The following is a 70,359-nucleotide window of genomic DNA, read 5'->3' as shown; positions in this document are numbered from 1 at the left end:
TGAGGTGTTATTAAAATAGTTTGTTTAGAGGCTGGAGAGAAGGCTCAGGGGTCAACAGTATGTGCTGTGCTTGCAAAAGACCAGAGTTCAGTGCCTGGCACTCGTGTCCTTGTGACTTACAACCACCTGTAACTCAAGATCCAGAGAATCCAATGTCCTCTTCTGGACTCTGAGCGCCTGTGTGCACACATGCACACGCACAAACACACACACACACACACACACACACACACACACCAGTGTAATTAAAAATAAAACCTTAAGGAGCTGGAGAGATGGCTCAGCAGTTAAGAGCACTTGCTGTTCTTGTGAAGGATCCAGGTTCAGTTCCCTGAATCCACATAGCAGCTCATAATAGCTCATAAATCCCATTTCTAGGGGGTCCTATACCTTTTTATGACCACCTAGGGCACCAGACATTCATGTATACAGGCATTAATGCAAGCAGAATACCCACACACATAAAATAAAAATATATCTTTCAGTCACATATTTGAGACTATTATTTACTCTTCCTGGAGAAATCATAATTTATTTATGCCTGGCCTATGCTGTCAATTCATGAATAATAAGAGTATGTGAGACTCTACAAAAGGAAGATTGGCCAGTTTCCCTAGGCGCTGGCCTTCTTTAATGTCTAATTTCGATTTCTGGATTTCTCTCACTCTCAGTTATGAAGCAGTTTGTCTAAAACGGCCAAAGAAAATAGTCCTGAGTACTAACCACCAGATGATTTTTCATTTGTAGTGTGGAACATGTCTTTTCCTTTAGGAAAGAACTAGGTTTATGAGCACAGCCTGACAGGAGCTGACAGCAGAACAGAGTAGGTGCCGTCTGAAATGGTCTCATGTCATGTGAGGCATCAGACTTCTAGCAGTTTTTGTTAGAGCCTTTTTTTTAAACCTTATAGATCCAGTAACCAACTAAATACTGTATCTTAGGGATAATGTAGATTTTCGTGATGTAAGATTGAGATATGCTCTCACTAGGTTGCCCAAACTTACTGTAACCTAGGTGGGTCTCAAACTCTTGGTGATCGTTCTGCTTCAGCCTCCTGAGTGTTAGGATTACCAGTGGATATTAGCACACCTGAGTCTTCCATTGACTACATGATAAGGTTTTTGTAGCAGTTCTTACCATGTACCATAAACTTGGGCAGTAGTGTTCCAATATCTTTGTCTCTTAGGTATGTGAAGTATGGCTCTGGCCCAGCTCGGTTCCCACTCCCTGACATGCTGAAATACGTTATTGAATTTGCCAGTACAAAACCTGCCTCTGAAAGCTGTCAGTCTCCAAGTGCTGAGCACATGACATTACCACTTTCTTCAGTGCACTGCCCAGTTTCTGACCTCACTTCCAAGGAAAGGTAATGGAAGAAGATTTCTTCAATGATTTGTATTGTTTTTCCAGTTTTATTTTTATTCCAACCATTTCCCATCTTTCACACCTGCTAAACGCTCACCCCAGATAGCTCAAGGGGTGAGCTTTGTCTTCACAGAAGGGTTTTGTCACTTCCCCAAGTGGCTGTGTTCTGAGTACTTGTCTCCAGGAAGCATGTTCCTGTTGCAGAGGTGTCTCACTGTCCACTGCATGGATCAAACTCTTCAGGACTGCTTTGCGCTGAGCTGACTGCCCCCAAAAGGCCTTTCTCAGAGCCCTGTCAGGCCCTGGTCTTCCAGGCATCTCGATCTATGCTTCATCTGTGGTGAAGGAGACATGGCTTAAGTAAACAGCAAGGAAAAAACCCTACTCAGTAGCAGAGAGTTACCCAAGGAGGAAATGGCTAGAACTCGGAGGACAAACCTAGAGGAGCTGGGCTCGTGACGGCATAGGGAGGCCAAGCCAGGATCCTCTCTCTGACTATGCCCATTCAGCCAGCAGTCTTTATAGCCTGAAGGTGCCAGCAAGTCATGGTACATTTGTCCCCCACAGAGAAAAGCTTATGTTAAAAACCCTTTTGTTAGCCAAGAGGTAATGGTGCACGCCTTTAATCCCAGCACTTGGGAGGCAGAGGCAGGCGTATCTCTGTGAGTTTGAGGCCAGCCTGATCCACATCAAGTTCTAGGACAGACAAAGCCACACACAGAAACCCTGTCTCAAAAACAAACAACAACAACAAACAAAAAGCTGAGTTGTTGAGGCTAGAAAGAATGCTCAGCCATTAAGAATGCATACTGCATTTGCAGAGGACCCTAGTTGAGTGTGCAGCATCCACATCAGGCAGCTTTACTTTGGTGATGTGAGTAGATAAATTTGCATTTACTTCTCTATTCCTGCAATTGGGCCTGGCTTATTTGGTGTAGGGAATCAAATCCAATGTCTTGTGAATGTTAGGTAAGTGTTATGCCAGCTGAGTGGTTTTTGTTGTTGTTTCTTTGTTTTGAGAATAGGATCTTACTGTGTAGCCCTTACAGGCTTTGAGCTTGAGCAGTGGTTCTCAGCCTGTGGGTTGTAACCCTTCTTGGGATCAGATGACTCTTTCAGAGGAGTTGCCTAAGACCATCAGAAAACACAGATACTTATATTGTAATTTATAACAGTAGCAAAGTTACACTTATGAAGTAGCACTGAAATTAATTTTATGGTTGGGGTCACTGCAACATGAGGACCTGTATTAAAGGGTTGCAACGTTAGAAAGTTGAGAGCCACTGAGTTTGAGATTTCCCTGCCCTTGTTTCATTTCTTGGGTGCTGGGGTTATAGCATGAACCACTGTTCCAGCTTAGTTCTGTTAAATGTTCCTCTTGTAATTGGTCACATGGGGGTAACACTAATGTCAGCCTCATGACCAAGCTGTGTGAAATGGGATGATGGTTCATACAAGAAAAAGTTTCCTTTTCTATGTATAGATTTAAACAGGGCCTCACCATGTAGCTTATGTTGGCCTTGCAATTGAGATCCTCCTGCCTCAGCCTCACTGTTGCTAGGAGTCACGTGTCTCTAACTGCTTTCACTAAATAGTAGCTGTACCTTTCATAGAGTGGCTGGTTTTCTGAAATGTAGTTTAGGTCAAGTTGATTTCTTTCTTCTTTTTTGAGAAAGACTCTTCACTATACCACGTGGCCTCAGAGTCACGGCAGTCCTGTGTTAGCCTCCAAGGGGTGAGAGTACAGGTTTCTGCCCCGTGTCCAGCCCAATTGCGTTTTCAGTATGACAGAATGAGTGTCATCTTTTGTCTTCCCTTAGTTCAAGTCAAGAAAGCTGTTCTCAAGGTGCTGAAGGCACTTTTTCTTCTCCTGAAGATGCTCTGCCCAAGTCTGATGTAATGAATGGGCTGTTTGCCTCTCCCCACTCCTCTGTGGGAATGCCTGCCCCCCCAGCTCCTCGGACAGTCACAGATGAGGAGATGAACTTTGTTAAGACCTGTCTGCAGAGGTGGCGGAGTGAGATTGAACAGGATGTACAAGGTTGGTGCTCTGAGAACTTGTCAGCCACTCCCTGTCTTTCCTGGCTGTTTGGAAGCTAGGCACCCTGGGTATTCATGCACTTGCACTTTTGCACTTCGCCTGCCTTGTAGCCTTGGTCCTGTGGAATTCTGCCTCTCAAATTGTCCCCCCCCCAAAAAAAAATTTTTTTTTCTGACGGTTCTAAAAGTTTTACAATCATGGGAACCTTTGCTGAAATCAAGCAGTGTGTGTTCCTCCCCTCCCTTCTCTCCTGCTCTTGCCCTGCCCCTCTGAGGCAGGGTCTCAGAACCAACCTTGAGTTCATACGCTCTTTCTGCTTCCAGCTCTGGAATGTTGAAATAATCAACGTGTACTTCCATGCTGGCTTAGTTTGTTTAGATGGGAAGTTTGTAATTGATAGTAAAGGGGGTAGTAACAGTGTTCGCCTCATAACCAGGCTTTGGTAAATGAAAGTTTGCGCTAATATCTTTCTTGCTATTTTTTTTTTAAAGATTTATTTATTATGTACACAGAAGAAGGCACCAGATCTCACTACAGATGGTTGTCAGCCACCATGTGGGTGCTGGGAACTGAACTCAGAACCTCTGGAAGAGCAGTCAGTGCTCTTAACCTCTGAGCCATCTCTCCAGCCCCCTTTCTTGCTATTTTTAAAGATAAGGTCTCTCTTTTATCACCCAGGCTTGTCTGAAACTCATGATCCTCCTGCTTCGGCTTCCCCAGTGTGGGGACAGTGCCCACAGCTGTGGGCATCTTGACAAGACTGCTGCTTCCTAAACAGCAGCTGCCCATGCTCTGCTCTTGCTTGCCCTCCCTCCAGGGCTCAGACAAGATAGGCATGTCCTCTCCACTGAGCCCAGGCTTCTCCTCTGATTGCTGCTGTACTTCCTCTGAACTCTTGCTTCAGGTCCTGTAACTTTTTCCTAAATCGAGACAATTTCTTTAAGAAATTTCAGTGCTAGACCTCAGTGTAATTACATGGAATTAAAAGCCTTTATAACGGGAAGCACTTGTCACTTCCGCCTGTACCACATGCTGCCTTGTGCTTCCTGGCAGGAAGTAGAGGTCTTTAGAATGGGATGTAGAGAAGCAGTGTGTGCATGGCTGGTTGTGGCTGGTGGGCCCTGCGCGCAGATGCACTAACAGAGTTTTTCTTTCTTAACAGATTTAAAGAATTGTATCTCGAGCACCACCCAGGCTATTGAGCAGATGTACTGTGATCCTCTTCTTCATCAGGTAGAATTAAAAGTCATGGAAAACAGGCTGGTGCTAATGACAGAGAACATAATACCACAAGGAAAGAGCTATATGGGTATCTCCCTAAGACAGAAGCATATTGTTCTGTTACATGAAGTTGAAGGATTCAGAGTGCATCGAAACCTAAAACATCCTTTTTTGGATTCTGCCACGTGGTATTTTTCCATATAATGGAAAGATTTGCTGTGAGTGGCTGGAGAGATGGCTCGGCAGTTAGGAGCACATGCTGTTCTTGCAGAGGACCCAAGTTCAGTTCCCAAAACCACCTATAAGTCCCAATTCTAGGGAGATTCAGTACCTCTGACCTCTGTGGGCACCCGAACTCACATGTGCATACTCACATGCATGTGCACACACATAATTAAAACAAAACAAAACAAGTTTGTGGGGCTGGAGTGATGGCTCAGTGGTTAAGAGCACCAACTGCTCTACCAAAGGACCCAGGTTCAATTCCCAGCACCCACATGGCAGCTAACAACTGTCTGTAACCCTGAGATCTGACTCTCCACTCTCACACAGACACACATGCATACACCAATGCACATAAAAATAAAGATAAATAAATTGTTTTAAAAAAAAAACAAGTGTGCTGTTAAATATTAATAAAAAATGGTTTCCAATTGATTAGTGAAGCAGTGCAGGGGAAACTGATTAAAGACCAATTCTGCATCTCCAGAGTTCTTCGAGGCACCCTTAGTAGGGTCCTAATGCTTGATTGCTCTAGTAACTGAAAACTCCAAAAGGGAGCCATTCAGACAGAAATCTTACCGTCAGCACTGCCATAGACATGGCAGTACAGAGACAACTCTGTGACCGACTGACTCATGGCACGATGGCACAGCTCTGCTCCCAGCAGGGCAGTAAGCATGGTTGTGGTGTGGAATAGGAACAGACCATGCGACTCTTGGCTTTCCCTCTTGTCTCTTGTGCTGCTTCAAAAACAATCTGCACCTGAATGAAAGCATAGTAGGGTACTGAGCAGAACTTAAGGCTGAAACGAAAGAGCCTCCAGAAGGGTCTGGTTTAACTCTCTTATTTTTTAAGATTTATTTACTTACTGTGTATACAGTGTTCTGCCTGCATGTATGCCTGCATGTATGCAGTTAGGAGCACATGCTGTTTTTGCAGAGGACTCAAGTTCAGTTCCCAAAACCACCTATAAGTCCCAATTCTAGGGAGATTCAGTACCTCTGACCTCTGTGGGAAGAACAGCATGTGCTCCTAACTGCATACATACAGATGGTTGTGAACCACCATGTGGTTGCTGGGAATTGAACTCAGGACCTCTGAGCCATCTCTTCAGCCCTTAACTCTCTTATTTTAGGAGCTGTGGGATTGATAGCTTCCAAGGTTGTATTTTTATTGGTCTGTCCTGAAGTAATAAAATGCTTAATGTGATCGAGTGTGTCATTTCCCTTCTACCTGGTAGCTGGGGATGGTTTGAATTCTAGTAACATAAACGTCATCAGATTTCTTCGCTCAGCCTGAGAACCTGCCTTTCTGTTTTGCAGGTGCCTTATCGTTTACATGCAGTTCTTGTTCACGAAGGACAAGCCAATGCTGGACACTACTGGGCTTATATTTATAACCAGCCTCGGCAGATCTGGCTCAAATATAATGATATCTCTGTCACTGAGTCTTCCTGGGAGGAACTTGAAAGAGATTCTTATGGGGGCCTGAGAAATGTCAGTGCGTACTGCTTGATGTATATAAATGACAAGCTACCCCACTTCAATGCAGGTAAAAATGGCTGAATAGAATCCACAGTTGAGGGGAAATCTAGTCCCTGGGGGAAAAACAGTCTCATCCTTACGTTGAAAACATTTATGTAAAATGTTTTTAAAACATAAAAACTGTAAGGAATAAAAAGAGAAAGTAGGTTTACTTTTTTCTACTTCTGCTTTGACCATCAACCCGACTCCCCAGATGTTTCTATGTCATCCTCAAGACATGTTCTGTGTGTATGTAGATTTTATGTATTTTCCTTCCCCATTTTTTTTCCTCCCACTGAAGTATTTTTCTATTCACTTCTACCCACTTTTTATTAATTGAGAATTTAGCAAACTTACTTTTTCATAAATAGAACTTCCTTAAGTGGGTGTGCTAGCTCGGGCCTGTAATCTCAGCATCCAAGAGGTAAGACAGGAGGATTATAGGGCCAGCCTGGGCTTTAAAGTAGGACCTGCCTCAAAAAGTCAGAAAACAACCACATATATTTACGGTGTAAAGCCATAGATAGTGGCTATGGGAACTGTAGAGGATTGTGATGGCTCTTGGTTGTCTGTGAGTTCCTTGTTCCTGCCTACCTCTCTCTTTTATGGAGTACATGGAAGGAAGGGATTTAGATTGGTTTGTAGAGTGCTTGCCTGGTGTGCGTGAAGCCCTGGGTTTGATCCCCAGCACTTTGTAAAAAAGTGTGGTTGTACATGCTTGTAATCTAGCACTCAGGTGGGAGTGACAGGATCAGGTGTTCAAGGCCAGCCTAGGCTATAAAAGAGCCTGACTCAGAAGGAGCAAGTGGACTTTTCACTTGCTTCATGAAAAGGCTAATTAGTGGCAGCTAACAAGGATTTTGCTCTTCTGTTGTAGAGTCTTTATTGGTTTTGATGACAGAGTTAGAATTTAATATGTCCTTGGTATTTCTGCCATTTTATTAAAGTTCTTAATAATTCTTAATTATGCACCATTTACCCAATATTTCATCTTGATTTCTGATGGCACATAATCGTGTGGAATTTGAGGAAGTATAAGTACTTGACTCTTTTCTTTCTTTTTTTTAATTTCTTTTTCTTATTGAGATGGACCTGCCTTTGCCTCCAAAGTGTACTCAGATCAGTACCTTGAAATTCTTACTCAACTGTATTAAAATAGGTGAAAGTTCTTTGGTCTTTCTAGATAGTGGCTCATCTAGCCTGTTCTGACTCCCTGACTCCTGGCCTCCTGCCTTCCTTCTCTTGTGCTGAGATTATAGTTGGGTGCCACCATGCTCAGCTAGGACATTCGTACCAGTCTCAGATACAGTAGTTAAATTGATACAACTGTTTCTTTAAAATTTCTTTTCATTTTTTTAAAAGATTAAAAAAAATATTTCTGTGTATGTGCCTGTGATTAAGTATGTTTGTGCACCTCTGCATGCAGGTACCTGTAACTCCAGGTACCCTGGAACTGGAGGTACAGGTGGTCATGAGCCATCCTACATGGATGTTGAGAACTGGACTTGGTTCTTCACAAGAGCAGCACACACTCTGAACCACTGAACCATCTCTCCAACCCCCTAGCTTAAGGTTCTATCCCATCCAGACCTGGGTCCTGTGCAGGAGCAGCCAGTACTGTTAGCTGCTGAGCTGTCTCTGCAGCCCCAGCAGACACATACCCAGCACCTGCCTACTGGTGCTTCCTGCAGGGTTCCTGATGGGTTGTGCTTGTTAGCCTCATTGTCTGAGTTTCTGATAGAATTGCATGTGTAAATAGGAGTATACATGTTTGTATGTATGTCTATTTAGAGAGAAACAAGAGAAAAGCTGAAGTGTGCTGGCCTTCCTTCTGTGAAGGGCTTTTTGGTTTCTTTCTGGATGGCACTCCATTTTAAAATCTGCTTTCCTCAGAGGCAGCTCCTAATGAAGCTGATCAAATGGCAGGAGAAGTAGAAGCCCTGTCTGTGGAACTCAGGCAGTACATTCAGGAAGATAACTGGAGGTTTGAGCAAGAGGTGGAGGAGTGGGAAGAAGAGCAGTCCTGTAAGATCCCACAGATGGAGTCCTCCCCAAACTCCTCATCACAGGATTTCTCCACATCTCAAGGTATGCAAGGAAGGCACTCTCAGGTCTAGTCAGGTCCTTGTGTACTCCAGTCAACCCCGGATACTCAGGGACATGGTGATGCCTCTCTTCACAGTGGGTTTCTTTTATTTTTAATTTTTAATTTTTCTATAATGGAAGGGGTGGGAAAGCACATGCCATACATAGCACATGAGTTAAAATCAGGGGACAACTTGTGGGAGCCAGTTCTCTTGTGGGTCACAAGGATCAAACTCAGGTCATCAGACTCGGCAATAAGCACCTTTACCCACTGAGCCGTTTCTGGCCCAACAGTGGGCTTCATTTATAGTTGTTATCACACAATGTGATAGAATCAGTGTGCCTTTAGAAGGTGCTTTCTGACAGCAGAAGTAATGCAGGAAAGGCTTGTCCCCCAGGTTGTAGGAGAAATGATGACAGGACTGAAAGTTAGACTTCGTGAAAACTCTGCCCTGAAAGAGATCTTCCTAAGAAATGGTTGGTGGAAGGAAACATCTGTGGTGTGCAAAAGTAGGAAAAGTCAAGCACAGTAATTTTAGTAGCCCTTCAAGGGTCCGTAATGTGGAGTAGCAGTTTGTTGTCACAGTTCCTAGGGACATTTACATGGGCTTTGAAAAGGGTGTACTGGGACTGTATATGGAACCGTGTGTTCTTCCTGCTTGCCTGTTTTCAGAGTGTTCGGAGCATTATTCATCAGATGTGACACCTGTGTGATTCGTTTGTTTGTTTGCTTGGTCAGAGTCTCCAGCAGCCTCCTCTCATGGCGTTCGATGCTTGTCCTCTGAACATGCTGTAATTGCAAAGGAGCAGACTGCCCAAGCTATTGCAAACACAGCCCATGCCTACGAGAAGAGCGGTGTAGAAGCAGCCTTGAGTGAGGTGAGACTGAGTGGGGGGAGACAGAGGGAGTGGCCTTCCTGCAAGAAGGTCTGGCTTTTGATACCAACTGCCAGCTTCCTGTCCTTTCTGTTATTCCGTGTCTGCCGATTTTAACGCCCCCCTCTTTATTTCTTCCTGTTCCCCGTTGTTGTTCTTACTCTTTCTCTCCATTCTGCTGCCACAGCTTAAGGAAGCTGAACCCGAGAAGCCCAAACCCCAGGAAACAAACCTTGCAGAGCAGTCAGAGCAGACCCCAGAGGCCAGTGACACAGAGGCTGCTACCCCACCTAACTCTGAGGTCTCTGAAGTCGAGATTCCCAGTGTGGGAAGGATTCTGGTTAGATCTGATGCAGATGGATATGATGAGGAGGTACAGAGACGAGTGCAGGGTAGCTGTGTGTTGTCTTTCAGAAGGTGTCTGTCACGAGCTAATGTTTTCTCACTGAAACGAGTAACAGGCATGGAGGCCGGTCTGCTTTCGACCTTAGTTGCCATTTTTGAGGAGGCACCAGAGACCCATTCCTGCTGTGCACTGTTGGCATGCGTGTGTGCATGTGTGTGTGTGTGTGTGTGTACACCCAAGCTTTTGTTGAGGAGGGACTGCTACAAAGCCTAGATGGCCTGGGGAAGGCAAGATTATTTTCATTTGGTATTGTCGACAAAAATATGTTTACCTTCTAGAGACAGTTTGTTTTTGATGGTAGTCCATTATTTTGCCTTCCAAGTAGAATTTTTCCAGTTGCTCAGTGAGTAAAACAAATGTGGATTAAAGTTCTGAGTTCAGCAAGCAGCTGTTTCTCATGGTCTGTCTCCCTTTTTGTTCCACTGCACACAAATAGTCATTAATCCTGTCTCTCAGGTTTCTGTCTTTGGCTGTGGGTATATATTTTTTATTTATGGAAATTTGCAGCTATTTAATATATACCTTTACCTTTATACCTTCATTTAGGGAGCTAAGTTGGAATGCAGACCGTATAGCTGAGCTTACTCTACAGCAGTGCCCCAGTGGAAATGTTTTTGGACATCTTTGTTTGTCTTGCAGAGTTAGAAAGTGGATGTAGAGGGACAGCTTGTCATAGGCATCACCACAAGAACAGCCAAGGCTGTGCATGCATCTAGAATGGGCTGTGAAATTTGATCCGCAGCCTGTGCTGGCCAAGGAGACAACACTCTGCTTCTCATCAGCAACCTGTTCACCTCTCTTCATGCAGTCTCCTTTTGAACCTGTCTGCTCTCCTTTTTTCCCTGTCTGTGCCCTCTGTGGTAGGTGATGCTGAGCCCTGCCATGCAAGGGGTCATCTTGGCCATAGCTAAAGCACGCCAGACCTTTGACCGAGACGGGTCTGAAGCAGGGCTTATTAAGGTACTCTCATTTTAACATTTTAATCCTCATGACCCAGGGATATTTCCATAAGACAGTGGGAAATGGTGTTAAGTTGGTCTGTGCTGGGGAGATTGCTCACTCAGAAGGATCTAAATTTGATCTCCAGAACTTACATTAACAAAAAATTCTACAGGGCTGGTGAGATGTCCCAGCACATACTGCACTTGGAGAAAACCCAAGTTTGGTTCCCAGTATCCCACACTGGTAGCCCACACTCTCCATCTTTCTGGCTTCAGAGGTCTGACACTCCTCTGGCTTTTATGGGTACCAGACATATATGCTCCCTGCCCCATACATATACACACGTAACTAGGCATGGTATAGTGCATGTTTATAATCTCGGTACTGCAAAGGTAGAAAGAGGAGGATCCCTGAGGCTTGCTGGCCAGACAAAAAGCTTACTTGGTCAGTCTGAGGCCAGTAAGAGACCTTGTTCCCCCAAAATATGGTGGAGCAGCACATGGTGGCATGGGCCTTCAATCCCAGCCAGCATTTGGAGGCAGAGGCAGGCAGATCTCTGAGTTCAAGACTCATCTGGGCTGCATAGTCACCAGCCAGCCAGGGCTACACAGTGAGACCCTGTTTCAACCTCCTATTCCCCCTCCCCAAAATGTGTGTTGGTTAGAATCTGAAGAATGATACTCAAGGTTGCCCTTTGTTCTCCACACGTGTGCAGCCTAGTACATAGAAAGAAATAGAGTATCCTGTGTTAAAGTGAAACATGACACTGTCCTTCCTGTCCAACTGGTGAGCAAGCCGTCCCACAAAGCTCATGGCTCATCTTCACCTGGCTAGCCCAGCGGTTAGCAGTGCCACTGTGCCTTGAATCCAACCCACAGGGATGATGACTGCCTTTGTAATCTGGGAACCTTCATTTAAAAAAAAAAAAAAAAAGGTCATACTATTTAAAGTATTTTAAATTTGAATAAAATTACATTTGGGTGGATTTTCAAAAAATTTAAACTAAATACTTGTGTTTTTAAGAACTTGATGAGAGCCAGGCATGGTGGCACATACCTGTAATCCTAGCACTTGGGAGGCACAACCAAGAGGATGGCCACAAGTTCAAGGCTAGCCTGGTCTATATAGTGAAGTCTAGGGTAGCTTGTACTACAGAATGAGACCCTGTCTCCACCAACAACCAAAACTTGATGAGGAAAATTAGTTTATTTTTTGAGTATAGTATTTCTCTAGTGCCAGGATATGAAGGGGTTGTGATATGCCAACAATTCACATATTGCATAGTTGCTTATGTAATTTCTCGACAAGACTTCTTGAACCTAATATGGATTAATGAAAGGGCCTCTGGCATTTTGGAGTCAGTTTCTGTGTGTGTGCTCAAGTCCACAGTGTTCCCTTCTCCACTCCCCCATTCTCTTTCTAACAGGCATTTCATGAAGAATACTCCAGACTCTATCAGCTTGCCAAAGAGACCCCCACCTCTCACAGTGACCCTCGCCTTCAGCATGTCCTTGTCTACTTTTTCCAAAATGAAGCACCCAAAAGGGTAGTAGAACGGACCCTTCTGGAACAGTTTGCAGATAGAAACCTTAGCTATGATGAGAGGTGAGAATGCCATGTCTGTACCTGCACGGGGTCTCACTAGGCACGGTCCTCCAATTCAGAGCCACTGTCCTGCACACTGCCAATGCTTTCTGAACTCTGTCCCACACAGATCTATCAGTATCATGAAGGTGGCTCAGGCCAAACTGATGGAAATTGGTCCAGATGATATGAACATGGAAGAGTATAAGGTAAGTTTGCTTGCTTTGTTTTTTTAATTCTTCCCAAAACATTAACTCTGGAGCCCAGTGGTACTGGAAGTAAAATGAACAATGTTCTGTTACCAGACTAGATTCCTAATAACAAAACTTGCGGGGGGGGGGGGGGGGGGGGGAGCTGAGTGTGGTGGGGCACACCTTCAATCCCAGCACTAAGGAGGCAGAGGCAGTGGTTCTCTGAGTTCAAGGACAGCCAAGGCTACAGATTGAGAGGCAGAATATGAATAAAGATCTTGTCTTAGCGTCAGAATCCCAGCTCTATCTATTGTCAGTCTTCGGTTAGACTGTGCTTATCTCCTAAGGGCCTTTTGATCTCTGTCCTAGGCAATGCTGTTCTAGTCATCGCGTGTGTGTGTGTGTGTGTGTGTGTGTGTGTGTGTGTGTGTGTGTGTGTGTGTGTGTTGATATGGGTGTGTAAGGGTGTCATTTCCAAGTATACAGTAAAATACATGGAACTACAGATTAAATTAAAAAACAAAAACAAGAAACCTCTTATGTGTACAACCAAAAGCACACTGTGCCAGAGTTGTGTTGTCTACACTTGCTGAGCTGGCAGTGGTTTGTGTGGCTTGGGTAGTCTTGTGCTCTCTTCTTCCCTCTGTCTAGTGTTCATGTCCCTACTCAGAATTGTCATTTGTATAAGTCAGAGCCGCATGACTTTGAGGGTTGTGTTAGGATTAGGAGGGTTTACCAACTACTTAGGTGAAGTAAAATGGTCTACTGATCCTCAGCAGAAGGAGTGGGACACGGCAAGTTAAGGTCAGTGGTGTAAACTTTGTATTCTGCAGTCTAGGTGAGGGGCGGATTTGTCATGTAGCTGAGGGTGCCTCTGGCCTTCGCCTTCTGGACTCTTCTGCCTCCATCCTTCCTGTGCTGGGTTTACAGGCATGCATGCACGTCCATGCTCAGCTTTCAACCCCCACAAAGTTTGTGTGTTTTTGTAGTTGGCCCCATTTGCTGAGTACATGCTTGTACTGAGTACACTGGAGTGAAGGTGAAGGTCTGCTGAGATAAGTCATTAATGGTGGTCTTTCCTTTGCAGAGGTGGCACGAAGATTACAGCTTGTTCAGAAAGGTGTCTGTCTACCTCCTAACAGGCCTAGAACTCTTTCAAAAAGGAAAGTAGGTTGCCCTTTTCTTTTGCTGACGTTGCTAGTGAGAACACTGACGCCCACCAGGGATACCCAGAAGTCACCACAAGTCCCCCCCTCTGTCATATACCCCAGCCCACCTCCATGCTCAGCCTTGCTCTACAAATCCATATCCCCCCCCCTTTTTTTTTTGGTCCTTCACGTAGTAACAGCTTTATTATTGAGGAGATAATGTTATGCTGGGTTCCCTTCGTGGCTGGCAAGTGAAGTTTTGATTGACATGGGCCACAGTGAATAGCTAGTTCCTTTTTTTGTATTACAGGTGGAGAAAACCTGAGGCCTGAAGATGTTTCCTCATTTGCCTTCCATTTCTTGGCCAGTATACAGAAGGCTGAGGTTGCATGTGGTCTTTGGCCCCCAGGCTTTTCCCAGTACACCATATTGTAGCCGAATATATTCTCATTGCAGAAAATTGAGAGCTAAACCCTAGGTTTTGGTAAAAGAGAGCTTAGCTGTGGCTTTTCTCCCATTTTCTAGGTACCAGGAAGCACTGTCCTATCTGGTGTATGCCTACCAGAGCAATGCTGCCCTGCTGATGAAGGGGCCCCGCAGGGGTGTGAAGGAGTCTGTCATCGCGTTGTACCGCAGAAAATGCCTTCTGGTTTGTACCCCTTACAAAACCTTAATCTCTCCTCCCTCCCTGCCTGCCTGCCTCCCTCCTCTTGTCTTGCTCTCTCACTGTATCGTTCCTTTCCCACCCCTGACAAGTTGAACAAGCCATGCCATCTCTCCGCCCTTCTTATGTACCTGCATTAAAGCTTTTAGCGTATTTCCCCCACTAGGTATGAGTTTATTAAGCACTGAGCCTTCTTCTGGTCAGCTGTTTCCTCTAAGCCCACCACATACTGAGCCACAGTGAATACATGGAAAGAATGGGATGTTTCCCAGGGTCACCTAGCAGATGAGTTTTCGGGACAGATACTCTGGTCGTATGAAGGGTCACAGAATGTAAGAGTAGCCTTGCCAACCTTGTCGCCTTCCCTCCTTGGTATTGGGCACTGTAGGGAAAGGCAGGTGTAATCCTGTCAGCCTGCCCGGGAGTGTCTGCCATGCTAGTTCTTCATGGAAGTGTCAAGAGATGGCTGGTTTATAGATCGTCTCTGTATGTTCATTTCCCCAGATGTCCTTGGTGGGTTTATCCTTCCTCAATGTCCTCGTTTCTGATAATTCTTGGATCTGTGTTAGTGAGAGGTGTGGCAGGGCTGGCTGCTTTGCTGAGAAGAGGAGTACTAAAGGGCTTTGTGGTGTTCGCTTCCAGGTCGCCAGAACAGATTGTCACCTTGACTGTCCTCCCCCTTCCTTGCTGCTGCTGTACTAGGGGTCACTTAGACTTCCCGTCACTGGCTCTCAACCTCTGTGTGTCAGAGTCCCATAGCCAGGGCCTTCACACCAGTGTGGGGAGCAGTCTGGGTTCCAGTCTTCTGTGTGTGGGTCTAGTGGTCAGTTATAGTTGAGGATCACTAAATAAATAGGTCTTTGGGTAGAAACAGATGTCAGATATGACCTTGACTTGTAAGTTTAGGCCAGCGAGTCACAAGTTTGGGTGCATTCGAATCTTTACGAGAGTTGCTATAAAGTCCCAGGGCCCAGGTCACCTGCATCCTAATCCTAACTATGTCAGCACATCTGGGGTGGGAACCAATGTCCTCCATGTCAGTTAGGTGATTTTGGTGTGACCATTGGCTTAGATTCCTACAAAGTTGATATTTTCCCAAGCATTCTCCCCGTCTCTGCCATTTATCTGTAGGAGCTGAATGCCAAGGCTGCTTCTCTGTTTGAAACAAATGATGACCACTCTGTAACCGAGGGCATTAATGTGATGAACGAGTTGATCATTCCCTGTATCCACCTGATCATTAATAATGACATCTCCAAGGATGACTTGGATGCCATTGAGGTCATGAGGAACCACTGGTGCTCTTACCTGGGGAAGGACATTGCAGGTATGTCCCTGGCACTGCTTCGAATGTCTGTGACTTGGTGTATCAGAACTCAGTGCTCTCACTCTTTAGTGTCACTGGTTGTTGAAGCCTTTTAGGGGATCAGAACCCCCAACATCTTCAGTAAGATACATGGATGTGCTCCATGGAAAGGGAGTCTGGGAGTTTGGCCTCTACTCCTTTCCACCTCCTTGTCTCAGCCAGTTAGTTGCTGAAGCCACTCCAGGGTCAGCTAGCAAGTCCTGTTTGTAGAGTTGTGACTGACTTTGTCACTTTTTAATTTTTTGTAGTACTTAGAACTAAACCCAGGGCCATGCTGAGCAAGCACCTTGCTGCCTTGCTATACTTCAGCCAAAGCAAGCCCTGTTTTAAAACAGTCAGTGCTCTGTAGGAACGTTAGTCTTCTGTTATTTTTCCAACCACTAAATTCTGTATTTTCATAGTTTACAAATTGTGTGTGTGTGTGTGTGTGTGTGTGTGTGTGTGTGTGTGTGTTGTTTTGTGACAGAGTTTCTCTCTGTTGTTTTGGTGCCTGTCTGGGTCTTGCTCTGTAGACCAGGCTGGCCTCAAAACTCACAGAGATCCTCCTGGCTCTGCTTCCCGAGTGCTAGGATTAAAGGCATGCACCACCACTGCCCGGCCAAAAAATCAAAATATATTTATGCAGAGTATGATTATCTGGTGGCTCTTTAAATTTCTTGAGGTTTGAAGTTATAGTTTATAAGAATATTATTAACTGATTACTTCAGTATCTTGAGAGATACTAAAGCTAGTATTTTATAGGTGGGTTCAGTTGGCTTGAAAGATGTATACTCTGATAGGAATCCTTCTTGTTCATTTTCCACTCATGTAAAGATAGCCTAATGACTTGTAGTATACAGGATTTATTGCTAAATCTTGTAGTAAACGATTGCTGTTAGTTACCTTTTGTCCGTTTTTCTTTAGACAATGTGTGATCTATAGTTTTGCTTAATTCTCTGTGGACACTAGTATATTTAAGCACTTGAAAGACAGTAGCACCATTGTATCTTTGGTTTAGAGCATGACATCCACTTTCTCAAGTTTTAAGATGATGATTGTTAAAAAGACACAACCATGATGGCAAAATAGCTTTACTACTTGGCAGTAGGTCTTTGCTTCTGACTGGCCTGACCTCTAGCAGGGCTTTTAATATTTTTTCCACTCGCACCTGCTTTTTATCCATGGAACTGTTTGTTTGATTTTGTTCTGAGTCAGCATCTCACTATGTTGTTCTGGCTGGCATGAAACTCACTTTGTAAACCAGACTGGCCCTCGAACTCAAAAGAGATCTGCCTACCTCTGCCTCCTCATACCTGGGATTAAAGGCATGTTCTACCATGCCAAGCTACTTAAAAAACATTTTCATTTATTATTATTATTGGGTGTATATGGGGGTGCGTGTGCCCTAGCACATGTGTGTAACTCAGAACAGCTTTGTGGAGTTTGTCCTCCCTTTTCATCTTGGCCTGGCTTCTGGGTACTGAACTCAGAGCTCTAGGCTTGTGCAGCAAGCACTTTACTCTCTGAGCCGTCTCACTGGTCCCACTCAGGAAGTTCTGTGCACCCCAGGTATATAGGCATGCCAAAAGAGGCACACAAATCAAACCTTTACCACTTATTAACGATGATAACAAATTTGCATGCTCATGAGATGCATTGCTTTATTTTTACAGAAAGGGTTAAATCTTGGTTGAATATTTGATACTTTAGGATTTAGAACATCTGAACAACCTGGTTTTCAGAGTTGATTGGTATTTTAATTCTATGAATGTCAGTGCTACACACCTCTTTACACAAATATGTGTGTAGTATAAAATGATAGGGGTACATTGAGGGCCATTTCAAAAGTGATGGAAATTCTGATCTGATCTCAAGCCAAAGTTCACTTAATGCTTTCTTTTTAAATGAAACAAATCAGCATCTCAAATTTTTTTTAAATCAAACACCTCACTACATCCAGTCCAATCCAAAGATAACCCTAATTTGATGCTTGAATGCATCAAATAATGGTAGGCAAATGTTTAAAAAGTCTTTTTTTGATTAAATTACTAATGTTTCTATAAGAATGGCAAGCTTGGCAGCGTGTGTTGGCATTGACTGCATGCACAATGTGTGTTTGGAACCAAGGTTGCAGTGAAGTCATGATTACATGTTTGCTTTTGAGCTGATTTTTTTTTCTTTTTTTTTTTCATGTGGATTTTTTTTTTTATTTTGAGCTGATTTTTTTATTGATGTGTTCATATACCTTTTACTGCTGCCAAATTATTCATGACAACCTCCCCCACCCAACATAAACAGACATGGACATAAACTCAGTTATGCAGCCCTGTGTGGGCTTTCAGCTACAGTGGGAGGGGCTGGGCCCCAAAGGCATCCTCATCTGTTAGCTGCAGCAGGATGCATGCTGTTGGAGCTAGAATGTTGGGTGCTTGAAAGCCCTCCTATACAGCTGCAGGCTTCTTAGTTTTCCCTAAGATTTTTTTTTTTTCATTTTTTTTCCTTTTATTTTATTTTACAATACCATTCAGTTCTACATATCAGCCACGGGTTCCCCTGTTCTTCCCCCTCCCACCCCTCCCCTTCCTCCCAGCCCACCCCCCATTCCCACCTTCTCCAGAGCAAAGCCTCCCCCGAGGACCGCGATCAACCTGGTAGACTCAGTCCAGGCAGGTCCAGTCCCCTCCTCCCAGACTGAGCCAAGCATCCCTGCATAAGCCCCAGGTTTCAAACAGCCAACTCATGCAATGAGCACAGGACTCGGTCCCACTGCCTAGTTGCCTCCCAAACAGATCAAGCCAATCAACTCTCTCACCTATTCAGAGGGCCTGATACAGCTGGGGGCCCCTCAGCCTTTGGTTCATAGTTCATGTGTTTCCATTCGTTTGGCTATTTTTTTCAGTAATTGAGTAAAACCAAAATTTATTAAAAGCCACAGTCGTCCTAGGGACCTCCATGATATATATATATATCCTCCATGGTTCTGTGGGTTGTGGTCTGTTCTTTATTTTATATCTAGAATCCACTTAAGAGTGAGTACATACCATGACTGTCTTTCTGGGTTTGGGTTACCTCACTCAGGATGATTTTTTTTTTTTTTTGTGATATATATTTTTTATTTTATAATATCATTCAGTTCTACTTATCAGCCATGGGTTCCCCTATTCTCCCCCCTCCCACGCCTTCCCCTTACCCCCAGCCCACCCTCCATTCCCACCTCCTCCAGGACAAGTCCTCCCCCGAGGACTGTGATCAACTTGGTAGACTCAGTCCAGGGAGGTCCAGTCCCTTCCTCCCAGACTAAGCCAAGTGTCCCTGCATAAGTTCCAGGTTTCAGACAGCCAACTCATGCAATGAGCACAGGACTTGGTCCCACTGCCTAGATGCCTCCCAAACTGATCAAGCCAATCAACTGTCTCACCTATTCAGAGGGCCTGATCCAGCTGGGAGCCCCTCAGCCTTTGGTTCGTAGTTCATGTGTTTCCATTCATTTGGCTATTTTTTTTTTCAATAATTGAGTAAAACTGAAATTTATTATATGCCACAGTCGTCCTAGGGACCTCCATGCTATATATATAGCCTCTATGGTTCTATGGGTTGTGGTCTGATTGTTCTTTATTTTATATCTAGAATCCACCAATGAGTGAGTACATACCATTACTGTCTTTCTGGGTTTGGGTTACCTCACTCAGGATGATTTTTTCTAGTTCCATCCATTTGCCTGCAAATTTCATGCTTTCATTGTTTTTCTCTGCTGAGTAGTACTCCATTGTGTATATGTACCACATTTTTTTCATCCATTCTTCCGTTGACGGGCATCTAGGTTGTTTCTAGGTTCTGGCTATTACAAATAGTGCTGCTGTGAACATAGCTGAGCATGTATCTTTATAGTATGAATCAGCATTCCTTGGGTATATGCCCAAGAGTGGGATGGCTGGGTCTTGAGGTAGTTCGATTCCCAATTTTCTGAGAAACCGCCATACTGATTTCCACTCCACTAAGATCTTTTTAGCTGTGGATGTAACCATTCATTTTTCCTCTACAGAAAATCTGCAGCTGTGCTTAGGGGAGTTCCTACCCAGACTTCTAGATCCTTCTGCGGAAATCATCATCTTGAAAGAGCCTCCAACTATTCGACCTAATTCTCCCTATGACCTTTGCAGCCGGTTTGCAGCTGTCATGGAGTCCATTCAAGGAGTTTCGACAGTAACAGTGAAATAAGCCCCTCACCATCAAGACTCAGCCTGTTATAGCAGCCTGTTGTTGCAGATTATCCTGGAGAAGGGATCTGGGAGGCTAAGCAGAGTCAGACCCTTACCCCTCTCGTGATGTGTGTTCAAAGGATTAAGGATAAAGTTGCACATTTTAGGTACAGAATCATGAGAGCTATTTCACTGAAGGCCAGTGCAGTGTAGTTTTTGAATTGTCCCAGAAGACCTGAATTGCCTTTTTAATCTCCCATAATACTTGGGTTTGTATAAGCCTCATGCCATTTTTAAATTGCCCTTCAGGCCCCAGTATTTGTGACAGCAGAAGGGTGACTCACCAGAACTGAACTGGAGGAGCAGTTCTTAGTCATTTTGTCAAGTTCAGATGATACTGAAATCCTTAACTACCAGAAGTTGGAGATAGAAATCTTGTGCGGCTCTTGACAGTGATGACAGGGGGTACTGATAAGCCCTTCCTTCCACACGTGGGTGGACCCTGAGGCTGCGCCACAAAGCCAGGGAAAGCTGCCTCACCTTTAGGTCTGTTTATGTTTAGATAAACCAGAAAACCTCACTTTCAGTCCTGAGTGGAAGACAAGAAAGCATCATGGGCTTTCGGCGCAGTGGTGTTGTGAAGCTGCCCAAGGAACATTTTAATAGTTATTAATCATTTAAGCAAAACTCTGAAAATTATCAGAAGCAGGTGTCTAAGGCTACCCTGGCCTAACAGAACATTTTGATCCTCTTTTTTTTCCCCCCCACTTTTAGAAAATAAGGGATGTGAATTTGTATAAAGAAAAGAACATTTATCTGTATGTATATGTAGAGAGAAATCCATTTTTAAAGAACTTCTCATTGGAAAGTCATGTTTTAACCAAATTTTAAGGATTAGTGGAAAAATCATGGGAGGGAAGAACAATACAACTATGCAGATTTTATAAATGTGCAATAAAAGTATTTGTTTTACCTTTGGTGTGTAGTACGGCCTTTCCTTCACTCTTTTTTCAGAAGTTTATTTTTATTTATGTGTATGCGTATCCCATGTGTGCAAGTGCCCACAGAGGCCAGAAGACAGCATTAGATTCTCTGGAGCTGGAGTTGTGAGCCACCTGTCACATGCTGGGAACCAAACTCCAGTTAGCACAGCGGTTCTCAGCCTGTGAGTCACAACCCTTTTGAGAGTTGGGTGATCCTTTCGCAGAGGTCACCGAAGACCATCAGAAAACATAGGTTTATGTTATGATTCATAACTAGCAAAACTGGTTATGAAGGAGCAACAAAAATGATGGTTGGGCATCACCACAACCTGAGAACTTTATTCAAGGGTTGAAGCGTCAGGAAGCTTGAAAACCACTGGGTTAGCAAGTGCTCGTAACCACTCAGCCCTGCCTTGCCCTGTCTCTCCCTACCCACCCCACCCACACACCCCAATGGCTGAGTAGTCTGCATTATTTAGAGCCAGCCTGATCACCAGGTGAGTGCTGACACAGTTTCTCAATCTTGTGTAGCTGGCTACCTTTTCTACTTCCCTGTTTCTTTCTGGGCTTCACAAACTAAGATTTTGCTGTTGTTTGTTTTTGAGATACTTGTATAGCCTAAACTGTGTTCAAACTCTTTGTAGCAGAGGCTGGCTTCTAACTGCCGATCTTTACTGTGTTTATCTCCCCGATGCTGAGATTACAGGTATGTATCACCACGTAACTTTCTAACAGCTCTCAGGCTATGACTTAGAATGTTTCTGTGTTTTGTTGGACTCTTACTGGCTTTCAACTTTAAAAAAAAAAAAAAAATTGACACTGGGTCTTATTCTGTAGCCTGGGCCAGGCTGGCCTGGAACATACTATGTAGCCCAGGCTTGCCCTGAACTTGCAACAGTACCCCCTCATCTCTCTGTGTTGAGATTACAGTATAAGCTACTGCTCCTAGCCTAAAGTGCTTCTGATATAAGTAAACTTCTTTATTGTATTTATTGTGCTGGTGTGTACATGCCATAACATGCCCACGGGGGTCAGAGGACACCCTGTGAGAGCTGGGGCTTTCCATTCCACTTTGCAGGTTTTCAGGATTGAGCTCAGGCTGTGTAGCATCTTTACCCACTAGAGCATCTCACTGACTCTTAACTCAGAGACAGAGTCTGTGATCTGTGTTCACCTCAAAGTTGGGTCTTCTAGCTTCAGCTTCCTGAGCAGCCAGCTTACAAGCATGTGACATCTCAGTTTAGTATTTTAAAGATTTGGGGATAATGCTGAGGGTGAAAGAGTGAGAGGAGCCGGCCGGTGGTGGCGCACGCCTTTAATCCCAGCACTTGGGAGGCAGAACCAGGCAGATCTCTGTGAGTTTGAGGCCAGCCTAGGCTACCAAGTGAGTTCCAGGAAAGGCACAAAGCTACACAAAGAAACTCTGCCTCGAAAAACAAAAAAACAAAAAAAAAAAAAAAAAAAGTGAGAGGAGGAAGCCACTGTGAAGAATGGAAGTGTTTGCTATGTTTTACCTCAGTTTGTGCCGTGGAGATATGGTCAACTGGAAAGTTGTTAGATCCCTTTAGAACTGTTAGTTGCCAGGTGGTGGTGGGGCATGCTTTTAATCCCGGCACTTGGGAAGCAGAGGCAGCTGGCTGTCTTGAGTTCCACAACAGCTAGAGCTACACAGAGAAACGCTGTCTCAAAAACAAACAAAAAAGCGGACCAAACAAAAGTCTACTAAAAACAAAAGGAGACTTAATTGATGGTTTGACTTAGTGTTAGAGCACTTGACAGGCTTTCTTAGGGTCCTCCTGTGTTCAAGTCCTAATTAAGGGAAAAAAAGTTGAGTCATTAAAGCTTTTTTTTTATTTTTATTTGTTATGTATACAGCATGTATGACTACAGGCCAGAAGAGGGCGCTAGATCCCATTACAAATGGTTGTGAGCCACCATGTGATTGCTGGGAATTGAACTCAGGACCTCTGGAAGAGCAGTCAGTGCTCTTAACCTCTGAGCCATCTCTCCAGCCCATTAAAGCTTTTTTACCCCATGTATTTCAAGAAAGGTGGACACATTAAACAAATGAAGAAGCAATTAGCAAGGGCTATATAATGAAATACAGACCATCTTTCAGACCCGTGGCCTTTGCTATCTTCTTGGCTACAAGAAGTATATCCTAGAAGCTGAGCCTCTAGGGTCCTGAGACCACCATGGCTCTGTAGTTGATACAGAGTGCTAAATATACACGAGATGAGATCATGAGTTCCATTCCCAGCAGCATGTAAATCTGGTTTCAAGCCTGAAAACACTGGAGGTGGTGGAAGGGGGCTCAGTTCAAAGTCATCTCAGCTCCATAGGGAGTTTCATTCAGATCAGCCTCTCAAAACAGCTTTAGACATGAGACGTGGATTTTTATCTTTCTGTGTGATACTGAATAGTGTTTTTGGGGGGAGAGGGGAGCCATACTGGGGATTGAACCCAGGGCCTTAGCAGTGTCAGGAAGTGGTTTGCCACAGAGCTGCATTAGTAGCCCAAGAAGTGTTTTCATTTAGATCAATTTACAAGCCTGTGAGAAAAATCCTTCCTAAAGATTTAATTAGTTCTGTTTTTAATTCTCACTTGGCCCTCAAAACAGATGGATAAAAATCATAGTGTTTTTGGTGAACAGTCTTCACTGAGGCAGGCCCTTGAGTAGCTTGAGTCCCTCCTGGGAATAATAATGCGCTGTTCATGTTGTTACATGTCAAGCGCAGCCCCTCTCCTTAGCCCATGCCTGTCAGCCTGTGCCGTGTGTTCTTCAAAAGGAGAGTTGAGAAGGCAGGCTGTTTTCCTCACAACTCTTCGTTGGTGTCCATTTCTCTGTAGAGAAAGTCGTAGCTGAATGCTGACGACAAATGTCATCAACACCGCAAACATGGGATTAAGATGAGGGACCAGAGAGCCACAGCAGGCACAGGTGAACCAGCTGTCTGCAAAGACCCTGATTGGGCTAAACAGTGTAAAGGAGGATTTTCAAGGTGAGTGAGTCCTCAGGTGTGGTGGGCTGTGTGGGTGCCCACGTGTTGGCAACACAGGATGGGGTTCAGAGAGGCGTCCTGAATGTCAAATCTTGACTTAGCTACTCACTGCCGAAGGTCTGCTGCCTCATTTCTCCCATGTTAACAAAATGGGTAGTTAGTTCCACATCTGCTCTTCTAGTCTGAAGAACCCTTCAAGATCTTACATAAACCTCCCCAGAACGCAGAAGTCCTTGAGCCCCAGCCAGTTGTGAGACAGGGACAAGCCTTTATGAAAGGCTGTGCAGGAGACCGCCGCAGTCGGAGGGTGGAGTTCTCTGCCGGCCTGAGGCTTGATGGCTCGCTCGGCTTCCTGTGATGCTGAGAAAGGAGGTGACAGCATCTTTACCATGACCCCGAGGATGCTGCAGGGTCTAACTCCTTCCCGCATTGTCAGCCCTGTCGTCCTCCTCTCCCTCTTCAGCTTGAACTGCACCCCTACCTTTCAACGGTTGCACTTCTTCCAGGTGCCCAGCTGTGCCTCTGAAGACTTCACTCTCCTGCTGGGTGCTCTTGAACTGGGTGGTGGTGCATTGATTTGAGTGGCTTTACTTTTTTTTTTTTTTTCTTCTTCCAGTTTTTCAAGACAGGGTTTCTCAGTGTATCCCTGGCTGTCCTGGAGCTCACTCTGTAGACCAGGCTGGCTTTGAACTCAGAGATCCTCCTGCCTATGCCTCTTTTGAGTGCTGGGATTAGAGATGTGTACCACCACCACCCAGTGATTTGAGTGGTTTTATTTTAACGTCTGTGTTCTTTGTTTGAACGAGGACCCTCTGAAAAACTGAATACAGTTTGTCTTATTTTGCAATTGGTTCCAAGCACAACACATGGAACATGGTAAGTGCTTATAAATATTTGTTAAATGAAAGATTAAATGAGCAGACAGATGAGTGGTAGTTCTATGAAGCAGACACTCTAGGGACCCGGAAATCCTTGGATATTTGAGCCTCACCTCTTACTGATACTTGACCGACCAAACTGAACCTATTGAGAAAAATAGTCATCAGAAATAGTTTTCTGATTGGCCAGAGGACAGAACAAGCTGTGGTGCACACACTCTAATCGGAGGTTTTCCCTCCTGATGTTTGCCTTTGTATATGTCGGTGTTGGTTCACAGATGAGCACACACTAACGGAAAAGAACCTGTCCAGAGAGTCGAGATTCCCAGGGGCCTGCTTCCCACAGGAAGGGAGAAGTTGAAGTGAAGTTAGACTTGTGCAGATGCCTTAGGGGAGGGAGGGTCAGTCCATCCTTCCTTCCTTTTTTTTTTTTTTCCTAAGGCAAGGTGTCTTTATGTAGCCCTGGCTAGCCTTGAACTGACAGAGACCACCTTGAGTGCTGGGCTTCAAGGAATGCATCACCACACTTATTTCTTTATTAAACATTTTATTATTTATTATATTATTATTGTGTGTATGATGTTGGAGGAGTGGTGCATGCCTATGGCACAGCGCGTGTGTGGAGGCCAACTTTGTGGAGTCGGTTCTCTCTTACTTTTATGTGTGTTCTGGGATCAAACTTGAGTTACCAGGCTTGGTGGCAAGTGCCTTTAGTCGCTGAACCATCTTGTCAGCCTGGGAAGATGGCTTTTGAAAAAGGATACTGGCTTGAGCTGCTTTGACAAGTGTGTTTATTTTATAGTGTTGCGGATCAAATCCAAGGTCTTACATGTTAGGCAGATGCTCCAACAACTAGACTATCTCCCCAGCCCCAAATAATACAATAGCAATAAAGTCTCTCTCTCACTCTGTCTCTTTTTCTGTGTGTATCTGTCTCTGTCTCCTCCCCCTTCCCCCCTCCTCTCTCTCTTTAACAGGGTCTCATGTAGCCTGGGCTGGCCTTGAACTTGCCTCCACCTCCCAAATGCTAGGTAGAATCACAGGCATGCACCATCACATCCGCTCTAATGTAGTTCTGGGGATGGAACCCAGGACTTCCTGTATGCTAGGCAAGCAAGTACTCTACCAACTGAGCCAAATCCTCTTCCCTAATAAAAGATTTGTGTTTCTTTTTTTTTTTTTTTTTTTGCATATGGTAGAAAACATTTTTGTGGTGTTGAGAATTCTTTGCACACACAAGTCCACCTTGGGTGGTAATAGGCACAACCATCCTAGAATGACCAGTTTTAGTGAGAAACCTGGGACCATTCACAGCCTCATGATGTAGCAGAAACAAAGCAAAGTAGTGCCCTTCAGGAACACTGGCAATCTAAAAGCAGCAGAGATTTATGATTCAAATAAACCTGAGGAGTGCCATGCTAGAGGCCATTGTGGGCCAATAATAATTTTTCTTTGCCAACATATCATCAACATTTCTAGCTAAACATATGATGTTTCTTATCTCTGGTGACTCCAACTTTATATAAAGTAAAGTGATTAAGTATATAATTAATACTATGAGGGCTTTTTGTTTTGTTTCTTTTTTTTTTCCAACACAGTAACCTAGACTGGCTTTGAGCTTTGGGCAATTCTCTTGGCTTCCTGAGTGTTAGCATTACAAGTGAGAGCCACCATGATCAACTTTTTTTTTTTTTTTCTAAAAGTTTGAGACAGGATCTCACCATGCACCTAGGTTAGCCTTAATTCTCATTTCTTTCAGCTTCCTGTGTGCTGAAATTACAAGCACATAGCACTACCCTCAGCTGAAAACGTTTCTGTATAAATAAATTTTCAAGTGAGATAAACATGTAAGAAACTGGCCTGATTTTTATTTAAGTGAAGCACCCAGATAGATCACCAAGATAATCAGATCTTTGACAAATCAGATAGTGACCACTCCTTTCCATCACATCGATGAAGGGTAAGGAAAAGAGCCTCCTGACATTCCTTTCTTGTAGAGATTTTCAGGCAGACTCTAATTCTAGATAACCTGGTTCACCGGTCTTGGTGTGAGGTGGAGGGAACCGTCAAATTCCTCTATTGGAGCACACGCTGGTGGAGCTGTGGCTGCAGCTGTCCAGGGAGAGGGTCCATCTTCATTTCCCAGGCAAGCAGAGATGATGATGATAAGTCCTCCCAGAGCTAGGAAAAGCCCAGCAGCCCAGCCCAGGAACAAGGCATCTCCAAACTCCCACCGCGGCACAATCTCAGGGACACTGTCATCCCAGAAGTCTTGGAATGTTGCATAGGCCACCCAGGAGACTGGAAAGAGGGTGGTGGCCGAAGCTGATACCTCCAAAGCCCCTCCCAGGAGGCACAGCCGTGTCTTCAAAACTCCTCTGGGCCTGTGAAACTGGAAGCATTCCAACCCCCAGCCAGAGAGCAGAAGCCCCACCAGTCCCAGCCCATGAGAAGCCACCATGAGGATGCGGGCTACCTGTAGCTCCTGGGGCAGAGACAGAAAGGACTCGAATGCTTTGCATACAGTGCCAGCTTCCTCCTGACTCACACATGCCTCCCAGAGTCCCGAGATCCAGGTTTCCATTTCATTCAGGTCCAGATTGAGAGTCTTCCACTGGGGAAGAACAGTGGTGACACAGGAGGACACCCAGCCGAGAAGAGAGAGGAGCAGACCGCCAAGCCGGACTCCCCCATGGGAACTCCAGGCCATGGTTGTGCCCTCTGCAGAAGGGGTTGTAAGCTCCGGCACTGGTGAGCCGGGGTGACTTCCTGGGAGGCTGGAGTGGAAGGTCTCAGGGTTCCAGGGGACTCCAGTGTCAGTTTTCAATGCAGCAGCTGAGACGGGTGTCGGGGATTTGTCAATGTTTGGGACTAGAGGCGTGGCCAAGATCAGAAGTGGGGAGTATTCTGAAGGAGGGTCCCACGAGAGAAGCTAATAGCCAGAGAGTAAGTGGTCACTGTATTTGATAAATACATCCGTAAAGTCAAAATCACTCCCGGCCCCTGTGATTACCCAAATGGTGTTCTGGAGAAACACCTTGACACTGTCTTTCCCGAGGACCAGGTGACTTCATTTGTGTACTTTTAAGTAGATGGGGCCAGTGAGATGGCTCAGTGGGGAAAGGTGCTTGCTGCCAAGTGTGACAGCCCGAGTTCAAGCCCAAGGACTGACATTGTAAGAGGAGAGAACTGACTTCCACAAGTTGTCCTCTGTCCTCTATGCATGTGTACACACATAGGAATAAACGTAACTAAAAATTTTAAATGTGTGTAGACTTTGACCCAGATCTCACCAGAATTTATACATTTTTAAGGTGGCTATATAGAAAGATTTATTTTAGGAAATCCATCGAAACTTATTAATAATTATACATTTTGGTTACTATAAGACAGTCATTTTGAAGTGATGTTGATGACTCGGCCGTTAAGAGAGCAGGCTGCTCTTCCAGGGGATCTGGGTTCAATTTCCAGCACCCACACGGCAGTTGACAACTGTCTGTAACTACAGTTCCAGGGGATCCCAACCCTGTCTTCTGTCCTCCGTAGGCACCAGGCACACACGTGGTGCACAGACACATACACAGGCAAAACACCTGTGGTGGTTTGAATAAAAATGGTTCCCATAGGCCCATAGGGAGTGGCACTGTAGGAGGTGTATGTGAGAGGAAGTGCGTCACTGGGGGTGGGTTTTGAGGCTTCAGTTGCTTAAGCCAGGCCCAGTGTCACTTTCTGCTCCTGCTGCCTGTCAGTCCAGATGTAGAACTCTCAGCTCCTTCTCCAGCACCATGTCTGCCTCCATGCTTCCCACTATGAGGATAATGAACTAAACCTCTGTACTGTAAGCCAGCCCCAATTTTATGTTTTCCTTTATCAGAGTTGCCATAGTCTTAGAGCCTTATTATACCACCTTACTGTTTCTTTTCTGCCTTAGTTTGGTGTGAGCAAGCGTTCTCTTCCTGCAGGTGTTCTTGTAAGTGGAAACATTGAAGGTATCCTGAGGACATTGTTTGCACCGATGATTAGTAAATAGCATCATGGCCCCAGTGTCCATTATAGTCATTTAGTGAGCATTTGAGATCTCCCAAGTAAATCTTAGTTGTTTATATATCTTATATTTGGGGTCACTGGGAAGTTTTGGAAAGCAGAGTTTTCATGTTCATCTTTTGCTTAATTTTCTTTATCTGTGACATGGAGAGTGTCAGCTAGTCCCATATTACGTTTGAAAGAAAGCTCCAGATACTTGGTTTTAATACTGTAACTATATAAAATGTATGTGTTGCCTGTGTAGTGTTGGAGATATTGCATAGAGTGGCTAATCACAGCATGTAACTTGACAAGATAAGTGAAAATGGTTGCTAGGATAGTAGACTGATATTTTCAATAAAAATATGACATACTTAAAAAAGAGTTGCCATAGTCACGGTGTCTCTTCACAGCAATAGAAACCCTAACTAAGACAACACCCATACACAGAACAATTTTAAGTGATATTGTCGGGGGTTGGGAACTTGCTGGGTAGAATGCTTTTGGGTACAAAGCCTTTGGTTGCATAACGAGCAACACATGATAGGTGTGGTTGAGCTAAGCATTCAAGAGACAGAGACAAGGAAGTTCAAGGGCAGTCTTCACTAAATTAAACTCCGACTTACAAAAAAAAATCTATAGAAAAAAAGATTTATTTTAGCCGGGTGGTGATGGTACATGCCTTTAGTCCCAGTACTCGGGAGGCAGAGGCAGGCGGATCTCTGTGAGTTCCAGGATAGCCAGGGCTACACAGAGAAACCCTGTCTCGAAAAACAAGAAAAAAAAAAAAAAGATTTATCTGTGTATGTTTTGCCTGCACGTATGTAGGTGCACCGAAGGAGGCAATAAGAGGTCATTGAATCCCCTAGAACTGGAGACCTGGGTCTTGTGCAAGAACACAGAGCCCTCTCTTCAGCCTGTAGAGGAAATCATCCTCTATGTGAACCTGCTGGGTAAAGCCACGAGGAACCCGAGAACGGGCTCCCACAGGACTCCAGTTGCAGGGGTCTGCCACCCTCTTCTGTCTGCCTTGAGCAGCAGGCGTGCAGGTAATGCACAGACATACAACATGTAAAATAAATTTCAGCTCCCCACCTCTCTGTTTTTCAAATAAAATGTTAATCATTTGTTATATTGATGTTAGGTTTGTGGGTAGCTTTTAATTTCCTCATTTGTGTCTTTACATATTTAATACATTTGTCATATGATATTTGGTGAACAAAAAAACCCCCAGAAATATTAATTTTAGAATTAATACTCCTCAATTCATGTGAATGTCCCTGATGGCTTACCCCGACTCAGAGCACTCCTGGAGGGAAGTGCTCCCTCTGCTGTGCTGCTGCTGCTAAGAAGGCAGCTGCAGATACACCTCCACCCTTTCTGCTTCCAGTTCTGCCTCCTGCTGCCTCCAAGCCACAGGACCTGATGGGAAGGGAAATGGTTTGCACTTCCTGAGTGCAGCTAAATGCCAGGCTTTGGGTTGGGTGCTTCGCATTGAATTTTCACCCCACACTGTAGAGCATGGTAGGGAACTTACCAGGGTCTCCTGGCTGGTTGGTGGGCGACAGATGGAGCACCTGAGCCAAGGGGCTTGGACTTGGACACTTCATGTTCCTGTCCCCAGCCACAGCGGTGACACAGCATGTGGCTGAGAGCTTGTCTTTAAGGCAGAACACAGAAGAAACCTGGGACTGATTACAAAGTCATAAGTGTCTGACCAATGTGGTCTCTTTTCACGTTTTTTTGTGTGTCTATGTGGGCGTAGCATATACATGTATGTGCATGTGTATATGGAAGCCAGAAGTTGGTGTCTGGTGTCATCTTCTATTGTTCTGCATCTTATTTATTTATATGTTTAACTTAAAATTGTATTTATTTATAAAGGACACCATTATATCAGGCACATCCAATAGAGGGTTAGTATCTAAAATATAAAAAGAACTAAAAGAAAAAAAAAAGAAAGAAAAAAGAAAAAGAAAAAAAACCTGGGCACCAAGAAAACAAATTTTAAAATGGGATGCAGAACTAAGCAGAGAGTTCTCAAAAAATGAAACACAAATGGATGAGAAATACTTAAAAGAAATGTTCGGCCAGGTGGTGGTGGTGGTGGTGGTGGTGGTGGTGGTGGTGGTGGTGGTGGTGGTGGTGGTGGTGGTGGTGGTGATGCACACTTTTAATCCCAGCACTCCACAGACAGAGGCAGGTGTATCTCTATGAGTTCAAGGACAAGCTGTTCTACAGAGCAAGTTCTAGGACAGCCTGAGCTACACAGAGAAGCCCCGTTTCAAAAACCAAGAACCAAAACCCAAACAAACAAAAGAAATGTTTAACATCAGGGAAATGAAAATCAAAACTAATCATTTCTTTTTTCTTTTTCTTTTCTTTTTTTTTTTTTTTTTTTGATTATGGAAAACTTCAAGCATACTTAACATGGAGGAGCATTATAAACTCCTTTGTGCCTTTTCTTTCTTTTTTTTTTAGCGCTTTTTTAAAAATTTTATTTTACAATACCATTCAGTTCTACATATCAGCCACGGGTTCCCCTGTTTTCCCCTCCTCCCACCCCCTCCCCTTACCCCCAGCCCACCCCCCATTCCCACCTCCTCCAGGGCAAAGCCTCCAAAGCCTCCAAATCGATCAACCTGGTAGACTCAGTCCAGGCAGGTCCAGTTCCCTCCTCCCAGGTTGAGCCAAGCGTCCCTGCATAAGCTCCATGTTTCAAACAGCCAACTCATGCAGTGAGCACAGGACCCGGTCCCTGCCTAGTTGCCTCCCAAAGAGATCAAGTCAATCAACTGTCTCACCTATTCAGAGGGCCTGATCCAGCTGGGGGCTCCCCTTTTTTTTTTTTTTTTTTTTTTTTTTTTTTTCAAGACAGGGTTTCTCTGTGTAGTTTTGGTGCCTGGAACTCACACAGATCTGCTTGGCTCTGCCTCCCGAGTGGTGGGATTAAAGGCATGTGCCACCGCCGCCCGGCTTCATTTATTTTTCAGACAGGATCTCACTATGTAGCCCTTGCCTGGCCTGAAACTCATTACACAAACAAGGCTGGCCATGAACTATAGAGATTAGGCCTCTGCCTGCCTCTGAGCCTGGCTATTTATTTTGATGTGTATGGGTACAGTGCCCATGGAACAAGAAGCGGGTATCGTGTCTCCTGGGACTGGAGTTAGGACAGTTGTGAGCTGCCATGTGGGCGCTGGGAATTGAATGTAGGTCCTCTGGAAGAGCAGCCAGTGCTGCCAAGCCATCTCTCCAGCCCCGTATTTCCTGGCTCTTTGCATTTTCTCAAGAAATAATTAAGCATCGGGGCTCATTACTTGTATAAGCCTCCTCTAAAAGCAGAACTTAATTTTGTATTCGTAATTTTGTAATAGTCTCCGAAGAATCTTCCCCACTATGCCCTTCCTATCTCTTATTTACTTTGAAAATAATAATTAGTGTTTTCTTGCGAGATTTGAATTTGCATTTTGGGGTCTCCAAACCTAGCACAGACTTGCCACATAGTATTCCTCAGTAAGTGTTATTAATACAGAAATTTCATCTGTAGGTCACTTTTTTTTTTTTTTTTTTTTTTTTTTTTTTGTCACTGGGCATTTATTGTTAGCAACATTTAGAATTCAAAGTAAGGCTGAGAGAGCCACTATGGTGGCTGGTTCAGTTTTGTAGTGAGAAATACTTTCCAAGGACAATATGGCCACCCTAGAGCACTTGCTTTCTCAGTCTGGGTTTCCTTCTCTTTCCTCATGGAGCATGAACTAGTTAGTAGTAGCTGATTGTTCTACAGACACATCATTGTTATGGACCTATGCACCCACTTAACATCAGGTCTCACATGATATCTTGTAAAGAATGAAAGATGCTTTAATCAAAGCAGTACATGTTTATTGCAGAACAACAGAAAACAGAGAAAAAGGCATGAATAAACAGCCTAAGCCACTGAAGTCCACCCAAAGAATTCAATGTATTGACACACACACACACACACACACACACACACACACACACACACACACTTCTGTTTTTGAGACAAGGTCTCACTTTGTAGCTCTGCTGGCTTAGAGCTCACTATGTAGACCAGGCTGGCCTCAAACTCATGGATATTCACCTGTCTTTGCCTCCTCAGTGATGAGTGCTGGGATTAAAGGTGTGTGGCACCATACATGGACTATACCTCTATTTTATTATTATTGTTTTTTAGAAAAAAAAATCATATGATACATTGTGAATATCTTCTAGTATGCAATAGATTTCAATATTGAAACAATTTTATTATTTTTAATATTTCTTTTATTTTATGTGTATGTGTCTCAGTGTATAAATGTGCATCATGTATGGGGCAGGAGCCCTCAGGGGTCAGAAGAAGGCATCAAATTCCCTAGAACTGGAATTACAGGTACTTGTGAGCCACCTGATGGAGGACCCGAAGATGGGTCCTCCACAAGGCTAGTACTCTACTGAGCCATCTTTCCAGAACCTCAATAGTGAAACAATTTTTTAAAAGCTCCTGATATCTGGACGTAGTGGAGCAAGTGTATAATCCATGTATGCAGGAGGCTGAGGCAGGAGGATAGATGTGAATTTGATGCCCTCCTGGGCTAGAGACCATATCTCAAATCAAAACCAATAAATCTCCAAAAACTTTAAACCTAAACAACAATAAAAAAAAAAAAAAAAAAAAGCTTCTCCCCCTGCCCCCAGACAGGGTTTCTCTGTGTAGTTTTGGAGCCTGTCCTGGAACTCGTTCTTTAGATCAGCCTGGCCTCAAACTCACAGAGATTTGCCTGCCTCTGCCTCCAGAATGCTGGGATTAAAGGCGTGCACCACCACTGCCCGGCAAAAAGCTTTTGCTGTAATTTATTTGTAATCTCTGATAGGAAGTGCGAAGAATCTTGTTTTAGGGGCTGGAGAGATGGCTTGGTCAGTGGTTAAAAGCACTGGTTGCAGCCGGGCAGTGGTGGCACAAGCCTTTAGTCCCAGCACTCGGGAGGCAGAGCCAGGTGGATCTCTGTGAGTTCGAGGCCAGCCTGGGCTACCAAGTGAGTCCCAGGAAAGGCGCAAAGCTACACAGAGAAACCCTGTCTCGAAAAACCAAAAAAAAAAAAAAAGCACTGGTTGCTCTTATGGAGGATCTGGGTTCAACTCCCACCATCCACATGGTGGCTCATAACCATCCATGAGTCCAGTTTCAGGGTATCTGTTTCCTCCTTCTGACTTCCGTGGGCACAGTCAAACCATTCATACATATAAATCTTTTTGTTTGTTTGGTTTTGGTTTTTCGAGACAGGGCTTTTCTCTGTAGTCCAGGCTGGCCTCGAAGTCACAGAGATCCTCCTGCACCACTATGTCGGGCTTCAAACATACAAATCCTAAGAAAAATTTTTTTTTTACAAAGGAATGTTTTTAGTACACACAGGACTGTTACCCTAAGTATAAATGGGTACGGCATTTATGCATGAGTATACTTAGTATGAGGCAACATAAGCAATATATAGATATAGATATAGATATAGATATAGATATAGATATAGATATAGATATATATTGCTTGCAATTGCGGGGAGGCTTTCTCTAATAATGAGATGATACCGCTTTCCCTCCCGCTCAACTCCAGAGGGCAAAATTCGCGTAGACTCAAGTTAGCTGCTGCGCCCAATGAATAAATATTTAACAAAAAAGAGCGAGATGAGTCCCTAAGTATCGGGGTAGATCATTTCACAGGAAAATGTTATGGAACATAGGGAGGTTCATAAAGGATTTACTAGGTGAAACATTCCGCAGCTTCTAGTGCAAACAAAACAAAACAAACAAAAAAACAACAACAAAAAACCGGCGGGAAGAGACAAGACGTTTGAAAACCAGTAGGGAACAGATCACGCCTGCGCAGTCTTGGGGCTACCAGACGCTGCCGAAACACCCAATGCCAGGAGTCGCGGGGCCTGCTGGGAACTGTAGTGTGACTCTCGCCTGTGCTGGAGCGCGGGGCCCCACAGGACTCAGTTTCCCGGCAGGCCACGCGGTGAGGCCGCGGGCGGGACGCGAGCTGCGGCGCTGGCAGCTGGAGTGACCTGGTCGGTGTAGGTACGTTTCGTGGCGATGGCTTCTTTCGTGACGGAAGTCTTGGCTCACTCGGGGAGCTTGGAGAAGGAGGATCTCGGCACTCGAATCAGCCGCCTGACCCGGCGGGTGGAGGAGATCAAGGTGAGGGCGGGCCACCGTCGGCCGGCTGCAAGCTGGGGAGATCCGGGTGCGGAACTAATGGGGAGAACCCTGAGTCGGAGGCGAGACAAGTGTGGGGACTGCTTAGATAGCTGCCACCAAGGCCTGGGACTGTGAGGAGGAAGGGGCCGTGGCTGTACCGTGGTGGGGAGTCGTGCTAAGTTGAGCAAGAGTGAACTGGGATGGAGCAGACTGAAGAAACCAGTGGAGCCGGAGGTGGGACTGGAAGCCCGGATGTCCAGAGAGGGCTGGGAGAGAGGACAGGACAAGCCACCCTATCTGCCTGCTCATCTCCACCCACTCTTTCATTTATGGATGAATGTAATAATTCTAGGAAAATTGTGGCGTCATCCTCGATTTTTTTTAACCGGTTGAATATGTTTATAAAAGTCTAAATTCACGCACGGAACTTGAGGCATGCGAAGTGCTGGTGAGCCTATCTTGTGCCTGCGTGGATTTGCAGCACACAGCCACAGTTTCACTTCGTATTGGTGTTACCTGGCAAGACACATCTTCAGTGGCTTTCATTTAAAATGACGTGTCCCTGAGAAAGTCTGGACTTCAGGGAGCAAGCGTCCTAACAACAGTGGATGACACAAAAATGGCTTTCTTAATTTTAGGTGTTCTTGCCAATGGCATCTCTGTAATGTGGCTTAAGCTTCTTCTTCTTCTTCTTCTTCTTTTTTTTTAAATGACCTTTTTAATGACCTAGGAAGAGAACATTGCATTCAGAGCCTACTTTTTCTATTAGTTTTTATACGTAAACTTGAGTCTTAAGTCAATGAGTACTACTTTCTTTGCCTCAGATAAGCGTATTTCCCTGCACCCCCAGCTCCCATATTTTGCCATTTCTCCATTTTTTAAAAGTCTTTCAATGTATTTCTAATATATATAAAATCTTCCATCTCAAATGTAACCTCCTGAATAAAGCAGATGCCTGATTTTTTTTTTTTTTCCCCTCTGAGAGATAGTCTTTCTCATTGTACTTTGTAACTCTGCTGGAGTATTGCATTTTGGCCCTGTATTTTGGTCAGGTTGGAAAATAGAATCTTTCTTCCCTGAAAGGAATTAGTTTATGGGCAAGCATAAGTTTACTCAGTGCAGTGTTCAAGAAGGCATTAAGTTGCCTTGAATTAAGGGAGATAACAAGACCCAATCCTTTTTTTAAATTTTTTATTTATGTATGTATGTGTGTGTGTGTGTGGGGGTGCATGTATGTGCCATGGTGCATGTGTGGAGGTCAGAGGACAACTTCTGGGAATCAGTTTTTTCCTTTTACTGTGTGGGTCCCAGGAATTGAACTCGGGTCATCTTTGGCGGCAAGCGCTTTTACTGTCTGAGCCATCTCCCCAGTCCTTCTAATCATTTGAAGAGCTTTAAGATTATCTCTTAAAGATTATCTGCTACTCAGAAGATGGAAATTCGTAAAATAAGGTATACAGATTATGGATATGTATGTTTAGGTAGATGATTAAAATTTTTGGACACAGATACAATTCATTGTGAAACTTATGACTCCATCTTTCTCATTTCTAGAGTCTGTACAAATCTTGAGCATTGTTGGAGTTTGGTAATTGTTGTCTTTCTCATTTTAATAATGTATGGGACCCTTAAGGATGAATGAAATGTTTTTGAAGGAAATGCATTGCTTGGAGGGAAAGCTATGTGTAACTAGATAAAGTTCTAACTTGGAAGATGCTGTATATTTTTGATGAAGTTCCTAATTCATTTCATTACTCAGTGCAGTGTTCAAGAATGCATTAAGTTGCCGGGCGTTGGTGGTGCACGCCTTTAATCCTAGCACTCGGGAGGCAGAGGCAGGCAGATCTCTGTGAGTTCGAGGCCAGCCTGGTCTACCAAGTGAGTTCCAGGAAAGGCGCAAAGCTACACAGAGAAACCCTGTCTCGAAAAACCAAAAAAAAAAAAAAAAAAAAGAATGCATTAAGTTGCCTTGAATTAAGGGAGATAACAAGACCCAATCCTTTTTTTAATTTTTTATCTTGTATTACAGGGTGAGGTGTGCAATATGATCAGCAAGAAGTACAGTGAATTCCTGCCTACCATGCAGAGTGCACAGGACCTGGTTACCCAGGTGGACAAGCTATCTAATGACATCGACCAGCTGAAATCCAGGATAGAGAGTGAGGTAAGAATAGATTGTTGTGTTGGGTAAGTTTAGGTTTCTTAGGGAGGCATCGTTTTTTTTTAGCTTCTTGATTTCTAAAACTTCTGTGGAACATTTCAGGGCCTTGATTTCCTTATTGGTAAGTAGAGGTTGAACCAAATGATTGTAGGGTGACTTCAATTCTAATTAGAACTATTTCTCAAACTTAGAATCATATAGTCTCCTCTTATGGTGCTTTTTCTTTTAGTGAGGATAATAATGTCTTATATGTGAGTGGATTTTTTAATTAAGAAAATCTGAGGACTTCATTTGAAATGAAAACAGATAATGCTTAGAACTAGATCATTTGGTCTTTTGTCTTTTCCTAATTAGAATGTTTGTTCCTCCTTCTCTCTTGTTGAGACAGGGTCTTTCTGTGCAACCCAGGCTGGCCTGGAGCTCACTGTGTAGCCCAGGCTGGCCTTGCACTTGGAATGCTCCAGCTTCCTCTTCCCCAGAGGCTAAGATCCGAGACTAGAGGCTTGTGACGCTGTGCACAACTGCCCTTTCATCTTTTATAGCATTCTCTTAGATCTGCAGCTGGCCTTAAGACATTTAAGTGTCAGACGATTTTTCTTGAATTGGGCCTTCTGTAAAATTTGCTTGCACTGTTCATCACAGCTATTCTACTGTTGATGAGCCTGCAGAGGACTCTTGTACTGCGGTACTCTGTGGCCTAGTACTCCATATCTTTATGGAGAGTGTGGTATGCTTTAGGAGCAAAGGGGAACTGAGGCACAAGCTGTTTGGTCACTGAAACAAATCTTGACCCTTGGCTCCGGATATATTGGGCTGAGTAAGTCTGTCCTGTACAGTGTATAAAGCACTGGGTAATGATAGAGCTCTACTCCATGGCTTCTGTTTACTAGATGCCAGCCCTATTTCAGCGTGGCAGTCAAAAAAATGTCTCCAGACATGGCCAGATATTTTAGAGAACTGAGGGAGATCAGTAGAGAATGGATCATGGAACAAGAGAGAGGGAAGGGAGAGGGAAGAAGAGGTGTGTTAGTTTGGTATTGGTGAAATAGGCTTTGGTTGAGCAGTGAAAAATTGGTGCCTTTTTTTTTTGAGTGAGTGAGTCAAGGTCTCCGTGTAGCCTCCCAAGTGTTGAGATTAAAGGTATGCACCCCCCACCTCCCCAACCCCTGGCTGAAAAATTGGTGTTTTTGATCAGGACAATATTGATGAACTGGTGGAACTAAAACCTTCGTTACAGCGAGGTGTAGAGTGACTGAAATGAGGAATTAAGACAGCATAAATGTCAGTTAGCAAAAGCTTATGTGTGTGAAGCGGGAGAGGAAGAAGGCAGCTGCTGAGAAATAGGGTGGTTGTTCGAGTGGAGGGAATTCTTTCCAAAGGCATGGAAAGTTCAACATACTGAAATCTGGTGGGAGGAGCTTCCCATGAGCTGTAGGTGCTCAGTTACTTGTTTCATGCATGAGTGAAGAGTGAGGTAGGGCGAAGTTAAAACACAGAAGAAAGAGAATTAATGATGCCCTGAAACAGTGGAATAGAATGAGGGAGGAGCTTCCCATGCAGCTGTAGGTGCTCAGTTACTTATTTTATGCATGCATGAAGAATGAGGGAGGGCGAAGTTAAAACACAGGAGAGAGGGAATTAATAATGCCCTGAAACAGTAGAATAGAAGGAAGTGGGTTCTGTCTCAACATTAAAAACAATCACTTGTCACCCGGCTGTGGTGGTGCATGCCTTTAGTCCCAGCACTTGAGAGGCAGAGCCAGGAGGATCTCTGTGAGTTCTGGTCTATAGAGCGAGTTCCAGGACAGGCACCAAAACTACACAGAGAAATCCTGTCTCAAAAAAACAAACAAAACAAAATAGTCACTTGTCAATGGGGATGCCTTTCTAGTAATCCAAGTGGATGAACTCTCTACTGAAAGACACTGCTTACCTTAAGAGAAGGTGATGAAGCACAGATAGTCACATCTCTGTGAGTTGGAGACCAACCTGGTCTATATAATGAGTTCCAGGCTAGCCAGGGCTGTATTGTGAGATCCTGTTCTGAGAATGGGTGTCCTTATTGATTTCTGTTTATTTGTATTTGTTTTGTGTGTTATATGCTTGCTACTCAAGCTCAGGTCATCAGGGTTGGTGGCAAAAATCTTTACCCATTGAGCTATCTCGTCAACCTGAGAATGGATGTTCTTGTATGGGGTAAGGCTTTGAACTAAGTGGACCTTTACAGTCCCTCCTAATCACCTTCAGTGTTTTTATTTGTCTGAACTGTTTAAATTTCAACATGAATTACACTGTGCTACTAAAGCTTAGTGATAAGTTACGAGTGTTGTATTCCTTTGATGTGGTATGACTTAAAAGTACTTACACTTTTGATGTATGAATTAGGTCCGTCGGGATCTTCACATATCGACTGCTGAATTTACAAGCTTGAAGCAGCAGCTGGAAAGAGACTCTGTAGTCCTGGATTTGCTCAAACAATTGCAAGAGGTAAGTAAGCTCAGCTGGAACATTGGTGTTTGGCTGCTGAGGAGGCTGTCTCTTTTTCTGATTGGTTCCTGACAAAATGGTGTTTTCACATTTTACAAGCAGACATTTAAAATAGTAAGACCTGGAAACGAAAATGCCTGCTAATCTAAACTTATCTTTTTCAGTTTTCTTCTGCTATTGAAGAGTATAATAGTGCATTAGCGAAGAAGAAATACATCGCTGCTGCTCGGCACCTGGAGGAGGTACGTACACGCTCTTTGAAGTCTGAGCCGCTAGTGCTGGTCTCGCTTTTGATGTGTTTGTTTGTGTCCTTTGGTCCTTTATTGTTCAACAAGTAGGTTCTAGTTTTTTTGTGAATCTCGAGGAAATGTTAACAGTGATTCCATTTTACTACCAGGCACAGGAATGCTTGAAGTTATTAAAATCCAGAAAATGCTTTGACTTGAAAATGTTGAAGTCTCTCAGCATGGAGCTTACTGTCCAGAAGCAGAACATCCTTTACCACCTCGGAGAAGAGTGGCAGAAGCTGATTGTATGGAAGTTTCCCCCGTCAAAAGGTGCTGCTGACCTCAGGTGGACTGCTTTGCTTAATCTGCCTGAACCATTTTGGCCTCTGAATACATCCTAAATATTTAGTATTAAAAAACAAGACTATTTCACTTACTGATGTATTAATCTATTAGTTTTTCTGAATTTCATTTATTAATCTTCCAACCTACCTCTTAGTGTGATCTCCCTTTTCACAGGTTTTTTTTTTTGTTTTGTTTGGTTTTTCGAGACAGGGTTTCTCTGTGTTGTTTTGGTGCCTGTCCTGGAACTCGCTCTGTAGACCAGGCTGGCCTCGAACTCACAGAGATCTCCTGGCTCTGCCTCCCAGGTGCTGGGATTAAAGGCGTGCGCCACCACTGCCCGGCCCTTCTCACAGGTTTTTGTTTTTCATTTTTTCGATTAGCATATATATTGTACATAATATCACGATGACATTTTTACAATGTAGCTAATAGATTTTGATCATATTCACTCCTCATTCCCTTCTCTTTCTCTTCTCATTCCTGAGAGTGAGCTCACATTCTAAATTATTTGCCTTAGAATGAAACCTAGGAAGGGGTTTGTAAAGAACATACATTTTCTGTGTTGGATTTTGAAATTTAGTGTATTTCAGAGTACATCCCAGAAACTCCTGTTGTTTCCTATATCCATTTTGCCTCCACTTCGTGTGTTACATTTGATATATTATCTGGTATTTTGAAAGAAGTGGTACAGAAGGTTTCAGATGGGATTCTCGGGTAGACTGCAGCTGAGGTGACGCCGGCAGGAGCGTTGAACTCTTTCTAGTAACACTCTGCTTATTAGACCTGTTAAGCAGGTTTGGTGACACTGGCGGGTGGAAGGTCTGGGAACCACGGGCTCACTTTACAGCCCTTACCTCTTTAGTCAGTCTGCACACATTTAGGTAGCATTTCTTACTGGCATATCAACTTTTTTGCACTTAGTTTGATTTTTTAGGACATACCAAAAAAATGGCATCTTCTGTTTGGAAGCAGTGCATAGGTCATGTGTATCATACTTAATCGTATCATAAGTATGTCGTAATGAAACTTTTAGGAATCTAACAATTTTAGGAATCTAACGTATCCTCACAGCAGAGGACGTGCTGTGAGGAGATGATCCCCTCATTGCTGAGACAGCTGATATTCTTTTCCTTTTCTCAGATACCAGCAGCTTAGAATCTTGCCTACAAACAGAGCTTCATTTCTGCACTGAACAACCCCAGAAGGAGGAGGTGGCCCCTCTGCCATCCATCAGCTCTGTCCTCTTGGCATTTTCCATTCTTGGAGAATTACCCACCAAGCTGAAATCATTTGGTAAATGATTTGTTTCATTCCCATTAAATTTCAGAAGGCCTAGTGTGAAAGGCATGACCAAAGAGATGATAAACTTCTAAGGAGAATATTAGTGATCCATCAGAGCAGTGGTTCTCAACCTTCCTAACACTGTGACCCTTTGATACAGTTTCTCATGTTGTGGTGACCCCAACCATACAAATATTTTGTTGCTACTTCACAACTGTAATGTTGCTACTGTTATGAATTGTAATGTAAATATCTGATGTGCAAGATATCTGATATGTGACCCTCCAAGGGGTTGTGACCCACGGGTTGAGAACCACTGCATCAAAGGGACTGGTCATAAGTATCTTTTAGTAATGAATGGGTCCTTTTTAAAAACTACTTCTTAATTTTCATAATTATTATTTTTGAATAACTTAAAAGTCTATAGGTAGGAAAGATTCTCTGAGAAAACTTACAGTATGTAATTTCATAGGTATATTTTATTTCTGAGATTTACTTATTTAGTTTATGTGTTTGGGTAGTTTGCCTGCTTATATATATAGATACTCTATGTATATGTTGTGTCCATGGAAGGCGTTAGATTTTCCCAGTATCTGGAGTTACAGGCAGTTGCCAGTTGTCATGTGGGAACTGGGAACTGAACCTGGGTCCATTGCAAGAGCAGCCAGTGCTCTTAACCCTTGAGCCATCTCTCTGGTCCTCATGATATATATTTTTGGTACATTTATGCTTTAGAAATTTCCTCTAGTGATGATTTTTAAACAAATTTTATATTTAGATTTATTTATTTTATTTTATATATGAGGTTTTGCTTGTATGTATGTATGTGTACCACGGGTATGTCTGGTTCCTGTGGAGGTTAGAAGAGAGCATCAGATCCCCTGCAACTGGAATCATGGTTGTGAACCACCTTGTGGGTGCTGAGACTCGAACCTGGGTCCTATGCAAGAATAAGAAATTCTCTTAACTACTGAGCCATCTCTTTAGTCCCTGATTTTTAAATTTTTTATTTTTTATTTTTTTGAGACAATGTCTTATTCTTTTCTGTTTCTTTACTTTTTGGAAACTTATGTGTGAGTAGTGATATTTGCATCGTTTTCCCTGTTCTGTAGTAGTTGTTGATGAGTGTTTTCATGGTATTGATTTCAGGTCAGATGCTGCTGAAGTATATGCTTAAACCTCTGGTGACTTGCCCATCACTCCATGCTGTGATTGAAAAGCAGCCGGATTCAGTTACCATTCGCTTTCAGTCTCTGACAACAGACTTGGAACATCCGTCACCACCTGAAGCTTTTGCAAAGATCCGATTAGTCCTGGAAGTGCTCCAGAAACAGCTTCTAGGTCTGTAGCCCAAAGTGGCCTTTTATAATCTGGAAATGTGCATACTGCTTTTACAAGTATTACCATTAGGGCAAAAGTGCTGGTAGAGTCCAGTGAAGGAGAGGGTCTGGGCTATGATAGCCACAGAAGCATAGTACGTCCCTTCTGAGTTCTTGCCCACTTTACAGTTCTTCTCTTTGCCCTGTATTAGGAAGTTGGGTCATTAGTGGTATCTCAGATCCCGTGTTTTAATGGTATTTTAGCTGGAGTCCAGTGTGGGGGACCAGCCCTGACCTTTACATGGGTACTCTTGAGAAGAGAGGGATAAGAGATTTAGATAGAAGGATAGAGGGGAAAGAAAAAGACAGAAACACAGGATTGCCTTGGGAGGGCCTGGGTCCTTATCCACTGGCCTAGAACTTTATTCAAAAGGCTTTTTATAACAATGCCAAAGGGTGAAGCAAAAGACCTCCCCCTTGTTAAGATACAACCAAGTGTAGACCCTTCCAAACACCCACAACCCAGGCCCGTGATCAAATCATCCTCTTATGCAGTCCTGCTGGTAAAGCAAGCTCAGATCTCACTAGGAAACCTCTGTGGGCTCCCACAGTCTAGGATGTACTTCTACTGGACTTCTGGTAACATCATAGTTTGGGATCTTGCCTTAGTTGTAGGAAAAATCAGCCAGGTACTGTTGTACATATTTCCGTGGGAAAATCTCGATTTGTCTGATGCAAATAAATGAGTAGCAATATCAGGAATAAATTATGTTTTCACTTGGCCTATTGGTAATCTTTACATCGGAAATAGCCTATTTTTGTGTTTTACTGTGAACCAGGTTTTTCTCCTCTATATGGTCTACAGAGCGAGATCCAGGACAGGCACCAAAACTACACAGAGAAACCCTGTCATGAAAAACCAAAAAAAAAAAAAAAAAAAAAAAAAAAAAGTTTCTTCTGAGCCAGGCAGTGTGGTAGCTCACACCTTTAATCCCAGCACTTGGGAGGCAGAGGTAGGCAAATCTCTGAGTGTGAGAACAGTCTGGTGTACAGAGTGAGTTCCAGGACAGCCAGGGCTACACAGAGAAACCCTGTCTTGAAAAACCAGTTTCTTCCAGTGTTTTGAAACAGTGCTGCTATTTCTGGTCTGTTTGACTTAGGTTCTTGCCTTCTTCAGTAGTCCTGTGGAATGTTCCAGCCAACATTCTTTTGAAGAAAGTTTTTAAACTTTAAAAATGTTGCTATTCGTGGGCCTTCCTAACAATCATAAACTATTTATCTTTGTATAGTGATTTAGATATGAGTAAGGAATCGTCTGTGTGACTTTGATGGAAGCAGAACACTTCAAACCCACAGTCTTGCCTCAGCCTCCCAAGGCCGCATCACAGCTGTGTGCCGCCATATCCATCTCCCAACGGAGATTTTCTTCCTCTCAGTTCTTAAGAAGAAATGCACCTTTGTTGTTTTGGTTTGGTTTTCTTTGAGACAAGAGTCTCACGGTCTGGTCTGGAACTTACTCTGTATCCTAGACTAGGCCAGGAATCTTCCTGCCTCACTCCTCTTGTCAGTTGCTGGCTCGGTTTCCCAACGCCTTCATGTTGGCAGTTAGGTCTGCAACTGAAAACTCTGCGGGGACACAAGTCCTTAGCAAGTGACAGGTAGTGTGGTACTTCAAGCTTGTACTGTCAGCACCCAGGAGGCCGAGGCAGGAGGATCACCATGACTTCCAGGCTAGCCTGGCCTATAGAGTAAGATCCTGCCTGTTTCATTCTGCATTACACCCCTCTCCCAAATCCACATCCTCATTTTTGATGATTTGAATTTCTAGCAAGCATTTCCTTTTACTTCAGTGAAAACACAACACTAATGGTGCAGTTAGCCTGTCTGTAACTCATGAGCAATGGCAAAGAGCAGAGCGTCATTCCACTTGTTGGCTTCTGTAAACCAGAGGTAACTGGTAGTGTTAGCATGTATATAAACTGACCCCCCCCCCCCAACTCGCTCTGTAGACCAGGCTGGCCTTGAACTCATAGAGATCTGCCTCCCAAGTGCTGGGATTAAAGGCATGTGCCACCACCGCCTGGCTTGAAATTTTTTCTCTTTTTAATGTCTGTAATGGCTTCACTTTTCATTCTGTTTCAGAAGAAAGCTGGAAAAGAAAAAAAAATGGGCTGGAGTGATGGCTCAGTGGCTAAGAGCACTGGCTGCTCCTCCAGAGGTCCTGAGTTCAATTCCCAGCAACTACATGGTGGCTCACAACCATCTGTAATGAGATCTGGTGCCCTCTTCTGGCTTGCAGGGACACATGCAGGCAGATTACTGTATACATAATAAATAAATAAATCTTAAAAAAAAAAAAAAAGAAAGCTGGAATGGAGTCTAAAAGGAAGCATCAACATCCTGGCTTTCCCCTCCTTCCTTCCTTCCATTCATTCATTCATTCATTCATTCATTCATTCATTCATTTGTTAAGGCAGGGTTTCTCTATTTAGCCCTGGCTGTCCTGGAATTCACTCTATAGACCAGGCTGGCCTCTAACTTACAGAGATCCTCCTGCCTCTGCCTCCTGAGTGCTGGGATTAAAGGCGTGCACCGCCACTGCCCGGCATTATATTTATTTGTTAACCACAGTGTGAGTGTGGATATTGGAAGACAACCTGGTGGGAGTCAGTTCTCTCCTAATGTGTATGTTGTGGGAATTGAACGTAGGTCACTAAGCTTATATGGTAAGCAGCTTTTCCCACTGAGCCATTCAGTTGGCTCTTAACTGTTATTCAAATGATAAATATGGTATTCTAAATATAATGCTCCCCAGGTATTTTGAAAAAACTAGCCATGAGGTAAACTATAGAGGAGATGCTAGGATACTGTGCTTGGCAGATTAGACAGGATGTTCTAGTGTAATTTACTGATATTTTGCTTAGAATGAATTCCCAAATCTTATACAAGTGATGGAAAAGTACAGTGTTCTTTCTTTCTCTTGTTTTTTATTATTAAAACGAAGTAAGGTTTTGTTAAAAATTAGTTTTAACTTTGAATGCATACTTTCTGAGTGCTTGTTACAAGTAGATTGATGGCCTCTGGGTGGATGGCTATAGTGTAGACAGCATAACACACATTGTTACAGAGCACAGGAGTGCTGCAGTGAGCAGGATTCATCCGAGCCGTGAAAGCAAAATAATCAGGATTTTATGTCATGCATTGTCATGTGCAGCCTGTGGAGGTAGCTGTAGAATTATCTGCACCATTTTCTTTCCCACCATCTTTTTATTTTATTTTGTTTTCTCTGTGTAGCCTTGGCCGTCCTGGAACTTGCTCTGCCCATCATCTTAAAACTTAATCATTTTAGAAAACTCAGGAACTTAAGAATGTGTCAGAACTGTGAATAGTTTGTCTAAAACCTTTTCTTTTGGATTCAGATTTGCCTCTTGACACAGACCTAGAAAATGGAAAAGCCCCTGAGATCCTGTTGGCTGAGATGCTTGGTGATGTGATCTGGGAGGACCTGTCTGAGTGCCTCATCAGAAACTGCTTGGTTTATTCGATTCCCACAAATAGCAGTAAGCTACAGCAATACGAGGAGGTAAAGAGTAGAGAACTAATGGGCTTTCAGACAGGACTGAGTCCTGCCGCTGTCTTGTGTTTTCTTTAGGATCTTTTGTTCTTTTTTCTTTTCTTTTTCTTTTTTTGGTTTTTTGAGACAAGGTTTCTCTGTAGCTTTGCGCCTTTCCTGGAACTCACTCTGTAGACCAGGCTGGTCTCGAACTCGCAGAGATCCACCTGCTTCTGCCTCCTGAATGTTGAGATTAAAGGTGTGAGTCACCAATGCCTGGCTTAAGTTATACTCTTAAGAAAACCATTACTAGGGAGTAGAAATAACAAATTCTACATAATTTCTTCCTACTCTGCCATTTTGATTGAGGAAGTATACTTTCTTTGTTAATTTGATGCGTATATCAACTGCAGTACCTGTTGTGTAGTACCTTTAACCCCCTTTTTTGTACTTGCTTGAATGCTAAAATAGGGGTGTTTATTTGTAAGATCTTGATACCTTTTTTTTAAGATTTATTTATTTATTATGTATACAGTGTTCTGCCTGCATGCATGCCTGCAGGCCAGAAGAGGGCACCAGATCTCATTACAGATGGTTGTGAGCCACCATGTTGTTGCTGGGAATTGAACTCAGGACCTTTGGAAGAGTAGCCAGTGAGTGCTCTTAACCGCTGAGCCATCTCTTCAGTCCAGATCTTGATACCTTTATCAGTCTTATAATTCTATTGAAAATTCTTTTCCAAATGGATTGGAAGAATATATAATTAAAATTTATTTTTAATTTATTTTAATTCTTTAAAAGAAGGATGTGTCTGTTTTCCCTGAGTGTATGTATGTGCACCATATACCTGGTACCTGTGGAGATCAGGAAGGGGCATCCGATCCTCTGAAACTGGATTTACAGGTGATTGGGAGCTACCATGTGAGTGCTGGGAACTGAACCCTGGTCTTCTGCGAGAGCAGCAATTGCTATTACCTATTGAGCCATCTCTCCGTCTCCCAGGATATATATTGTTTAAACCAAGTAATTGATGACTTGTCCTGTGATCTAAATGGCTGTCTTGGTTCTTACTCTTTTCATTACAGTGAGTTCAAATTTTGGTATTGAAATGTATGTACATGTTGATCCTTTTATAGATTTGTGTCTGTAAGTTTAGCCTGACTGTTGACTGATAATATTTGGGGGGAAAATTGCTTCTTTACTAGATAGGACAGTTCTTCTCATCATTTTTCCTGAAACAGTGGACTATGATGTCTATTTACATAGTATATATACTGTTTGAAGTACTATAATTTAGAGGTGATTTAGGTATATGGGAGGCTGTACACAGGTTGTAAACAGTGTGCCTTTTCACACAGAGGATTTGAACATCCACAGATTTTAATTTCTGAGTGGTGTTCTGGAACTAATTCCCAAAGCACACTGAGGGATAACTGTATGTAATTCTCTTCTCTGTCTCATATTTGTCTCTGTCAGATCATACAGTCCACTGAAGAATTTGAAAAGTCCCTGAAGGAGATGAGATTTTTAAAAGGTGATACTACCGACTTGCTGAAATATGCTCGGAATATCAATTCTCATTTTGCTAATAAGAAGTGCCAGGATGTGATTGTGGCAGCTAGAAACCTAATGACCTCCGAAATTCACAACACTGTGAAGGTACTTGGGGATTACTGCATTGCTTATGCAAAGCACCTTAATTTTGAGACACATATGATAAAGTAGAAAGGAATAGCAGGCCCTGAACTTGTGGAGACAAATGGTCCTCTTTAAAATGCTCCTGCTATCTCCCTTTTCTTTGATTATTGTGAGCTCCAGATAAAATACGTACTTGAAAGCGACTTGAAAGTGTAAACTGAGAAAGCCTGTATAAATGTAGTGGATTGCTGTTCTTGAAATTAAAAAGCAGATTATCTCATCTCTATTATGTGAAGATGTGTGTGCTTGGGCTGTATTATGTATAGAGAGTGTGGCCTGTTGTGAGAAGTTCACTTCTTGCTTCCATGGGCACCTGCACACTCATGCATGCCCACGTGTGTGCATGCACACACATAAATAAGAATAAAATAAATACCTTTTTAGAGGTATAAATAAATACTTGCAATGGGAGTGAACTAACTTACATGAAGAATATTTTATCTGGGCCATTTTGTTTTATATCATGTATATATAATATATATATTATATACACATATACATATATATATTTAATAACATTTGGTGAATGCAAAGTGTTACTGAAACATTCTGAACCTTACTAAAATAGAGACTAAGGCAATCTATTAATAGATTTCCCAGCTTGAAATGGCAGTGAGGATTCTGAACTCCATTCTCTTTTTCTTTTTTTGAGGCAGGGTCTCAACTGTGTAGCCCTGGCTGGCATAGAACTTGTTACATAGCCTGGCAGTGGTGACACATGCCTTTAATCCCATCACTTGGGAGGAAGAGGCAGGTGGATGTCTATGAGTTCAAGGCTAGCCTGGTCTATAAAGTGAGTTTCAGGAGAGCCAGTGTTACACAGAGGGATCTTGTCTCAAAACAAAACAAAAGACCTCATTATATAGACCAGGCTGATCTTGAACATGGAGAACCATCTCCTCTGCTTCCTAAGTACTGGGGTTAAAGGTGTCCACCATACCCAGCTCAGGCTCTGGACTCTTAGTCCTTTCTTCTGCATACCTCATTTCCCTTGGTGTGTCCCGTTATTGTGTCCAACAAAGTATTTGGTCATTTGAAGTACACAGGTATTAACCCATTTCGAGTTAACCTGGTATTTTTATGAGACCTGAGAATAATGAGTTTTGCAGGTCTTTTCAGTTATTCCAAATCTTTGCTTTTCCATCAATATTAAGAATCCTACAGTACATCATGAGATTCCAACTTCTTCCCATGTGCTGTCAGTCAAGATCAAACAGTCTTTAAATCAGCCTGCTTCCTTGCAGATCTACTAGTCACTCTAGGGCCACAACTTTGTCACCATGGAAACCTTGAGTGTCTTTATCCTCTGCTGCGTGCTTGACTTGGAATTTTCCGGTTGCTCTGTTTGAATCCTAGATCACCCCTGATTCTAAGGAAGCTGTACCAGACTTACCCAGCCCTGATGTGGATAACAAGCTACAGGTGCAGAAGGTGTGCAAAATGCAGTTCAGCGACACTGGGAACCTAGAGCCTGAGACATCACTGGACCCACATTCCTTTTCTTTACCCACGTGCCGCATCAGCGAGTCTGTGAAGAAGTTAATGGAGCTTGCTTATCAGACTTTACTAGAGGCAACAACAAGTAGTGATCAATGGTAACACAGATGAATTGATCCCTGTCATTTACTTACAGAAACATGAGTATAAATGTGTTGAAGCAGGTGCTGGCTGGGTGTGTTGGCCTCTGTTCATAAACCTAGCACTTGGAAGGCTGAGGCAGGATTGTGAATTTGAGGCCATCCTGGCCTATAAAGCAAGGTCTGGGCCAGCCTGGGTTACCTAATACAATCCTATTATGAAAAAAAATAAATAGATAAACAAGACCCAGAAAAGCAAAAAAAAAAAAAAAAAAAAAAAAAAAGCAAAAACAAAACAAAAAGAAAGAAACCAAGAAATAGGTACATGTGTGGATAGTTACATAGGTTTATTTGGCATTAAATTTTTTTCACTTTTTAGTAAGCCATGCTTTCATTTTTGGCTCACTTTTTGATTTTAAATTTAAATTTTGGTTTAATTTTGGCTCTCTATGATCAAAGGATGTTATATAAGAAAGCACAGGCAGAGGACCTAGAACACTCCCTTGCAAAGGCTTAATATTGAAGTGCTCACTGCTGCATAATTATGATAGTTATACGACATGTGACAGCACCGTGTGGAGCCTGAGGAGCTGGAGGGACAGAGAACTTCCCCTGTCTGCTCCACACAGCAATGCGCTGCATGCGGGAGGGAGGGAGGGAGGGTCAGTCTTCTTCGGGATTAGAACATGCCGCAGATCCGGCTGCACCCTTTCATGATGGCTCCTCTTAATCTACACTGTGTTCAGGGTGCCTCAGGCTCTGTTTCACATCTCATACAGAATCTTTGTTTTGAAGCAGTTCCTGAGGAAAAAATGGCAGGCTAGCCAGTTGATTGTAGAGCAGGCTTATAAAACCCATTCAGTGTGAGTCTGTTTAGCTCTTCTTCTCAGCCTCAAAGAAAACACTCTGAGTTTGGGCTCGACTTAGTCATTGTATTCTCAGATCTATGGGTTATTTTCATGTGCAGATACTTTTTTGGGTGGATGGGGTTCGAGACAGAGTTTCTCTGTAACAGCTCTGGCTATCCTGAAACTTACTCTGTACACCAATATGGTCTCAAACTCACAGAGATCTGCTTGCCTCTGCCTCCTGAATGCTGGGATTAAAAGTGTGTACAGCACCCAGCACAAACACTTTTTTATGCTGCTCTGAATAGAACTTATTTACCTAGTGCTACTGTGGCTTCAGTTAGTCAGCTGAAGTATTAGTATTGATTATGAGTAGAAAGAATAGTGCATATTTATTTTTATGTGTGTGTGTGTGAGTGTGTGAGTGATGCTATGGCACACATGTGGAGGTCAAAGGACAAATTTGAGGAATCACTTTCTTTCACCTTTACATGGGCTCTGGGAATCACACTTGGTTCACTAGGTCTGTGAGAGCGCTATTGCTTGCTGAGCCATTCACTGGCTTGTGCAGAAGACCTGTTCCTTTGTAAAGGATGAATGTGCGCTTTTGGCAAGGTAAACATAACTGTCACTATTTCCTTGAATGACATTCTTCAAATATGTCAGACCAGAAGTTAGAGATGCATGACATTATTTAAAATTTTTCCTCTAAGAAAATTAATGCCAAACACTGTTTTGGTATGCTGAATATTTATATTCATTCCATTTGCAACAGATTTTTTTAATATTTATTTGAATTATTTAAAAAATCTTTATGTGTATGGGTGTTTTGTCTGCATGTATATCTGTGAACACAAGTATGCCTGGTGCCAGCAGAGGTCAGAAGAAGGCATTGGATCTCCTGGTGTTGTGAGCCACCATGTGGGTGTTGGGAATAGAACTCTGTGTAGGGGTGGCGGGTTGCTTGACATCCCAAATGGGCTTTAAAAGAACCATCTCTCCATCTCCATGTGTTTTCTCTTTTCAGGTTCATTTTGGAGGCCAAGGCCTCTTGTTCCCCTACACACACCCCTTTTGAATGCATTTTAATAGTAATCTTTTGGTGGTTAAAATCAGATTTAAAGGGCAAAAACCTTGAGGGTTCAATGCTGTTCTCAAAAATGTGAACTCATCTCTGCGTTGGGGAAGAAGGGGAAGGTGAAGGCTGAAAGTCAGCCTGACTCTAAAGAACTCAGTGAGTGCCTTGGTTGATGCCTTGCCCTTTGCAGAGTGCATCGGGAACAGGTGACATTTGCTTGAGGCTTAGCTCCATTAGTCACTGGCAGGATACTTTGAGTGCTGGCAGAGCACAGATGGGTGAGTGGAAAAGAGGCTTTGGGATGAATGCTCCTGTTCTGAAGGTCGTTATTGTATCCACGTTTTGGGAAAGAAGTTCCGTTTATAGATGTTGAAGTGTGTCTCCACTGAGATCCAGTTTTCTGCAGCCATATTTTTATCAACTGATCTTCATGAACAGAACACCTGCGTTGTTTTGTATAATTTCTCTTGAACGTTTGTTCTCCTTCCAGTGCCGTTCAGCTTTTCTACTCAGTGAGGAATATCTTCCATTTGTTCCATGACGTGGTGCCAACATACCACAAGTAAGTGTCTCATTTCTGGATAATTGTCTGTAGAAATGGTAAGTCGGGTCAAAAACTTGTTTTCACCACAGCTATTGGTGAAATTGGCAGTAAAAGTACACCAAACTAAGATTTTTTAAAGGCTGTACACATTTACTGTGGTGTGTACAGTGAGTGACCTTGCATGTGGGTGGCACACACTTAAAAGGTCAAAAGAACTTTATCCAGTTTTTAATGCCCAGGCATTTTGGGAGCCACCCTACTTTCCTTAGTTAGGAAATAGGAAGGTCCTCATCCAATGAGTGTGCTTGGTTTTGTAGTTCTGTAGAACCTACCCATGAGAAGGCCCTCTTAGTGTGAAATCCGCTCAGGCACTCTTTCTAATGTTAATACAGCATCAGGCTGTATTAACCCAATGTCTTGGGTTTTAAAGGTTTGTTTGCTTTTGATATTAATCTGAAAAGTTGCTCAACTCTGCCTCTAGTTCTTTCTGTTATTAAAATGAAATGTTTTCATGGTTTTTTGTTTTGTTTTCAAGACAGAATTTCTTTGTGTAGCCGTGGCTGTTCTGGAATTCATTTGGTAGACCAGGCTGGCTTCAAACTAAGTGATCCTCTTGTCTCTGCCTCCCAAGTGCTGGGATTAAAGGTGTGCGCCTTGACAGCCTGGCTTTTGTATGCTTTGTATAGATATTTTTAGTAATTTGTCACCAAAACCATTCCATAGTTAAGGGTTCACCTCTCTTTTTTAAAGATTGAGTTTATTTTTTATGTTTATTTGTGTGTGTGTTCACTTGTTCGCCTCACTGTGTAGTCTTAAATTTCCCATGTGATTCTAATCTGTAGTCAATTTTGAAAAATTTTAGTGTTTCATTATATAAATGAAATGGGAGTTCAGAAAGGGAGAAGTGAACCTGCATTTCCCAGACTGTCTAAGTTGAATTGAAGTTCAGAATGCAGTTTACTGTGTTTGTTGTGCTAAGGGCAACATATCCACAGTTGATTCTTTTGGTTTTTCTTTTTTGTTAGTCATTGGAATAGTAGTTTCTTTTAATGTGTGTGTGCGTGCATGTGCACAGATGCCTACAGAGGCCAGAAGTTGGATCCCCTAGAGCTGGAATTACAGGTGGTTGGTTATAAGCCACCTGACTTGCATACTGGGCATCAAACTCGGGTCCTGTGCATGAGCAGCAGGCACTCTTGGTTGTCGAGACTTCTCTCCAGCCCACCGCTGGGAGAATTTTATTGGATAAGGTGATATTGGCTTGAACAACTAACTGAAGGAGAATGATTACATGTTTTGTTATGTTCAGCATATACAAGTAGACATTGGTCAAAGCCAAGGGCTACCACCTTAGAGGAGAGACAACTTTCCAGAAAGCTTGACTTGAGTAACCGGTGGTTTCCTTTTCTGCCCTTCCTCTTGGCCTAGGGAGAACCTTCAGAAGCTCCCCCAGTTGGCTGCCATTCACCATAACAATTGCATGTATATTGCTCACCACTTGCTGACCCTGGGTCATCAGTTCAGATTGCGTCTTGCTCCCATTCTTTGCGATGGCACGACTACCTTTGTGGACCTTGTACCTGGCTTCAGAAGACTTGGTAACTGATCCCTAACATTTGGAAATGTGACTTATATATACAGTCTAATAGCTTTGTAATTTAGTAGCTAAGAAGGTTAGGAGTTAGTGATGTATTAGATGTGTTAGAGTATGGGAAGTCTTCTAGTTTGCTAGTATTTCTAGTTATTTAATTCTATAAAATGGATACCATCTTTGTGCAAACATTACTTTTTAAAAAAAAAAAATATTTATTTATTATACAGTGTTCTGGCTGCGTGTTTGCCTGCAGGCCAGAAGAGGGCACCAGATCTCATTACAGATGGTTGTGAGCCACCATGTGGTTGCTGGGAATTGAACTCAGGACCTCTGGAAGAGCAGCCAGTGCTCCTAACCGCTGAGCTCAACCCCGCAAACATTACTTTTTCATGACATGATTTTGTGGTATGTTAAGATGCCTGACTTTATTGCTGGTATGCATTGGCTCCCCCGAGTCATTTGTGTCAGGAGAAAGCCACATAATGAGATGTGTACCGTGACAGTGCTGTTGGTGTTGTTGACAGACCCTCAATGACATCAGCTCTTGTTCTTGTAAACCCCAAGGCAGCTCCCTCCCTTTAGGACTTCTGTGGTTTTGATTGTGACTATTAGAAGTCCAAAGAAATCCATTGTAGGGTAAACTGAAATTTATTACGAGGGCACCCAGAGAAGAGTTGAGAACCTGTGTGGTCCAAGTAGCCTTTCAGCTGCACGGGTTCCCATGAGCAATGTAGACGCTGCAACAGAAAGCAGCTGGTTTTTATAGAAATGATTTTTTCCTTGCTGTCTCATATTGCAGGCAAACTGTTGAGAAAGGATTATCTATCACCCTTTGATGGGATCAGAAGGACTGGCTAAGTGGGTTCAGGATCATTTTATACAGACAGGAAGTTGACAAAGAACACACTTAGTGACTTAAAAATACAGTTGTTCTATACAGGCCCAGCCGCTGTCAGGCTTATGTTCATCTCGCTCACTGGTTTAGCAGTGTGGGTCAACAGGCTTATGGTTCTTTATTTTCCCCCTGTAGGCACAGAGTGTTTTTTGGCCCAAATGCGGGCGCAGAAAGGAGAACTTCTGGAAAGATTATCAAGTGCTAGGAGCTTTTCCAACATGGATGACGAAGAGAATTATTCTGCAGCAAGCAGAGCAGTGAGGCAGGTAGGAGGCTGTCGCAGGCACTGATGACGGTGCCCACCCTTCCTTAGAGGCCCTCACCCCACCCAGCAAGCCGCTCAGTTGATTCCTGTACTCCCTATTGGAAAGTCTAGATACCTGTCAGAGCTATGTGTAAGGCCTTCTCCCTGTTCAAACAAGACACGAGGAAGCCATCTTTCCCTTGACTCAAATTTTTAAATGTTGGCTTTCCTCTCTACTCCTGTCTTAGTGGGTCTTTCTTCCACTGGTGTATATTGGTTGTATGTGGACTGGGTTTGATAAGGACATTTGCATGCAGACACTCATAGAACACACACACTCCTTTCCTTCCTTTTTCTCACCTCTCGTATCAAGTGCTGAGTCCCTTGCTCTACTTGTCTGTCATTACACAGACATTATTGTCTGGGTCTGTGTAAGATCTAGGAACCACAGATGAGCAAAGCCGTGATCTGTGTCCTCTGAGACTCACTTCACTTGCTTACAGTGGTCATCTCCAGCTGAGCATGTTTTCTTGCAAATGACTCGACTCCAGTCTTTGTGGCCCAGCACTGCTCCATTGTGACACACCACATTTAGCTGATTTCCTCTTCACTGCAGTGCTCCCATTAGGATGAGTCTGCTTTTGTTCTCTTAAGGACATCCCCGAGTCAAACATTCAAGAGCCATAGGGTTCCAGTTACCTCACTTTTATATCACTTCTTTCCCCCATTTTACTTATCGCATAAAATTGTAAGTGTGACTTGTAGCCACCTCCTTCTGTGTAAATAGCTTTGTTCTTCTGACAGATACTGCACCAGCTAAAGAGACTTGGAATTGTGTGGCAGGATGTCCTGCCGGTGAATATTTATTGCAAGGCTATGGGGACCTTGCTAAACACCTCGATTGCTGAGATGATTAGCAGAATCACTGCTCTGGAGGTAAGGACCCATACAGACTTGAAATGCAAGTCTTACCCCGCACTGTGACTTTATTAAGAAAGTGATGCTGCAGCCTTGTTTTTAATTGGCACAAATGGTAGAAGAGATTGGTTATTTAGTGTCTAACTCATGCTGTTGTGGTTTGGTTGGTTGGTTCTACTTTTGTCTGAATTCTGTTTTGCTGGGAACTTGCTAATCTCTTTTATACCTAGAGAAGAAAGTAGGGTTGTGCGACTTCTCAATCTAGCATCCAAATTAGGAGTGAGGGCATTGGAAACTGGGCAGTGGTCCCAAGAAACATTATTTAGTATGAAGTTATTTGTTCTGCAGATGAACTAAGTAACTTAATTTAGCAACGGGAATAGTCTATGCAGGTACCACTTTGCCAGCATACTGTGCAGTTGAGTGGACTGTGTGATCCTATGAAGAAAATTGCCTGGACGTGGCCAGCTGATCCTCCATAGTGTAGCGCGATCAAACCCTTACTTGCAGTTGCATCCTGCCCTTTGCAGCAGGCTGTGTGGAGCACATTGTGTTGGGAACACAGGCTCCTGTGCAGACACACAGAACTGCTGACTATTGGCCGACACACAGCTTATCTCATGCTAGCTTCAGGAGGGTTTTCAGAGAGCTGACTGGATCTAGTGACTAGTAAGATGTGCTTCAATGGTTGGTTGGAAAACATCTGCTCTGCCCTGCCCTTTGGCTCAGTTCTATTCTGTTACATTCCCTTTGTGCTAAACTAGGACATCTCAACTGAAGATGGCGATAGATTGTATTCCCTGTGCAAAACTGTGATGGATGAAGGGCCGCAAGTGTTTGCACCTCTGTCTGACGAGAACAAGAACAAGAAATACCAGGAAGAGGTTCCAGTCTATGTGGCCAAATGGATGCCTTTCAAAGAGCTGATGATCATGCTGCAGGCTAGCCTGCAAGAAATTGGAGATCGGTGCGTATCTGTTTTCTGTGGCAGCATATGTGTGGTCACAAAAGGGGACTAGGACCATCAGTGGCAGTCGTCGTTGTGTCGCGCGCGCGTGTGTGTGTGTGTGTGTGTGTGTGTGTGTGTGTGTGTGTGTGTGAGTGTGAGGGTGTGTGAGACAGACAGATGTGCAGGTTATTGAATCAGGGTCTTGTGCATGCTAGGCAAGCCCTCTAACCACTGAGCCATGTCTCTGGCACCTCTGGTACATAAATTTCATGTTGCATTGCAGTAGTTGAGGCCTTTTAGTGGTCTTTCATAGGGCAGACCTCATGGCCACTTTCTCATATTTTTTTTTTAAAGATTTATTTATTTATTATGTACAGAGAAGAGGGTGCCAGATCTCATTACAGATGGTTGTGAGCCACCATGTGGTTGCTGGGAATTGAACTCAGGACCTCTGGAAGAGCAGTCAGTGCTCTTAACCTCTGAGCCATCTCTCCAGCCCCACTTTCTCATATTTAATAACCAAAGATTTTTCATTCATACTGTTTTGATAGAACATGTGATTTTGGCATGCAGTACAGATGTTCTGGTGTTTCTAATTAGTGCATCCTTCTTACACCTGGATGTGCGTTTTAAGAACAATTAGATTCCCAGCACTGCAGTTTATAAAAAAAGAATGAATAATTTAACAGAGAAGTGATTGTCAAGTCTTAAGTATTGAGCACAAAACCACCTTTTGAATTACCAGTTCTTTTTCTCCAGGGAGAGAGAGTGATTCTCAGCCTGTGGGTTGTGACCCCCTTTGGGGTTGAATGACCCTTTCCCATGGGTTGCACATCAGCTATCTTGCATGGTAGATATTTACATTCCATATTAAAGGGTCAAACCATTAAGAAAGTTGAGAACCACTGGTTTAGAACCCCTGCAAAAGGTGTTTTGTGTTTTTCACACAAGGTCTTTCTGTATACTCCAGGCAGGAAATTGTTATATACACCAGGCTGGCCTTGAATTTCAATAAAACATCTTCCTGCCTCAGCCTCCCAAGTGCTTAAATTGCAGATGTGAGCCACCATATGTGGCTCAAGTTCTCTGTCTCTGTCTCTCACTCACTCACTCACTTATTTAAAAAAGATTTACATGTTTTGCCGGGTGGTGGTGGTAGTGGTGGTGGTGGTGCACAACGCTTTTAATCCCAGCACTTGGGAGGCAGAGGCAGGCGGATCTAGGTGAGTTCGAGGCCAGCCTGGTCTACAGAGCGAGGTCCAGGACAGGTTCCAAAGCTACACAGAGGAACCCTGTCTCAAAAAACAACAACAACAACAAAAAAGATTTATGTACTTTATATGTATGGAAATTTTGTGTGCATGTATGTCTGTGTACCCATATGTGTGCCTGGTGCCCACAGAGACCAGAAGAGGATATCACGTCCCTTGGAACAGGAGTTACAGATGGTTATGAGCTGCCATGTAGGTGCTGGGAATTGAACCCTGGTCCTCTAGAAGAGCAGCCAGTGCTCATAACCACTGAGCCATCTCTCCCCTGTCTCTACTGGCTGTACTTGTGCCAGATGCAGCCATGAGCAAGATCATCTAAAGAAGAGTGGGATTCCCAGGATTTATTTAATTCCTTGAGTGTTTGGATCACATAGGATAACTTAAAGTCTGGCTTTTGTGGAGACATAATAGGAAATAGAGCCTGTCTTGTTTTGCAGGTGGGCAGATGGAAAGGGGCCCCTGGCAACTGCATTCTCTTCCAGCGAAGTAAAAGCTTTAATCCGTGCCTTGTTCCAGAACACAGAAAGAAGAGCTGCTGCCCTTGCTAAGATTAAATAGTTCTCCCTCCCTGAGAAAGCCTCTCTTGACTCTGGTTCCTCCACGGCTGTCATTATTTCCTTCAGAACTTCTCAGAATCACTCATTGCTTTTGGTGAACCAATATATCATGGAAGTGTGACTTCACATCAGGACACCTGACATGGCCTGGATGAAGGCTTTCTGAACTGGATATTAGGACATCACTTTAAGCAATTCACTGGGTTCCATGACTGTTGCTGCTCTCCCTTGCCAAGTATGAATCTGCTGGGCAGCGTGATTTGTACCCAGGCCCTCTGAGAGCTGTGTACATTGTAATTTTAGACCCTAGCTTTGGACATTCCAAAGTTAGGGTTAAGAATTTGTAAGATACTTTTTTGGGGGGAGGGTGGGGATTAGGGGCACATTACTTGGCCTTACAAGAATTAGGGAAACCTCTTATATTTCTTTCCAGTAAATAATGCCTTTCAGAGTTAAGAGTGAGTGTCTTGAATAACATGAGCTGTGGCCAAAGAGACCAACACCACGTTTTCTTACAGCTTTTCCTTTTCCTGAAGTCTGACTCGGGTGTGTCCTGCCTTTGAGCTAGGGTCTGGCTAGTTCTCTCCGACCTTGCACTCTCAACCCCCCCTTGGCTTCCCAACTGTAAGCACCCACCACCAAGACTGCCTTGCCCCTCTTCATAAGACCACCTCATGTTTTTGAGAAGTTTTTGGCATGTTTTGCTATTGTGGCGAAATTCAATTTTTTTGGATGGATCCCTTCTCTTGCTGCCCCCATTCTCAAGTCCTGTTTTTTCTGTTTCCTGTCAAATGTCAAAAATTCTAAATTGCCAGAGTTCCTTTGGAAAGTTATGTGGATGAAATCTAACACCCTAGTCCTTTAGTTGGCGCACATAGGTGATCTCTTTATTTTGCCTGTGTTTATGTTTGTGGGTGTGGTTTGTGTGTGTTCACACCTATGTGTGGAGGCCAGCAGTTGCTGTCAGGTGTCTTCCTCCATTGCCCTCCACCCTCTTGAGGCAGGATCTCTCACCTGGACTCAGCTCACCCCTTTGGCTAGTTCTTCCTGAGTGCTGGGATTGCAGGTGGGTCACCTCAAGGCCTGGCATTTATGCAGGTGGTGGGGATCGAACCTCCTTTCCTCACACTGGCATGGCAGGTGCTTTACCCCTGGAACCATCTCCCCAGACCCAGCACAGACTTAAGTTTTCAGCTCAGCTTCGTGTTTGAGACCTTTGTAGTCTTTGGAGATGCATACTGTGAAAGCTCTCCCAGATTGTGCTCTCGATACCATTTCCCTTTCAGAAAGGGGCCGGGAAGTGTATTCTTGGTGTGCTTCAGAGGCAGGTGCTCTGAAGGGGTTCCAGTACGTGGGCCTGCAGCTTCGGTCTGCACTGTCCCAATCCTTTGCCTCTGAGAAACTCCATTTTCCTACTGTCTTTTATGTTCTCTGTTTTCACCCTCTTGGTCTTAGTTCTGATTCGATCCTGTTAATCAAGCCATTCTGCTTGCTTAGTCTTTCTTTTCCTATTTGAGGGTCATAAAACTAACTATTAAAAAAAGAAAAAGACGTTTCTTTTGGATTCAGTTGCACTAATAATGACTGTCTGTATGCTGCGTGTTCTGCTGTGAGAGGAGGGGAAGCAGTCCGAGCCAGCTGGTGGTGGTTGGTGGCTGTGTTTGAGAACTAAGAAGGGGGCTTTTTTAAGAGAGAAGGAAGGGGCTATTTGCACAGGTGGGGAAAATACTGTTTTTGAAAATTCGCACAATTTGAGGTGGCATTCTTTTCTCAGTAATTGAAAGAATGAGCTAAGGAAAAGAATTGAAATCAATACAGTGCAGGGCCTATTAACACAACAGATTTCTTTTGTTCATAGAAGCTATTCTGCTTGGCAGGTATAGCAGTTTGGAGGTGGGGTCTCAGAACTGAAAACCAGGCCCCTCATTCCTTTCTCAGTTTAACAGGAAACCTCATCTGTAGTTTCTGGTTGCACAGGCTCAGCCTTGGGGCACAATTTCCCCTCTTGTGAGCAGTCTGTAAGCTGTGATACATACATAGCGCAAGCAAACAGCCTTTCAGCCAGTGTCATTGATAGCTGCCAGCTAGGTGTTTAGTGTGGTTAGATGAATCCTCTGATTGGACACAAGGGAACTGTGGTCTGGGAGCTCATACTCAGCCTTTGGAGAGACCTGTTCTGATTGGGAACATCATTTGGCCTGGGAGGAGAAATTCAAAGAACATCCATTGTGGTAGCGAGGAAGTCACTGGGAATCATTCATTGAGTGGATTGTGTCTCAAGTGGGAGGAACCTGTTCCTTAAGAACAACCAGGGTTATACGGAAGTCCTTGAAAGATTTCCCAAGATCGTAAAATGGGAAATTGTTCAAAAGGTAAGTGTGCAAACAACCTAAACCAGTGAGCTGGCCCTTGTTGATCCTGAATTCCTGGCTGAGCCTATGGGCTTTGTTACAAAAGAATTTCTCTAAAGTGGGGACCCTCCAGATGGCGCTGTTTCCTCAGGCCTGAGCATCACGAGGCATCTAGCTGGTACAGGGGATAAAGGAAGCTAGAAAACCTGTCTGTTTACTCCTGAATTAACTTTTTGGCCTTGATCAGCTCTGGAAAGGTCATCTAGATTTTGAACAGCGAGTACACTATAAACTTACTTGTGAGTAAATCAAACTGAATTTGATTACTGCCATTATTAAAGATGAGATCTATAATTCCCTTATCAGTTGAGTCTCCCCACCCACCCTGGGTTTATTTTGGCGTTCCCAAGTTTTTTTTTTTTTTTTTTTGCTTTTTGTTTTCCTTTTGGGAGCACAGAAACACACAGACATGGAATACTTTTGTGTGATCATATAATCCAAAATAATGTAATTGTCCAAGCTGCGTGGTTGTTTTTGTGCCCTGGACAGATGAAGATGTGCATAGGGGTGACTTAGTGATGGGAGGTAGCTGGGGACACAGGAAGCCTGCTGGACATTGCCTCATGCACAGTAGTCTTGGCAAGTTAAGTGGTTTCTGCCTTGGCTTTCAATGTTTACACTCTTAGCAGTCATCAGTCTGACTATGAACATTTGTCACCATTTTCTCTAAAATACGACAAAGCCCTAGTTTTGAGAAAATTTAGAATTATGATTTGTACATTTTTTTTTACCGGGAGGAGTTTGGTTATTAATTTTGTGGTACCATGTTATGATAATTAGAAATAGCATTGGCTATATCCAATCAAATTATGAAATCTACCTAGAGGTTAGGGAGGAGGGCAGTAACTGATGAGCTATGTATAAGGATTTCACTCCTTCGGAAGTCAGGCATCCTGGTTTGTTTGTGCACGAGTTGGTAGGAGGGTCTTTGTTACACCCGCTATTGCAGAAGAGATTGGTACCAAAGCGCTAGTGGCATCTACTCACATACCATGGACTCAACTTTCTCAATAGGTAGCAGACAATAGCCTAAGTGCTGAACAAAACTCCAGAACAAAAATGTCCTGCCCTTTGGGAATTCAAATTCTAGTGGCAAAGACAAGTAAGTAAATTTGTATGTTTAAAGGTACTCGGTGCTGCAGGAAATGCACGATGCATGTACGTAGAACAACTAGGGTCAACTAGAGTTGCGCATTGGATGGTGTCATTCTGCCCTGCCTTGAGAGGTACGTGAACTGAGTGGATGTTTCGCTGCGTATACTGAGAGGAAGAACTCTGAACAGCAGAGAGGGAGCAAGCAGGAAGTAGGGAGGACAGCTGTAGCAGAAGAGGGACAGGGTGGCCTAGGGCACATTGGCCATTGTAAGCATTTTAGTGGTTCTCTCTTTACTTCAGTTTGTTGGGGAATGTCTAGTGGCTTACAAGGAATTTTAAGAAACACAAACAGCGTGATGAACTTGTGTTCATCTGTCACCTAATTTCAACAGTCATCTCATGCCTAGTCCTGTGTCATATGTAACACTTCTCTCCTCCACCTTTGAGCTACACTGACTGGATCGTGGAAGCAAATACCAGGCAGTACATTTCAAACTCAAGGCTCATTCCACCTCTTAGTTTTGTTTCCCCGTGAAGCTTCCTTGTGTCGATCACCTCTGTCCCTGTGAGCTTCCTACATCCTTTCCTCAGCTCTCCAGGCTCTCCCTCTACTGCATGTATGCTCGAGCATTGGCTGTTAAATAACACTTGAAAGCAACTGAGAGCTCGCTCACACCTCAGCTTCCTTAACTGTTTACTTCAGTTAACCCAACCCCATGGTGTCAAGGTGTTCAAACACTTAAAAACAACACCCCCACACCCCCGCAAAAAAAAAAATCTATATGTTACAGAGAAAGCAGACTTTATTGGGTCACTTCACTGGGAATCCCAGAAAACATGGTTATCCAGCTTAGGAATTTTATTGAATCCTAGGGTGGATGGAGCTTTCTGGACTCTGGGATTCAGTTTAAGACAAAACTGCCATTCCCAAGGTAGGTCTGGCTTATAAAGACAGAAGAAGCGGTCCCTGGTGGGTTCCAGTCTCCCTTCCTCATTCCCTGCTTTGTGAACGCTGCTTTGAAAGCCCACTAACAGTTTTCATTCTCAGACAAGGCTGCATTTATGCTTGATTATAAATGCTGTATGATAAAAATATAACATGAAATATGTCACTGTTACAAATTACATCTCACTACCATTCTAGTCCTAAGTATAGTCCTTCTAGACAACCATTTCTATATCCATATTGTTTAAAAGACTAGGACCTTTGCTTTCCACTCTTTTGAGACTGGGTCTCATTGTGTATCCCTAGCTGGCCTGGAGCTCACTATGTAACCAGGCTGGCCTTGAACTCACAGAGATCGACTTGCTTTTGTCTTCATGTGCCACCACACCTGGCACCAATTACTTTGTAATCTAGGCTCTTTTGTAAAATTGGCTTCAAGTGCCTTGGTCTGAAGACACAGTCAATCTTTTATCAAACTCTTTGAAAATTAGTGTACTCACTCATCTCAAGGACTAGGTAATGGTTTTTTGATTACATCTGCAGCTTCTTTTATTTGTAAGTCCCAGGCGCTCCAATTCATGTGGGTCTAGAATCATGGACTCATTTAAAACTCACGTCTCCTTTTCCTATCTTTTCAGCTTTGTATTTAGGCTTTGTATTCCTTTTAACTGCGTTTGTCTCATCATTTCCAGGTTGAAGATAATTCCTTTTGATAGAGAATGGGGAGGCAAAATAGTGGCCGAGTTCTTCAGTTGTCTATCATTTAAAAAATATCACATCAACTCCAAGCATAGCCTGACCCCTTTTCCTTTTCTTCCGTTGATCTTTTGCATACAGTGATAGAAATTGATTTTTTTAAAGAAATAAGCTTGAGCACATTCTAGACTCCCATCTTCCCACCACTGCTTTTTACATGTTGAGGCCACTCTTAGGGTTTTTGCATACTAATGGCCTTTTTGTAGAATTCATTGTTGACTTTCATCTGCAGCCACAATACTATTTTTATTATAGTGTGTTTTGTAAGGTCAGGCTTTTCTTTTTCTTTAGTTTTTTTGAGACAGGGTCTTGCTATGTATCTCAGGCTGGCCTCAGTCTTGTGTCAATCATCCTGCCTCAGGCTCCCAAGTAATAGAGGTATAGGTATATGCTACCATGTCCAGCTTTGATGGGATAGCTTAGATGGAATAGGTAGGTAGTTAAAAACAGCTGATTTTTCATATTTCTACGCAAATCAGGCTGTATTAGATGATTTTGTTATGGTTAGTAGTAAGCAAAATAAGGCAACAAAAATGCAAACTTATGTGCAGGGTTTAGCAGCGTCTATATGGCCATGGGTAGGAGTGAGCAAAATGAAGTGATGTGAGGCAGGCCCTGCAGCTGAGAACACCCTACTCCCTGGCCCTGGTCTGGCAGGACAAATGGAGCAGAAGGATTTCTGAGCATCACCCCTGTCAGAGCCAAGGAGCAAGGTGGGGTAAGTTCAGCAGGGCAGACAGAACCCAGAGCAGAAGCATCCATACACTGAATAAAATTCCATAGAGGGGGAGGCTACATCAGCCTGGGAGCATTTCATACTTGTTTTACAAAAGGGATTCATGCATCAGAATTTGCAGTGGAGCCTGCACATGGATGCTCAAGGATCATGGGAGACCTGGATCTGCATAAGCAAAGACGATTCATATGTAATCCTAAGAACATCCCTATGAGGTAGCTATTGCTGTTTTTATTTTATGATGGGAATCCATAGCACAGAGATGAAGAGTTTTGATGTAAGACTCACAGAAGGTCATGTGATATCAGGCTTGTTTGCTTTTGCAACTGATGCCTTTTTGTTCTAGAGAAGTCAGTCTCACCCAGGGGTCTTTCTGTTTTTCATGTCTTCAGATACACTAGTTTAATAGGCTTAACAATTAGTTAAATAGTAAAGAAATACCACAGGCTGGGTGACTTAAAAACGAGAAAAAGCTGGGTTGGTGGTACGTGTTTTTAATCCCAGTACTTGGCAGACAGAGAGGGACAGATATCATCATGTGAGTTTCAGGACAGCCAAGTTCACCACTCAGTTCTGGAAGCTACAAGTTCAAAGTTAAGGTGTTTACAAGTTTGGCTCCTGATGGCTCCGTGGGAAGGACCTGCTCCAGGTCTCTCGCCTCATAGATGGCCTTGTCCCTGTATCTTCATGTGCTCCTCCTTTGGGGCATCTCTCCAAGTGTCTTGCATGTAAGTCTCATTAGGTTAGAGCCCCTTTTCAAAAACTTTTATCACTTCTGCAAAGACCCTACCTCCAAATTAGGTACCATTTTGAGGGAGTGAGGACTTCTGGTCTGGCAGGACACATCCAGGCGAGGGACTTCCGAGCATGACACTGTAAGTGGTGGGGGCACAGTTCTACTCCCGATACCACACAGATCTCCAGTTCACACGGCTGTGCTTTAGCCAACGCTGCTCACGTGCTTTACTTTTCCTGCTGCCCCTCATTGCCTGTCCATTTTATTTAATCTGTTAGTGAACAGCTGTGAATACAGTCACCTTCAAAGTGGGCCTGCTCACTGGAGTGAGCGCCAGGTCAATAAAGCATTCAGTGGACTCTAATTTAATTAGCCGAGTGGCTGGGGCAGCTGCTCCGTGACTGACTCATGGACCGGCAGACAACACAGGACAAGACTAACGGAGCACACTCCAGACATCCCCGAAGCAGCCCCAGGCCCTGGGAACTTGGCTTCTGTTTTGGCAGGATGAGAGAGAGCCTGAAGGAGCATTTAGGAGTCGCTCTCCTGGGTGTCTATTTTGAAAGTAAAGGAACTGGAGTACAAGGCAGGGCCCTGCAGCTTCAAACTGCTTTGCAAATATCAATTTAGCTCTCTTATGCTGTAGAAGGTCCCTAAAACTGCATCACAGAGCCACCATGTTCTGGTGTGTGGGTTTTTCCTCTCCACTCATCCAAGTGAGCATGACTTCCAACCTGTCCCTTGTCCTAGACCTAACTTTTACCCCCAGGTACATTGACTGACCTTATACATTTATGTTTGTCACAGATCTTTCCCCTCCTGTGACAGTCAGCCCTGGAGAGATAGAGCTCTGGATTTGCACTCAGGGCACCGGGCTTCACATTTGCACCTGTTCTTTACTGCTCACTGTGAACTTGGGCAAATCATTTAGTCTCCATGCTCTCGGTGCGGTCACTCGTCAAATGGAGACAGAAGGTCCTGGTCTGCTTACTTCTCAGGCTGGCTTTTTGTTTAAGTGTGCGCGTGAAGCCGGGCGTGGTGGCGCACGCCTTTAATCCCAGCACTCGGGAGGCAGAGGCAGGCGGATCTCTGTGAGTTCGAGGCCAGCCTGGTCTACCAAGTGAGTTCCAGGAAAGGCGCAAAGCTACACAAAGAAACCCTGTCTCGGAAAAAACCAAAAAAAAAAAAAAAAAAAAAAAAAGTGTGCGCGTGTGTGTGCTGGCGTGTGCACGTGTGTGTATGTATAGTATGAATTCCTGCATGATTGTAGTTACCAGATGACAGCCTCAGGTGTTATTCCTCAGGCCTCCTCTGCCTCCTTTTTCTTTTCTTCTGAGACAAAGCTTCTCATTGGCCTGAAACTTGACAAGCAGACTAGTCTGGCTGGCCAGTGAACTCCAGGGATCCACTTGTCTGCATCTCCCTAGTGCTGGGATTTCAAGAATTTATCATCTTACCTAGCTTACTTTTTTAAAATATGGATCCCAGGGATTGAACTCAGGTCAACAGATGGAGCTATCTCTCCATCCTTAGGATAGTTTTGAACACAAACTGAAATTCAAAGGACCTGTCTCCACAAAAGCTAATGTAAAACAAGGGGGACTATGATCTTGCATATGTTGCATGACATATATATGATATATTACTGGGACTATATTCTGTCACTTCCTGTGTCCCAAATGTGTGTGTCTGACTAGACTGAATTCCAAGAGAGCAGCCCTGCATGCATTTCTCAACAAGACTTGGCATGGTTGATGAGAACCAGTCTTGGAGAGTAAAGCAAAGACTTGGAGTATCAAAGGAAGTTGCACATGTGGAGAGTGAGATATTTTTTTCCAAGTCACAGACGTTTTGCACTTGTGCTAGTCACCAGGCAGTGACGGAAAATTTTCGACTGCTTTTGCTGACCCAGAGCAGATGTTAAGGAAGTTGGCTTTAATTAACCACATGATTAATATTTTTGTTGCTTCTTCAGGTCTTAGTTAAAGCAGATGGCAAATGTCTGATGTGTCTGGTATCTGCACCACTGACTTCCTCTGTGGGGAACTGTTCTCATGGTCCACTTTGAGCAGAGTTTATTTCACATGCCTTCACATGGAAACACGAATGACTTTCAAAGCCAATGTCTTTGTGTGTGGGTCTTTCCTTTTCTTTCAGTTTTTGAGATTATAGTACAATTACAGCATTTCCCCCTTCCCTTTTCTCCCTCCACAAATGGCTTTTAAACAGAGTGGAAAACTACTTTACAAAATGAGCAGCTGCGGGGAAGGCATCTTAATTTGTAGCATGTAAATTATAAACTTCATATTTTATCTCAGAGCCGAAGAAATCATCCAGGGACAATGAGTAGTTCTTTGTAGGCTTATAAACCATTTCCTAGAATACAGCTTGGGTCATTTTTTTTTTTTTTTTGGTCTGGGTATTTCAATAAGGGCAGCCTTGTGCTCTAGTTCCTCCTGGGAGTACATGGTTCTGCGTGGGAAGGAGAGCTGTTTTCCCGACATTCCTTCTCTGTGCTGCTGCTGCTGTGGTGGCTGGCGCAGGGGATGGGAGTGGCTAGTTTTCCCCTCAATTGAAGCTCTGATGTGTCATTATTGAGCAAAGTGCCAGGGATGAATATCTGTATACAAACAGAAGCCACTAATCCTGGACTTAGGGCATTAGAAGTACAGTTTGCAATATGTTGAGAGTTGAACTGCATCTTGAAGTAGTTTTTAGTTTAGAGAAAACATGAAGGAAGGACTTTACAGGCTGAGAGCACAGACTAAATGAAGGTGAGGCATGGGAGTGGCCTTCTACTTGACTGTTCTGGGGCATTGTCATTAGGATGTAGGCTACAGAGAAGAAAGGATACACAGACACGAACCCAAACAATTGGTTTGGGATTGGCTCATGAAGTAATTGGATGGTTAGCCTAAAGAATTTCAAGCTTGTGCTGCTGGCAAAGGGAAGACAGGGAAGTTTGTCTAAGAGGGAGAGTGGTCAGGTCTGAACTTGCTTTAGGAAGGACTCCTAGTAGCTGCCTGGAGGACGGGTGGTGTGGGAGAGAGAAGGGGTGCAGGGGGCTTGTTTAGAAGGCCAAAGGTGGTGTGATGGTTAATATTGACTTCCATCTTGACAGGATCTAGAATCAACTAGGGGATAATCCCTGGGCGTGTTTGTAAGGGAGTTTCTAGATGGAGTTTATTGAGGTGGGAAGACTTTCCCTGAATGTGAGCAAAACCATCTCATGAGCTGGGGTTCCAGAATGAATCAAAAGAGGAGAGCGAGCTGAGCCACAGCATTCATTTCTCACTGCTTCTTGTCTGTGGATGCAGTGTGACCAGCTGCCCCACGCTTCTGCTGCTGTGCTTTCTCCACTGTGATGGAACTGTGAGTTGCAGCAAGCCCTTCCTTCCTTCCTTCCTTCCTTCCTTCCTTCCTTCCTTCCTTCCTTCCTTCCTTCCTCCCTCCCTCCCTCCCTCCCTCCTCCCTCCCTCCCTCCCTCCCCCCTCCCTCCCTTCCTTCAGCTTCTTTGGTCGGGGATTTTGCCAGGGCAATGAGAAAAGTAACTATACAGGTATTAAGAGGGTGAACTAGGACAACAGGGCAGAACCTTCCTGGCTGGGTAGGGTGGAAGAAGGCGGAAACACGGTGGATCATCTTGACTGCGTACGTTGATTGATTGATTGGCTGGCACGACACACTCTAGCTGAGTACTTGGCACACACTAAGATTATGTGCTGAGATGACGATGATGAGAGGGACAGGTCTCTACACTTGAGACTCTGTCAGTGCTCAGGAGCCAGGCACACATTCATTTCACCAAGTACAGGGAGGAGGTGTGTACTTCATCAGTGCACGGACTCTAGTCCTGGGACACGGAGAAACATTTAATTTGGTCTTATGGGATGGTGGCAGGCTGATCATGTAGCTTATTAGAAATGCTTGTCTTGCTCAGGAGACAAGGACAGATGTTTAGCATGGCTTTAGAGCTTTGCTTGGTCTGTCCCATGTGCCCTCCAGCCTCTGCATATACCATCCTCTTCCTAGCTCCAGCATCTTTCAGTTCTTTGAAGGTCTACTCTCTCTAGCCACAGGAATTTGACCATGGCCTTCGCCAGAGCATGCTTTACCATCCCAGACCCTCTCTTCATGGCTTCCTTGAGGAAGTCTTCCCTGAATCTTCAGACTCCATCATGTCAGTGTCCCAGGCTTTCGTTAGCATCTTGTGTTCCTCTTTTTAGCATTCTTTCATTTGGTACATATCACCTTGTGCGTACAGCTTTTCCTGCTGGAGAGAAAGCTCTTGTGTCTGGCTTTGCTCATCATCTCATATTCAGTATTTACACCAATGCCTGGCCTGCACATTGTACATCATCAATAAATATGATGGATTCAAACAACTAAAGGAGAAAGGCATCCAGGAATGGGGAACAGTGGGAGCAAGGTCCTGTGGCTTATTCTGGGTATATTCAAGGAAAAAAGAATGGCTGGTTCATGGGACAAGGTTAAAAGTGGGAACAAAAGATGAATTTTTGTGACACACAAGAACATCTTTTTTGCCCATTGGAGAATGTACTTGAATGGTCAGTTATACTAAGTTAGAGTATGAGGTCCTTGAGGACAGATTCTGTATGTCTTGACTATTTCCATAACATGCCTGGACCAGTGCCTGGTAGAGACCTGAAAACACACGCTCAGTGAATGAATAGTAGATGCATGTTCACCAGGCTACAGCGGCTGTGAGTATCCATGGAAGGTTCATATATTTAAGCTTGCTCTTGGCAATATTGCTTTGGCAGTAAGGCATGAAAGAGAATAATCCATTTTCATTTATTTATGATTTCATATTGGTAGATATTCTTTTTAATATTTCATTACATTTATTTTGTATACATTTATGTACATGTATGTGTGGGCACATGTGTGCATATGTGTATGTGTGTGTGAGTGTATGTGCACATGTACAGGTCAAAGTTGGTTCGTGTTAGAATCTGTTCTCTTTTTTCCATCATGTGGGTCCAGGAGATGGACTTCAGGTCATCAGGTTTAGTGGCTGATGCCTTTACCACTGAGCCATCTCTTTGGCCTGACAGAGTTAGATTTTCTTTAAGGGAAAGATAGTCCAAGCTGATTATAATGCAGACCAGAGGCAGAAGATCAATAGGTGGTTGTTATGGTAACCCTGGGGAAGATGCTGTTGGGTGGCTAGGATAGCTGTGGGGTTGAAAAAGAGGGCAGATTTTTTATAT

At 43.6% G+C, this 70,359-nt stretch overlaps 3 protein-coding genes across 13 annotated transcripts in view; 2 read left to right on the top strand and 1 right to left on the bottom strand.

The window, feature by feature from the left end:
- Nucleotides 1-20,789, top strand: part of Usp28 (ubiquitin specific peptidase 28) — a 63,469-nt gene extending 42,680 nt beyond the window's left edge. For 4 of the 10 annotated variants that reach the window (XM_028864859.2, XM_028864858.2, XM_037207517.1 and 1 more), the window contains 14 exons: nt 1,187-1,366; nt 3,186-3,406; nt 4,569-4,639; nt 6,172-6,400; nt 8,266-8,460; nt 9,197-9,336; nt 9,521-9,706; nt 10,604-10,699; nt 12,108-12,286; nt 12,396-12,474; nt 13,544-13,623; nt 14,130-14,253; nt 15,400-15,595; nt 19,656-20,789. In XM_028864859.2, coding sequence (XP_028720692.1) covers nt 1,187-1,366; nt 3,186-3,406; nt 4,569-4,639; nt 6,172-6,400; nt 8,266-8,460; nt 9,197-9,336; nt 9,521-9,706; nt 10,604-10,699; nt 12,108-12,286; nt 12,396-12,474; nt 13,544-13,623; nt 14,130-14,253; nt 15,400-15,595; nt 19,656-19,831 — 2,152 coding nt within the window. In that variant the 3' untranslated portion in view covers nt 19,832-20,789. Of the gene's footprint in view, nt 1-1,186; nt 1,367-3,185; nt 3,407-4,568; nt 4,640-6,171; nt 6,401-8,265; nt 8,461-9,196; nt 9,337-9,520; nt 9,707-10,603; nt 10,700-12,107; nt 12,287-12,395; nt 12,475-13,543; nt 13,624-13,914; nt 14,254-15,399; nt 15,596-19,655 lie in introns of those variants that run through there. The other 6 variants (XM_028864862.2, XM_028864861.2, XM_028864864.2 and 3 more) reach the window with 4 other exon arrangements.
- Nucleotides 20,790-26,658: 5,869 nt separating this feature from the next.
- Nucleotides 26,659-27,426, bottom strand: Cldn25 (claudin 25). The gene has a single exon (XM_028865121.2). The coding sequence runs from the start codon at nt 27,383-27,385 to the stop codon at nt 26,696-26,698; it is 690 nt and encodes a 229-aa protein (XP_028720954.1). The 5' UTR covers nt 27,386-27,426; the 3' UTR covers nt 26,659-26,695.
- A 7,265-nt stretch (nt 27,427-34,691) lies between these two features.
- On the top strand, nt 34,692-60,009 carry Zw10 (zw10 kinetochore protein). 2 transcript variants are annotated; one of them, XM_028864869.2, is made up of 17 exons: nt 34,821-34,899; nt 36,211-36,351; nt 36,929-37,063; nt 39,446-39,547; nt 39,712-39,789; nt 39,945-40,104; nt 41,260-41,412; nt 42,550-42,741; nt 46,139-46,302; nt 47,749-47,931; nt 49,327-49,565; nt 51,964-52,035; nt 53,446-53,615; nt 54,642-54,772; nt 55,555-55,686; nt 56,433-56,635; nt 58,326-60,009. In XM_028864869.2, the coding sequence occupies exons 3-17, from the start codon at nt 36,944-36,946 to the stop codon at nt 58,444-58,446; spliced, it is 2,220 nt and encodes a 739-aa protein (XP_028720702.1). In that variant the 5' UTR covers nt 34,821-34,899; nt 36,211-36,351; nt 36,929-36,943; the 3' UTR covers nt 58,447-60,009. The 2 variants fall into 2 exon arrangements, with proteins under 2 accessions (XP_028720701.1, XP_028720702.1); XM_028864868.2 differs by lacking the exon at nt 36,211-36,351 and having other exon boundaries at nt 34,692-34,899.
- The last annotated feature ends 10,350 nt before the right edge of the window (nt 60,010-70,359 follow it).

The sequence above is a fragment of the Peromyscus leucopus genome, chromosome 7 (assembly GCF_004664715.2).
Source record: "Peromyscus leucopus breed LL Stock chromosome 7, UCI_PerLeu_2.1, whole genome shotgun sequence".
NCBI classification, from domain to species: domain Eukaryota; kingdom Metazoa; phylum Chordata; class Mammalia; order Rodentia; family Cricetidae; genus Peromyscus; species Peromyscus leucopus.
Note: the sequence above shows the minus strand (reverse complement) of the source record. Positions and strands in the feature narration are given on the sequence as shown.

Coding starts and splice junctions, on each gene's coding strand:
- Cldn25 (XM_028865121.2), bottom strand. CDS start 27,385: ATGGCCTGGAGTTCCCATGGGGGAGTCCGGCTTGGCGGTCTGCTCCTC.
- Zw10 (XM_028864868.2), top strand. CDS start 34,795: ATGGCTTCTTTCGTGACGGAAGTCTTGGCTCACTCGGGGAGCTTGGAG. Junction 41,413..42,549: donor CACCAAGCTGAAATCATTTG/GTAAATGATTTG, acceptor TATTGATTTCAG/GTCAGATGCTGCTGAAGTAT. Junction 53,616..54,641: donor ACCTGGCTTCAGAAGACTTG/GTAACTGATCCC, acceptor TTCCCCCTGTAG/GCACAGAGTGTTTTTTGGCC.